Genomic DNA, 64,131 nt, shown 5'->3' on the forward strand with positions numbered 1-64,131 from the left:
GAGCCCGGCACTGGGGAAGTCCTTCACCTCCATTCCTTCCACCCTGTGATGATGATTCAATGACCATCTTACAGATGGAAAAACTAAAGCTCTGATAGGCCAAGTAACTTAACCATGGTAATAATATAGTCAGGCTTGACTTCCAAGTCCTTGGGGGAAAAAAAGTCATTTGCTGCATTAAAAACTGGCAAAAACCTTGGTGACTGATTCCTAACTATTGGGCCAATTTTTATGAAGTCCCCCACGTTGTATAATCTTTCGTTACAAAACATATTTCTCATCCTGACAAATAAATCACTTCAGCAGTTGTGTATGACCACGACTGAGGCAACATTTAAAAACAGACTTACAAAAGGAGTATGAGAAATATTGCTAAAATCTGAATGCTGACATTTCTGATTCTGGGTCCAGGCAAGATGGCATAGCCCCTTTTTCCCTTGCTCCTCACGGCGACACACAACTACAGACCGTGGAAATGGCAAAAGAGACAACCAAAGGAAAACCCCGGAAGGTGGTAAAAGGTGAGCTGGTTTGGGACCAGGACCAGAGAACAGCACAGTGGCAGGGCACGTGCGTCCTACCACCCAAGGGAGAGTCCTTCCCCGACCCTTAACCTAGCAATAGAAGGCAGCCCAGATAGACTCATTCCTCCCTCTTAGAGAATGGGTGTCTCGCTGGTGGGTGTGACACTACCTGGCAAGGGGGATCGCTGGGAGGCCAGCCAGGAATAAGCCACTAGGGACGTATTCTCTTTCCCTACAGACTCTCCACCAAGGCTCCTAGGTGGGTGGGCAGGCTGAGCCTGAGGGAGAAATCCAGCTATCGCAGGTGGACGAGTCCAGGAAGCCTCTTTATCCCTGCATCCTAAGTAAGACTCTCCTCCTCGACCCAGAGACACTGGCCTAGTCCCTGGCTAGATGGAGGGGATCAGTTTGGGGACCCACACATGCTTCCCCCACCAAGAGATACCCACCAGCCCCTTGAGGCGGCACCTGCAGGTACCAACAGAAGCTCCAAGGGCACCAGATAAAACCAGGCAGACCAAAGTAACACTGCAAAGCTGCTGTAAATTAAAGTGCCTTTGAAACCGCAGTCCCCAAAGTAGGCCGAGCCCCATGTGCTAGCCCTAAGTGGGGTGACACCTGCTAAGACATGAGATTTAAATAGGGCCATCACAGATGAAATGTCTAGGATACTACTAACAATTACCCATCATACCGTGAACCAAGGAAATCGCAACTGAATGAAAAAAGACAATGGATGCCAACACTGAGATGAATTGTGACAAGGATTTTAAAGCAGCCATCTTAAGACTGCCATTAGACTGTCCACTGGAAATTCCCTTGAAATAGGTTAAAAAATAGAGAATCTCAACAAAGAAATGTAAGTTATACAAAAGAACTGAATAAAAACCATAGAACTAAAAAATACAGTTAACTTCATAGTTCCATTATAATGGCACACTTGCTCAGTGGTTCACTGTCAGAGTGGAGACGACGGAGGACAGGCTCCATGAACTTGGGGACAGAACAACACAGCTCACCCACTGTGAAAAAGAAAATAGGCTGGGAAAAGAGAGCTATGCGCCTGGGGACAGTAACCAAAGATCCAACCCTTGTATCATCAGATCGAAAGGAGAGGGGGGTTAGGCCTAAAAGCGTATTTGAAGAAATATGGCTGAAAAATTCCCACATCTGGTGAAAGACACAAACTTACAGACCCAAGCTGAGCAAACCCCAAACAGGATACAATGCAAACATAGCAGTAACTATCTTTTTTTTTTTTTAATTTTTTTTAACGTTTATTTATTTTTGAGACCGAGAGAGACAGAGTATGAACGGGGGAGGGTCAGAGAGAGGGAGACACAGAATCCGAAACAGGCTCCAGGCTCTGAGCTGTCAGCACAGAGCCCGACGCGGGGCTCAAACTCACGGACCGCGAGATTATGACCTGAGCCAAAGTCGGCTGCTTAACCGACTGAGCCACCCAGGCGCCCCAGCAGTAACTATCTTAAATGTGCAATAGTGGAGCCACTCTGGAAAACAATTTGGCAGCTTCTTATTATTAAACTAAATGTGCATCTATTGAGGTGCCTGAGTGGCTCAGTCGGTTGAGCATCTGACTCTTGATTTCAGCTCAGGTCAGGATCTCACGGTTTGTGGGGTCAAGCCTGAGTCGGGCTTCCAGCTGACATCGAGGAGCCTGCTCGGGATTTTCTCTGTCTCCCTCTGCCCCCTCCTCCGTGCTCTCTCAAAATAAATAAATAAACATTAAAAAAAAAATAAACATGCATCTATCATTTGACCTAGCAGTTACAATGGAAGGTGATACTGACACACAAATGTGCATGGGAATGTTCACGGCAGCTTTATTTGTAACAGCCAAAAACTGCAACGAGCCTGGAAGTCCTTCAACAGGCAAAACAAAGTTTGGTATGCAACAATAAAAAGGGATGAATAAAAAAGAATGAATTATCAAAAACATGCAACAACCTAGAAGAATCTCCAGGGAATTACGCTGAGTGAAAAAAGCCAAACCCAAGGTTACCCACTATATGGTACCATTTATAGAACATTCTTGAGATGACAAAATTGTAGAAATAGAGGACAAATTGGCAGTTGCTGATTTGGAGATTAAGGATGGGGGGGTGGAAAGACCATGAAAGAGGAAAGCGTGGTTATAAAAGGGCGACAGGAGGTCGTGTTGCCAAAGCTTGAGGATCTTGTAGGGTACAGGAACCTTCCTAGGTGACTCAGTTGTACACAACAATACACACCACGAACGAGTATAGGTAAAACTGGAAAATCTGAATAAGATCAGTATTCTGTCTCAAAGCCATTGTCCTGATTGTGACATTATACTATCGCTTTGCAAAATCGTACCTTTGGAGGAAACGGGGAAAGGTGGAGAGAGAAATTCTCTGTGTTATCTCTTACAACTAACTGCATGTGAATCTACATTGATCTCAATGAAAAATTTCAGTTTAAAAAATCCACTTAATACATGCCATTACACAAGTAACATCTTATTTACAAATGAGGGAACTGAAGTTGGGTGGTTGGTAACTGACCTAAGGTTACAGAGTTAAAGTCGATAGGCTAGGATTGAAAATTCAGGTCTGTACAGCTTCAAAACACATGACCTTAATCACAGAGCTACCTGGGCTAATAACTCAGAATATAATGTAAATAACTCAAGAGTCCAATTAGTTGATTAGAGAAATTAAAAAAGTAACTATATCATTTCAAAAGCTGAGCAAGGTTTTGCTTTCTGCTAATATAAAAACTTCTGCTATACAATGGGATGCTAGGAATTAGGTAAGAACACAGTATCGAGGCTACTGTAAACACAAGGCATTTCATTCTCAGGTTCCTAAAAATCAAGCCAATTTTAGCCTAATAATTACAAAATTGAATTATAAGATCACTGATAGAAAACAAACGCCAAACGGCAACCCACGCCTCCTTGGTAACATCAGGCTTCAGATTAAAGTAAAAATATTATAAATGAAGTTTCAGCAAAATAATTTTATTTCCTAACACATGGTAAACATATACATCCAATATGTAGTTATCTTGCATGTTTATTCACAAATGACTTCCAAATTACAACTGCTTTGACAGTGAAACATGTACTAATAGTTATCTTAGTTGAGATATGAAAAATGCTTTTAGATGGATAACATTCTGAATATTGATCACAGCAGAATTTGCTTTAGTTAGATGAGCTCTATGAATTTAAAGCTTTGAAAAGCTACTACTTTTGCATCTAATACTCCAGACGAATAGGACGCAGCAATATCAGCTTGTATTCCACAGAATTTTCCTTAGTTTTTCTGGTGATGGAACCACTTATCCACTGTATTCGGAGAAAAGAAAACCAAATTAGAATCTCTATTAAGAATCAAAACATACCCAGGGCACCTGGGCGGTTCAGTCGGTTAAGCGTCCGACCTTGGCTCTGGTCATGATCTCACTGCTCGTGGGTTCGAGCCCCACATCGGGCTCTGTGCGGACAGCTCAGAGCCTGGAGCCTGCTTCAGATTCTGTATCTCCCCCTCTCTCTGCCCCTCCCATGTTCGTGCTCTGTCTCTGTCCCTCAATAATGAATAAATGTTCAAAAAACATTTTTTTTCTTAAATAAATAAGAAGGATCAAAACATACCCAACATATATCCTACCATGGGTTGCCTTAAAAAAAAACTTAGACGTGACATTTCACAATGTGACATTACATATGACATTTATAAGCAAAAACAGGTGACTAATCACAGTGTTTTCTTTTGGGCTTCTTTACTCTTGATACTAATCAATACACACGTAATTCTCACCAGAAGAACCTTATAGAGAATTCTAAATCTACACGGGGGGAGAGAACTGTTTTCTGGGTGAAGCAGCCTGTGGCCAGATTGGGATCCAGAGCCCCACCTGCTCCAACATCTACAAGGCATCTACCCAGCACCCAGAGGAGAAGACTGGGTCGTGGTTGGGAAACTGCCATGATCGGGGCTGGGGGGAAGGAGAGCCCGTGCAGCTATCTTTCTTCCCACAGACATTATGGGACTCTAGAAATGTCTCTTCTCCCCTTCCTTCTCTTTCTCCGTAGATGTGGTATGTAAGATGTATCTGTAGATACAGATATAATTTTCCCACACATACGTACAATGTTTAGTGTAGTTTTACTAGAATGGAGATCTTACCATCTGTTGGTATTGTGCAGGCAGATTCACATGGTGGTGGTAACTAAAATAAAATATGAAAATGTATTAGTCTAATGCCAGAAAAAAAATAAGCTAAAAAAGTATACCAACACATATATTAAACAGAATCTGAACAGAAGAGGACTTCCCCAATTTTTAAATCCTAAAAATAATTTATAATGTATAGAAACAAGGCAATGTTTGCTCTCCTGCCAAGAAACAAATTCAGGCCTCTTAGCTTTTGAAGGCACACAGGAGAATAAACAAAAGGAAATGCATCTTGAGATAACTGATTTATGCATTTGCAATGATTATATATACATACATATATATATGTATATGTGTATATATATATATATACACACACACACACACATACATAAAAAGTAGGCAGAGCGTTCTCATTGAAAAGTTATGATTGTTAGCCAATGGTTTTTCCCTTCTAATTTTTCCTATTCACCTCAACGTTGTCAGGATTCATATATAAAGACAAACCTAAATATACTGGCTTCGTTGTTAAATTATTCTTTTTCCTTGTACTATACCCCACTTACAAGGCTACTAGTACGAAGTCAGACTCATGTTTTGTTTGTTTTCCTTATTTAATATAGTTAATAAGAATAATTTAGGATTATCTAGTTCAGTCTTTTGGATAATCCAAATAATTGAAAATAATACAAAGTCAAAATTGTAAGATTATGAACCACTCCTGCACGGTGCCTGAAACTTGACCACTTTCTTAGTCCTTTCTATAAAAAGTCAAGTAAGTTCCCATTAATTCTTTTGCAAAAAATGGCCTGTGATAGGTACGTAGGCATTTGGGTTAGTCGGTATATTCTGGAATCATTTTGACTGTTACAAATTATACTGTTTTCTCATCCGCCCTGTAAGTGTTGACTAGCATCCTTCTTAGCTTCTTCCTTCAGTCAAAGGTCTACTTGTGTGGGCTCATCATTTGCAATTTCAAGACCTCACACGGTAATATGCATGAGGAGGAACTCCGATATATGTTGAAAGAAGTACTTTCCTTCCCCATTAGCATAGTTTTTTTTAGCCACCAGGAATGGTCTTTTTCAAGGAAAATTTTACATACAGCATCCACTATAGCTTTGGCAGCATCAGGATCACACTTGAAGGGGCTCTCAGGCACCGTAGTATTCATGCTGTGAAAGCAAACAAAAGTAGTCATGAGTCACAGTAACGAAACCTGTCTATTAAGAGTTAAAAACCAACAGGTTGAGATGGGAAGCCAGATGAGATTCAAGTTTGGTTTACCTGAATCAAGTTTACTCAAGTTGTAGGATAGAAAATCGATATATACAGAAATCTGTTACATTTTCTATTCACTAATAACAGACCATCGGAAAGAGAAATTAAGAAAATAGTAACATTTGGGGCGCCAGGGTAGCTCAGTAGGTTAAGATTCCGACTTCAGCTCAGGTCATGATCTCACTGTTCATGGGTTCAAGCCCCGTGCTGGGCTCTGTGCTGACAGCTCAGAGCCTGAAGCCTGCTTCAGATTCTGTATCTCCCTCTCTCTCAAGAATAAACGTTACCAAAACAATTTTTTAAAAAAGAAAGAAAATAATAATATTTACAGTTGCATCAAAAAGAATAAAATACCCAGGAATAAATTTTTTTTTAAGTAATCTCTGTGTATGCTCTAAGTAATCTCTATGTGGGGCTTGAACTCACGACCCCGAGATCAAGAGATGCATGCTTCACCAACTGAGCTGGCTGGGCACCCCAATTTAACCAAGGAGGTGGGAGATCTGTACACTGAAAACTGTAAGACATTAATAAAAAGAAATTGAGGAAGACACAAATAAATGGAAAGATACTCCATGCTGGTGGACTGGAAGAATATGGTCAAAATGTTCATACTATCAAAAGCAGTCTACAGATTCAATGCAATCCCTATCAAAATTCAATGGCATTTTTCAAACAGGACAAACAATCCTAAAATTTGTGTGGAGCCACAAAAAACCCTGAGTAGCCCAAAACAATTTTGAGAAATAAGAGCAAAGCTGGAGGCATCACACTCCCTGATTTCACACTACCTTACAAAGTTACGTTAACCAGAACAGTATGGTACTAGCATAAAAACAGACACAGGGATCAGTGGAACAGAATAGACAGCCAGGAATAAAACCCATTCATATAAAGTCAGTTAGTTTACCGTAAAGGAGCCAAGATATACAATGAGAAAAGGACGGTCTCTTCAATGAATGGTGTTGGAAAAACTGGACAGGCACAAGCAAAGAATGAAACTGGACCACTATCTTACATTATACACAAATATTAACCCAAAATAGGTTAAAGACTTGAATGTAAGACCTGAAGCCATTAAACTCCTACAGGAAAACACAGGCAGTAAGCTCCCTGACATCACTTTTGGGGATCAATTTTTGGATTTATCCAAAAAGCATAGGCAAACAAAAGCAAAAATAAGTAAGTGGGACAACATCAAACTAAAAAGCTTCTATACAGCAAAGGGAACCATCAACAAAATGAAAAGGCAACCTACTAAATGGGAGAAAATATTTGCAAATCATGTATCTGATAGGGGGGTTAAGATCCAAAATACATATATAAAGAACTCATACAGCTTGACAGCAAACAATCAATCTGATTAAAAAATGGGTAAGAGCATCAGACAGAAATTTTTTCAAAGACACACAATACAGTTGGTCAACAGGTACATAAAAACATGCTCAGTAACACTCACCATCAGGGAAATGCAAATCAAAACCACTGTGAATCACACCCATTAGAATGGCTATTATCAACAAGCCATATCAACAAGGTAAAAAATAATAAGTGTCAGTAGGATGTAGAAGAAAAATGAAGCCCTTGTGCACTGCTGGTGGAAATGCAAATTGACGCAGTCACTATGGAAAACAGTATGAAGTGTCCTCAAAAAATTAAAAATAGAGGGGCGCCTGGGTGGCGCAGTCGGTTAAGCGTCCGACTTCAGCCAGGTCATGGTCTCGCGGTCCGTGAGTTCGAGCCCCGCGTCAGGCTCTGGGCTGATGGCTCAGAGCCTGGAGCCTGTTTCCGATTCTGTGTCTCCCTCTCTCTCACCCTCCCCTATTCATGCTCTGTCTCTCTCTGTCCCAAAAATAAATAAACGTTGAAAAAAAAAAAAATTTAAAAAAAAAAAAAAAATTAAAAATAGAATTACCACTTGATCCAGCAATTCGACTTCTGTGAATTTATCTGAAGAATACAAAAACACTAAATGGGAAACGTGTATGTACCCTCATGTTCACTGCAGCTTGATTTACAACCAAGACATGGAAAAAACCTAAAGGTCCGCCAATGAATGAATGGATGAAGAAAATGTAGTGTGTACACACACACACACACACACACACACACACACACACACACACACTCTCTCTCTCTCTCTCAGGAATATTATTCAGCCATAAAAAAGAATGAGACCTTGCCATTTGTGACAACATTATGCTAACTGAAATAAGTCACACAGGAAAAGGTAAACACCATGTAATCTCACTTACATGTGGGATCTAAAAACACAAAAAACAAAACCATGCTCATGGACATAGAGAACATACTGGGGGTTAACTGAGGCAGAAGGGAGGGTGGGTGAAATGGGTAAAGGGGGTCAAAGGTACCAATTATCAGTTATGAATAAGCCATGACTCGAACTCACTTGTGTGCTCTCTAAATAAATAAACTTTAAAAAAATGGTATATCTAGGAGATGGGATATTTTACAGAGATGGAATATTACATATTATAAACACATTTTTTAATGACATGGGGAAATACTTATAGTGTTAAATATGTCAAAAATCAGGGGCGCTTGGGTGGCTCAGTTGGTTAAGCATCTGACCAGCTCAGGTCGTGATCTCATGGTTTGTGGGTTCGAGCCCCGCAACGGGCTCTATCCTGACAGTTCAGAGCCTGGAGCCTGCTTCAGATTCTGTGTCTCCCTCCCGCTCATGCTCTGTCTCTCTCTCTCAAAAATAAACAAACATTTTAAAAAATTTAAAAAAACAAAAACCATAAACTATAGATGCAATATAATCTTAACTACTATTATTTCAATTTATTTTGAGAGAGAAAGAGAGCACACACATGCATGGGGAAGGGGCAGAGAGAGAGGGAGAGAAAGAATCCCAAGCAGGCTCTGTGCTCAGTGCAAAAAAAGCCCCATGTGGAGCTCAACCTCATGAATTGTGAGATCAGGACCTGAGCTGAAATCAAGAGTCAGACACTTAACCAACCGAGCCACCTAGGTGCCCCCCCAAATTTAAATATAAATAGATGCTGTTGTGAGTGTGGAGTATGTGTTTATCTTGCATAAATGGGATCATATTAAGTACACTACTAGGAACTTTGTTTTTCTCCCTTAATATGTTTTGGATATCATTCCATATCAACATATAAAGATATTCTTTTAACGTGCCATATACTGTCCTATCATATAGATGTACTTAACCATTACATTTTTCCTTTTTGCTATTATAAAGGGCACTATAATGAACATCCTTATACATGTATCTTGGTGAACTACAGATATATTCCTAGCAGTAGTGGTATAAAGAAATACATGCAATTTTAACTTCTGGACTAGATATTGTCAAATTCCCCTTCACCAAGCCTGTACCCATTTATACACTCAACAACCATGTATCTATGTTCTTGGTAACCCTGGCTATCATCTAATTTTTTTTAATTTTTGCAAATCTAATGGGGGATATCATTATCTTGCTGAACTGCATTTTATAAATCATGAGTGAGTCTGTACACCTTCTTATATGTAAACTTCCTTTTTCTATCTTTTCTCTCCATCTATTGAGTTGTCTTTTTCTTATCAACTCGAATAAGCTATTTACAAATTATTTTGCCCCTTGTTGTGTTTTTTTACAAAAAAACTGGGAAAAATGGTCTCCTGATACATAAAAATATCACAAGTACACCTTTCTTTTATGGATTTTGAGTCTGTGTTCTATTTAGAAAGGGCTTCTCTACTATAAGCTAATTAATAGATTAACCTATACTTATTCTATAATTTTTTTGCATCAAAATTTATGTTTCTGGAGTTAAATACTAATGTAAGACGAGGGCCGACAGGCTGCACCCAATTAAATAAGGGTGCATTCATTAAATAAGGAAAACATGCTGAGCTGCTTCCCTGGGGAGCTCATGAAGCACCTAGCTGGTCACAGCACCTTTTAACACAAATCGAAACAGCCAGAGCATGGTGGTGGTGGCCAGTGTGCATCTGCCATAAGGAGAATAAGGAGGAAGGTCGGGATCTAGCCTGTTTTCTTCCTCAACAGCCACTTGGTCCAACACCATTCATCCGTAAAACTTTACCATAAACTAAATTCCCATATGGCATTGGGTCTACCAAACTCTAACAGGACTGAGTAATTTGACTTTCTTCTTCAATATCAAACTTTGGGTAAAACAATATCACTCAACATTATGAAAATAATTAACACTCCTCCCCCCACCCCCAACACTACCCTCATTTTTTTTTTTTTTTTTCAGAATTTTCCTATTTTCACATGCAAATTTTTCCTAATGAAATTGAATGTCATTTAGGAACATAGTTTACTTTTCTTTTTATCATATTTTATATTTCTCAATAGTCTTAAACTGCTCTTCTTCTGGGTCTTGCACTGTCTTGTTTATACCTTGGTGTTTTGTTTTTCTAAGTTTATTTATTTTGAGAGAGAACGCATGTGTACAAGCAGGGGAGGGGCAGAGAGACAGAGCGTGAATCCCAGTGCCCACCACAGGGCTCAATCTCACAAACCGTGAGATCATGAACAGAGCTGAAATCAAGAATCAGACACTTAACCAATCGAGCCACCCAGGTGCCCCTGAGTATCATGTATATTTTAGATACAAATCTGTTTCTTTTCTTTTTTTAAAATGTTTATTTATATTTGAGAGAGACAGAGAGACAGAGTGCAAGCAGAGGAGGGGTGGAGAGAGACTGAGACAGAATCTGAAGCAGGCTCCAGGCTCTGAGCTATCAGCACAGGGCCTGATGTGGGGCTTGAACTCACAAACGGTGAGATCGTGAGCTGGGTCAAAGTTGGAGGCTTAACCAACTAGGACACCAGGTGTCCTAGTTTTTGTTTTTTTTTTTAAATACTATTCCATATGAGACCTTTTCCTCCATTATAGTTTCTGTAATCACTTGTATAGAATGCTATCAATATACATACACACTCATTTTGTAATAGGGCACCTTTTTGAATTATTTCCTGGGGTTTTCTAGGTGCAACATCATATCATCTATGACAATTTGATCCTCCATTTCCAACATTGCTGCATCAAAATACATCATTTCTCTTATATACTTCATTGACTACTATTTCAAGAACGACATTAGTTAAGTGGTGATAGTGGGTATTCTCTTGTAAATCTCTAAAAACCCAAGAGGAAGCATCTGATCCTGGACATGGGTTGGGGGCCAGACAGACTTGGATGTGAGTCCTAACCATGAAACACTTATTGAGGGATGACTTTGGTTAAGTTTAATTTCCCTGCATCTCTGCTACATGTTTGGCAAATATTAACTGCTCAATAAGTATTAGCTATTATTAGCAGTAAATTCTGTGCACGGTAGATCCTGGTTTAGCTGCAACACATCTTACATATTTAGATCAGAGCAAAACTCTTGCACTCAACCTTATTTCACTCACTACATTCTGAGCACTCTGCTTGTAAGCCTTTCTAGTTACCCTCACAAAGCTCTGATCCCACGGTCCCTTTTATAGTTTTAGTTTGTACTTGTTCAGAGAGTATCTCATGAGTACTTTTCAGTTGCTTATATATCTACCTTCCCACTTACTTTAGCACTGACTCACAAAACCAGCCATCCCTTTTCGAAGGAATGTAATAATACAGTGTGTTTATGGTCGTTAAAACCTTTGGAGCAAGCTGGTCTGCCTTCTGTGGTAAACACACAGAGAAGAGTTCCTGCTTACCAACTGATCCCCTTTCCATCGATCTTCTTCGTCACTAATGCTCTCCAGTGGTCATGAGTGCTTTTAATAATATCAGTTGCAAAATCCTGTAATTTGAAGATACGCATTACAAAGACAGATAAGTGTCTTTTCCTTATTATCAACATTTTGCCAAAGCCTGAGAACTTTGTCTTTTCTAAATTCGTTTCCTTGTGTCAGAAATGGAAGAGAACATTTAAATGAATCGATATCAAGGCTGTCTTACCTATATCTTTAAACATTTGTTTTATGGTCATACAGTCTTTAAATGGTAACGATATAGTTAAGTTGGTCTCGATACAAACAGGCCGAAAGCTACACTTCTATACGACACACTACCTTATCTTTAAATTCTGCATTGAAAGCAAACTGGTTCTCCGGTTTTCCATCAGGAACCTTGTACCTTCTAAACCAGTCCACAGTAGCTTCCAGGTACCCAGGTTTCAGCCGCTTGACATCGTTAATATCTAAGAAGAGGACAAGCAGATTGCAAGATGAATATGTAATTGTTCATGCAATACAAATATCAAGTACGTACTTTGAGAGAGCGATAGGACGGATTACCAAAAAAGTTCAAGATAACGTTAGAGTGAACCACCTTGCTGGAAAGAGAACACACAGACATTAAAAGGAAATCATCTAGTGTCTTAGAATAGCTCTGATGTTAAGTACTAAGAAAACAACCAATACAATAGTAACTTCTATTAGAGAGTTTTCTGCCAGGAACTGGAAACAAAAGACCAAATATGTTTTTATTATACCACAGTGAAGAAAACTGTCAGAGCTGATTAACTCTCTGACTGCGAACCAGACATTGAAAGGTATGCTGGATCCGGACTGGAGAATCCTAACACCAGATCCAGAAAAGAAAAGGTCGGCAAAAAACAATCCAGTCAACTTTTGCTCCTCATCTTGCAAAGCTGCATACAGAGACACAGGAGTGGTCTCCAGGGCTACAAGAACTGCCTCCTGATGCCACATCAAGAGCCTACCAAAGACAGCACCAATTCTGTGCTGTTCCCTCTCGGGTTTGGCTTTCCTAACCAGCCCGGCAGTCCTGGTGTTGTAGCAAGCATGGAACCCCAGGCTTACTTTCGCGGGTTCCCACAAAATAGCAGGGCGACCTGGCTATCAGGGCTCCACAACGACCAAGAAGATCAGTGTGTCTGAACTGACTGCTTTAGTGGTAAGTAGTCCTCTTCCATGGCTCTGTGTGTATCTCTCCCAGAGGTGTGGCTAGTCAAGAATTCTCTCCATCTAGCAATGCCAATGAACTCTTCAGATTATAACAGATGACAGACAGACACTATTTTAGGCTGACTTGGAGGGAAAGCTGCATACTATTTGCAGCATGGGGCCAACCGCCCAGAGAAAGTTTTCAGTACTCCAATAGCCTCTACTGCAGGGCAAAAGGCCACATACATGTTTTAGGATTCCACGTACAAGAAATATCCAGAATCGGGAAATCTATGGTGACAGCAGATTAGGGATTGCCAGGGCCTGGGAAGAGCAGGGGATAGGGAGTGACTGCTTAGACATAGAGTTTTCATCTGGAGTGATGAAATGTCCTGGAACTAGACTGTGGTGATGTCGTGTGACTTTGTGAATGTATTAAATGCCACCGAATTGTACACTTTAAAATTGTTAAAATGGTAATTTTGTGTTAAGTGAATTTTACCACCAAAAAAAAAGGGGGGGTGGGTAATGAAGTACTGATACATGTTACACTGCAGATGAGCCCTGAAAACATTATGCTACGTCAAAGAAGCTAGACAGACACATTAACATACAATCCCATTTGTGTGAAATGTTCAGAACAGGCCAGTCCATTAAGACAAACAATACATTAGTGATTGCCAGGGACTGGGGGAAATGGGAACAGGGAGTGGCTGCTAATGGATACAGAACTTACTGTTAGAGTAGGGAACACGTTCTGGAATTAGACAATGGAGACAGTTGCACAACAGAGTGAATATATTAAAAATCGTAGAATTGTACACTTTAAAATGATGAATTTTATAGCATGCAGATCATATCTCGCTCAAAAAAATTTTTTAATAAACAAAGCAAGAGAATGCTAGTATGTATGGAAGGAAAAGAGAAAAGAGTAAACACAAACTACCAGATTTTTCCTTTCCTGGAACGAAGGAGAAAATTTACTCAATTACTAAGTTAATTACTAAGAAGTTCACTGTGCGGAGTAACAGTGCTTTGTCAAATGTTTTGCTTCTCCATTCTTTAACAGTTTGAAGGCGTGGGCTTATTCCTTAGTGCTTACTGAAGGTGATTCTGTCTCTATAGGTTAAATCTGGTGGGGAGTAAGATTTAGATGTAAAGACTTTAGATCTTCAGATTTCCTTACCATTGTAATTGGCTGCATCAGGATCATCCACATTAATGGCAATGACTTTCCAGTCGGTTTCCCCTTCATCGATCATAGCCAGTATGCCCAGAACTTTCACACTAATTATTTCACCTCTTGCACATACCTAAGAGTCAATAACCACAGTTAGGACAATACCACAGAATGAAACTTTGGAAGAAAAGTTTTACTTGGTAGATAACAGGAAACAAGGAAGATGCCAAGTTTCTGCAAACTTACCATAAAATGGTTTCTTTAGGCAATTTTTAAAAAGCTAAACAAGCAGATCCCTGTCTTATCAAAACTGAAAATAAGTACCCTTGGAGGCCCTAAGAAAATCAGTAACGTAGTTGAGGATAATTCATATTTTTTGAGGTGTCATTGATTGGGCCAAAAAATAAATCCTCCATAATATGTTTCAAACACATATTTAAATGTGCTTTACTTTTTATTTTATTCAAACAACTGAATTAGGCAAGTCAAACAATATGATTTAACTTAATGAGTTAAAAAACTGAATGCCAACTTTCTTTTCGGTTGTTAACTATTTCCCTCAGCCTGAGCAGTATCGTAAGGAAATGATAACTACAGTCATGATGTCAGTCGTGATGTTAGAGTTGCCCTACTTGATGAAGAAATTCTGACCATAGATCTCCAGCTCCTGAGGTTGGCTGACATGGGTCGGTTCACTGACCGTTCCGAGCAAGTCAGCAAGGTCTGCCTTGTATCGAGATGAAATCTGCCTCCTGGTACTCTACCCGTTGACTAGTCATCTGCCTGCCAAAGCAATGCAGAACACAACTGCTTCTTCTGCATGCATGTATACATACATTTTTTTAGACTAAGTTTAAATGCACACATTATAGTATACAAATGCTTAGAACTAGAAGTTTTAACTTCTCAAAGAGACATCACTATTTCACTAATATGCATATATTTTATTCACAATATTTTTTAAAGTATGAACTTTGTATACTTCATTACTATCATCTTGACACTACAGAAAAACATTTCAGATTCCATTACCTTGCTTCCAATTTCACACACATCGATTGGGTCATTGTCACCGCAACAGCCAGTGTGTTTGTCATTGTGTCCTGGGTCTTCCCAAGTCTAAAAGTTAAATTAATTAATTAATTAATTAAAAATTAAAAAAAAAAAATTAAGTCTGAGAATATATCATTTCTATACAAGCTACTGACAAAGTGGATCTGTTTGCATTAAAAGATAACAGCCCAGGGGCACCTGGGTGGCTCAGTCAGTTAAGCGTCCGACTTCAGCCCGGGTCATGATCTCGCGGTCTGTGAGTTCGAGCCCGTCGGGCTCTGTGCTGACGGCTCAGAGCCTGGAGCCTGCTTCTGATTCTGTGTCTCCCTCTCTTTCTGCCCCTCCCCTACTCATGCTCTGTCTCAGAAATAAATAAACATTAACAAAAAAAATTAAAAAAAAAAAAAAAGATAACAGCCCATGAGTTTTTCTACAAAAATATGAATCTTCAGCTATTTTTTTTCTCATTTTTAAGAAATTTTTGATTTACATCTAAGAATCTTCACTACACACAGTAATTTTAATTAAATGCCAGGACCCTATTATGCTAAATATGCTATATACACTCAACTAAATATTCTTTTTTTTTTTTTTAATTTTTTTTTCAATGTTTATTTTATTTTTGGGACAGAGAGAGACAAAGCATGAACGGGGGAGGGACAGAGGGAGAGGGAGACACAGAATCGGAAACAGGCTCCAGGCTCTGAGCCATCAGCCCAGAGCCTGACGCGGGGCTCGAACTCACGGACCGCGAGATCGTGACCTGGCTGAAGTCGGACGCTTAACCGACTGCGCCACCCAGGCGCCCCTACACTCAACTAAATATTCTATGCTAAATACGCTAAACTGAATTTAAGATTTATTTTTATTTTTTGTTTTTTTAAGTTTAAGTGTTTTTTAAATTTATTTTGAGAGAGATATAGAGAGCAAGTGGGGAGGGACAAAGAGAGGGGGAGAATCCCAAGCCAGCCTCTAGATTGTCAGTGCAGAGCCCGATGCAGGGCTCGAACTCACAAACCTCAAGAGTCGGACACTTAACCGACTGAGCCACCCAGGCACCCCTAAATTCAAGCTTTAAAACAGATGATACTTTTTTTAAAAGTTTATTTATTTTATTTTTAGTGATCTCTACACTGAATGTGGGGCTTGAACTTACAACCCCGAGATCAACAGTCGCATGCTCTACTAACTGAGCCAGCCAGGTGCCTCAACAATAATCCTATTTAAAACAACCAAAACCCAACCACCTAATAGTTGAGACAACATGCAACACAAATACAGACCCAAATATTTACTTAAAAAATACATTAAAAGAAAAGTGCTTTGGGGGCGCCTGGGTGGCGCAGCCGGTTAAGCGTCCGACTTCAGCCAGGTCACGATCTCGCGGTCCGTGAGTTCGAGCCCCGCGTCAGGCTCTGGGCTGATGGCTCAGAGCCTGGAGCCTGTTTCCGATTCTGTATCTCCCTCTCTCTCTGCCCCTCCCCCGTTCATGCTCTGTCTCTCTCTGTCCCAAAAAATAAATAAACGTTGAAAAAGAAAAGTGCTTTGATGGACTTTTTGTGCTCACTATCTTCTATGAACTAGATTTTCTTTAAAATAAATTTCCAAAACAGAGGTAGGTAGACAGTAATGCTAAAAGGGAAATGAGATGTTCTGATGGTAAGTGTCATCACCGACCAGGAGCCAAGACAGAAAAGCTTAATCAGGATCTTCTGGAGCTTTCAATTACTAGCTTTATTTCCTGAATCTCTGCAGAGATCTTACAGATGGCTTGTGCTTGCTTGGATGTTTAAAATGTACTTATTGTTCTAGTTATTTTCTCCCTCAATATAGAACATATTTCTTGGCTATTCAGCTGGAATAAAGGCAAAAAGATAAAAGTGAAGGGGGGTAAACAAAGACCAGATCCAACAAAGCCAAATCCAACCTCCGGAAGAATAAGTATTTCAGCAGTGTTTTCCCAGAGGGACAATATTTTGAGGCTAACTACTAAATGAACTGGAATACAAGGTGAAATGCTATAATTGAGGCAGACAAATGACTTTGTGATTACCAGCTGAGTTTGATCTATGTTTTGGTAACTTACAGATTGTCTCACAGTAGACTCGACTTAATAGACTTAATGGTTAATAAAAACAAACCATTTATCAACAGGAAAAAGTAAATTGAGTATTTCATGTAAAAATCCTAAGTACCACAGGCATTAGCCTAGCCAAACTGGAATTAAATATCCATCATTTACTCATACTAGACATGATTCTAGTGATTCTTCCTTTAAATATTAAATAAGAGCCTACTATACACACTGGCATTGTGCTGGGATAAATTGGTATACAATACAGACATCCTCCCTCCTCAAAGGTGTTGTCTGTTTAGGAAAACAGAACCCCATTATTACTTTACCACAAAAAGACTGGCATTAAGAAGAAGAAATCAGGACTCTCAACATGAAAGCTTACCTGTGCCAGGCTCCTCACAATAGCTATATGAGCCAAGTGCTCATAATCTCAGAGAGATTGGCCTCAGGGAGGAGGAAAGAGAGGCAAGTTAGGTGAGCCAGCAAGTGGCAGACTTGGGATGTGGTGCCAAAAATCCATGCTTTCAACCACTAGCCTACACGGTCCCTCTTTGCCACTCATTCCGTAAAGAAACAAAGCAAATGGTTTACAACCAGTCCATATAGAAAGATAAATATTTCAGAACTTTCAAATGTGAATTTAAATATCATAAAACATTTATCTTCAGTTTATTTTGAAAATAAGTTTATTCAAGGAAGTATTAAAGTAATTACTCTTGGGGCGCCTGGGTGGCTCAGTCAGTTGGGCGTCCGACTTCAGCTCAGATCATGATCTCACACTCCGTGAGTTCAAGCCCCATGTTGGGCTCTGTGCTGACAGCTCTGAGCCTGGGGCCTGCTTCGGATTCTGTGTCTCCCTTTCTCTCTGCCCCTCCCCTGCTCATGCTCTGTCTCTCAAATAAATAAAAACATTTTAAAAAGTTTTTTAAATTAAAAATAATAATTACTCTTATGTTGGTAAAATCTACTATGGCATAAACTTTCTGCAGGTGTTTAAATCTTTTCCACTAACAGCTATAGGTTAATTTTTTGTAAGCTAAAAAGTACATTTTTAGCTACTGCACAGATACATACCTGAGGGATAGCACCGTAATTCCAGATATATCCTTTATAAGGGAACAGATTTGCAACGTAACGGAGTTTTCCTTTTTTCACATCTTGTTTAATTGGGTTTAAAGGGTCCTTTGTAGCTATCTGAAATAAAAAATTTCAAATTATTGTATATTTGGATATAAAATACTATTCAAATAACGATTTGAGGAAATGAATTATGGAATGCATATCCTGTAATTCCACTTTAATGAAGTATTTTGCCTCTAACATTTTTATGATTTGATATAAAAGTTTTTCCATAATCAGCCTTAAATTGGAAAACTTATTTGAGGTACACAGGAACTATCAAGAAGGGGAAAAAACCCTTAAAAAAAAACCCAAAATTTACTTATTCAAGAAAGCAAAAACTAAAATTACCTGGAATAAAATCCTAACATTTGAGAAATGTTTTAAGATTTGTATTAAAAGGGCAAAGTAAATATTATCCAACTTAGGCTTTCCTGAAAACATTTTAAATTATTCAAATATTTGAGTGTATATTACATGCAAAATATGGCTACTGTCAAAAAGCTTAATTAGGTGATAGAAGAAATGTAACAAATATCCACAACAAAAAGCCGAATCTATTAGGAGTCATCAGAAAGAAATTAACGCAACAGAAATTCCAATACAATCACAGGTGGCTGGGGTAACTAAAGAAAGCCCGGTGACTCCATGGAGGAGTCAGGAGGAGTCGTTGATGGACTTAAAGGGGATAACACAGGAGAAACAGGTAATTCTAGGCTTTCAGAAGCCAGAAGCAAAGGTGTGGGGAGGACAGTCTGCCGCTTCAGAGCCCAGGGGGAAGACTGGCAGGCAGTGGGCGACGCAACCTAATCGGAGAAGAGATTGGGACCAGCAAGAAGAAAACCTGAGGCTTCAGCGGTTGAACCCTCAAGCAAATGCAAATCAGTGTGCTTAGATCAAAATTAATATCCTAAGTCTGATCACCAGTGTAAGGAGAAACATACCTCCATTTTTGCATTCGACCAGCGAGGTACTTCAACTACCATGTGGAACACGTCCTGAAAAACACAGAAGGTGAAATGGTCACAGGAGCTAATTTGTTCTCTCACCTCAGTGAGCGTTTCACTGGTTCGGCCAAAGTTAAACTGTTCGTTGTATTGGATCTTTGAAGTCAATAGGCTTTCAACACAAGTCAGCCAAAAAATCAGACCCGGGGCACCTCAGGGGGCCTCGTCAGTTAAACATCCGACTCTTGATTTCGGACTCTTGATTTTGGATGATTTTGGCTCAGGTCATGATCTCATGGTTCGTGATATTGAAGGCGCTTTCTCTCAAAATAAATACATAAACTTAAAAAAAAAATCAGACCAAATATGCAAAGTAACTGTAGAATTAAGGTGGTGGGTGTATTCTTGTCCAATCTGTAATTCTTTCAAATTTTTGTGTGTTTAAGTAAACATAATAAATTTTTCATAATAAAATGTCAGGGGTGGGGTGGGTGGGAAGAATGTTACTATAAAGAAAGGAAATAGTTTTTAAACATAACAGAACTTCTATCTCCGAGGAAGACCGTCTTCAAAGAGATCATCTCCAAAGCCCATTCGCTTCCTCCAGTGACCCTGCAATTGCTCAAGATGTTTTCAGAACTCCTCTTTCAGTGGCAGTTTGGAAGACAAACCCTAAGTCAGTTTACTTACATTGTCATACGTTAGTTTGACAGAGGAGGGGCAGATAGAGAGGGAGACACAGAATCTGAAACAGGCTCCAGGCTCTGAGCTGTCAGCACAGAACCTGATGCCGGGCTCGAACCCACAAACTGTGAGATCATGACCTGAGCCGAAGTCGGACGCTTAACTGACTGAGCCACCCAGGCGCCCCAATAAATAAAACTTTAAATGGTCAGGTTTTCAGTTTATAGCCTTGCAAAAGGTATACATGAGGCCAAATTTGCAATTATTCTTTTATAAAAGGTGTATTTTTTAAAGCGGATTTGAAATGAAAGTCACTTATGGGGTACCTGGGTGGCTCAGTCGGTTGACCATCCAACTCTTCATTTTGACTCAGGTCATAATCCCAGGGTCATGGGTTCGAGCCCCATGTCGGGCTCTGCACTGAGTATGGAGCCTGTTTAAGATTCTCTCTCTCTCCCTCTGCCCCTCTCCCCAACCCATGCTCACTCTCTCTCTCTCTAAAAAAAAAAAAACATTTTTTTAAATGTAAGTCACTTAGTTACACACTTTTTAGAATTATTTTTCTGCTACTTTGCCCCCCCCCCCAAAAAAAACAGAGACTAATAAGCTACAAAAGGATAAGTCAAAGGTTTTGAGCCAATGATTACTGTGCTATTAGTTTTAACCAAGCAGAAAAGCTAGAGCTTACAGTCTCAAACTGCTGCCCTTTATTTAAGTTCTTGGTCAAATTGAGGGAGACAAGAAGATTTCATGAGTTTCTGCTTCAAGCCTCTTAACACCTACTTGATATAACATAAAACCCACAAAAAACAGAGATCTTAAAATCCAGGACTGAGTAAGTGTTCTATCCATGTTAAGTGATAATTGTGTGGTTTAGAGAAAGTAACACATTGTTCATGGGAAGACCCAATCTTTGATTCAATTTCAAGATTTAATCAAAGAAATGTGATTTCTTTTTAAGAACTGCATCTATCTCGTACCACACCTCAGGTATTAAAATGAAAGATCTATGGGTCTACGAGCAAGTCTGGACTTTAAGTTTTCAGCAGCAATACCCTAACTGTTCACAAGATGGAGCTGTTACCACATGAAAGAGTAACTGAGAAGTGAAACCAAAGAGATCAGTAAATTAAAAAAAAAAAAAAAAAAAAAAGGCATTACCAAATGAATAAATTACCTCAAGAAAAAGGTAGCAAATAGGGCCAAAATGTACAAATTTGAAACTTGGTAACTATATTGAACATTTTAATGGAATAAGTGGTAAATGCATATAGATCCTCAAAACCCACTACCTAATATTACAAACCTACGTAACTATAATGGAAAGCAAGCAAAGAAAGAACATTAAAGGAAAGAAAACATCTTTCTGAAAATAGTTAAGACAACTCCACTGCACAGAGGAATTCCAAAAGCCTGAAGGTTTGGTGCTTTTTATTTTTTTATTCTTTAAATTTTTTTTTTTTTTTTTTTTTTTGTTTAATGTTTATTTTAGAGACAGAGAGAGACAGAGTATGAACAGGGAAGGGGCAGAGAGAGAGGGAGACACAGAATTTGAAGCAGGTTCCAAGCTCTGAGCTGTCAGTACAGAGCCCGACATGGGCCTCGAACCCATGAACTGTGAGATCATGACCTGAGCTGAAGTTGGAAGCTCAACTGACTGAGCCACCCAGGTGCCCCAGTTTGGTGCTTTTTAGGAATTCGTTAGGCCAAAAAACAGCAGGGAGTATCCTGCAAAAAGCCTCAGAGCCAAATCATTCATGTTCTCTCAATAATTAATTAATTAATTACTGAGTGCCACTGTTGGGTGTTACTTTCCTAGGCACTGAAGACTAGCAGTGAACAGAATAAGAGCTCTTTTATTTTTTAATATTTATTTTTGAGAGAGAGACAGAACATAAGGTGGGCAGGGGCAGACAGAGAGGGAGACACAGAACCCGAAGGAGGCTCCAGGCTCTGAGCTGGCAGCACAGAGCCCGACGCAGGGCTCAAACTCAGACCTCGAGATCATGACCTGAGCTGAAGTCGGACACTTAACCGACTGAGCCACTCAGGTGCCCCATAAAAGCTCTTTGAACTCCCTCAAAGTTAGATTTCCAAATCCAGGCCTCTGCATGGAGGCCTCAGGCTACAGTGGGGCTGGGGTGGGGTGTGGGGTGTGTGTGTGGGTGGGGAGGGTGGGGTTCATAAACCTGGGGGAGGGAACTTACCTGTAAAATGAATGCTTAGCACACTTTTAAGTGTATGTAGATGCCATAGTGAGTACTGTGCCTTTTTTTAAAGCAATGAACTTATAGCTTTTAGTCATTATGTACCCCATCAATAATCACAACAGAAGGTATTAAGTATGTTGATATAAAAAGGAGGGGGTTCATTCCTTAACAGGAACTACTGCTGTTCTCCTAGAGGCTGCTACAATTCAGGGAGTTGTTCAGGTGAACAGTGATCCTTAACATTTTCAGGGCAATATAAGAAATCCAACCAATTCCACTGCGGGAAGCACTTTTACTGTTAAATTATGCATTCTAATTGGAACTCCTGTGCACTCTTGGTAGGAACATAAAATGGTATAGCCACTGTGGAAAACCGCGGTTCCACCAAAAATAGAGTTACCATATGACCCAGCAATTCCACTTCTGGGTATACACCCAAAGAACTGAAAGCAAGGTCTTCAAGAGGTATTTGTATACCCATGTTCATAGCAGCATTATTCACAATCTCTAAACCATAGAAGCAACCCCCCCAAAAAAGGAAGGAAATTCTGACACATGCTGTAACATGTGTGGACACAACTTGAGGCCATGATAAGTGAAATAAGCCAGTCACAAAAGGACAAATACCGTGTGATTCTACTTACATGAGGTATCTAAAGAAGTCAAATTCATACAGAAACAGAAAGTAGAAGGGTAGCCGCAAGGGGGTTGGGAGGGGGGAACAGGGAGTTCATGTTTAATGGACATGAAATTTCAGTTTTGAAAGATGAAGCGAGTTCTGGAGATGAAGGGTGGCAAGGGTTGCGCAACAATGTGAATGTATCAATACCCCTGAAGTGTACACTTACCGATGGTTAGAACAGTCAGTGTTACGTTATGTGGATTTTACAATTAACAATTGGAAAAAATCATGCATTCTCGTATTTCCAACATTTATGCATTTAAAATACTGAGACAAGACTTTAGGGTATTTAGTACTACCCAGTTACAAATTCATGCCTTCTTTCTCTAATCCTAACTGGTTTCAACTATTACTTAGCTCAATCCTGGATTGAGAGGAGAATCTGTTCTCCACTTCTAGTCTGCTTTGATTCTAAATCCCCGCTCTGGCATCAAGCTCTCAGCTCCCTATTTATAGTTTCAGAGGAAGGAAGGGGTTAGTATCCCTAGTGGGATGATTTGGATAAGCCTGTAGGAGGCAGAGGAAAGGCAAACTATAGCTTTAGCTCTGACTTCCGAAAGGCAGAGACCTAACACTCTTCCCAGCTTTATAATCATTTCATAAGAATGTCAATGTTAAAGGTGTTCAAATTCTAAGGAGATTGGAAACTTAAGCCTAAACTAATTGTATCATTCCATTAAATCAAAAAGAGTGTAAATAAAAATATTTTAGGGGTAGGAGACATGTAACCTATATCTTGATTAGTCTTTTACTTTCACTGATTAAACAGGAATATTTCAATATTATGGTGATCAGGGGTTTCATTTCCAAACCGGTTAGTTTTCTTATGGATCAAATTAGTAGTCTAAAAGCTGTTTACTAATGAACAGGCTATGGATATTTGGTAGGCTATTATAACTAGTGTAGTTAAGTATGTGTATATAGGGAGCATTTAATTATATCCCACCACTGAATCTTAGTAGTAAAGTTAAATGCGTCTTTATTGGGAGACCTATGAACACCTTAAGACTTATGATCAGTTTCCAACACTGGATCCAAAGCCTAGTGAACATGACATGCTATATTGCAAACTTACATAAGTGGCTTTTAAATCAACATTTTCAAGTTGAGCCACCATGTATCTCTCCAGATAACTTCAGGAACCAAATAAATGCCAGACTTGGGAAGAAATACAAAATCACTCTCTGATTCCATCGTCCTTCCTTTTATTTTCTGTTTTGCAGTAAAATTTGCAGAAAAATGGTGGTGGTAGAGAGGACTTTCTTCTAAATTCATCTCGAGATTACTCAACAAGCAAGAAGCTAATAAAAAACAAGGGCAGCTTTTTTTTTTTTTAACTTCTAGAACAGTTTTGTAGTATAAAATCCCTATCAGAAAGGCTCACATAATTAATAAGGAAATGTTCCACCTGCAAACAGGTACTTTTGAAAAGGTGTACTAGATTTAATCCTGTCTGAGATTATTATACCTTATTAAGTGCTCATCAAGTGACAATGGCTCTTAATCCTTAGTTTTAGATTTGGGCTTCAGTGTCAGTTTTTTTTTATTACAGGAAATACTCTAAACTATTAAATGCAAATGGATTCCTCCTTGTGCACTGTTGGTGGGCACGTAAATTAGTGCAGCCATTATGGAAAACAGCATGGCGGTTCCTCAAAACGCTAAAAATGATTCAATGAAATTTGCTTAAAGAGTAAATCTTAGGGGTGCCTGGGTGGCTCAGTCAGTTAAGTGTCTGACTGTGGCTCAGGTCATGATCTCACTTTTAATCACTTGTTAATGAAATAATTCAGGAATCCATTTGCTTTTTCTTTTTAAAAAAATTTCTTCAGCTTTATTGAGGTATGACTGACAAATAATCACATATTCAGGATGTACAATGTGAGGTTTTGGTATATGTGTACATTGTGAAATGATCCCCCTCATCAAGAAAATTAACCTCTTCATCACCTCACATATTTACTTTGTGTGTGTGGCAATACTTAAGTTCTACTCTTTTTTTAAAAAAAATTTTTAATGTTTATTTTTGAAAGAACGAGAGAGAGAGAGAGAGAGAGAGAGAGAGAGAGAGAGAGAGAGAAAGAGAGCACGCGCACGAGCAGGGGAGGGGCAGAGACAGAGGGAGACACAGAATCCCAAGCAGGCTGTAGGCTCTGACCTGTCAGGACAGAGCCTGATGTGGAGCTTAGACTCACAAGCTGTGAGATCATGACCTGAGTTGAAGTCAGATGCTTAACCGACTGAGCCACCCAGGCACTCCTGTGATGACGAAGAATTTTGAACATAGAACCTTTCCCAGGAAAAATGCACATTTACACCAAATCGCAGTATCACAGAGTTCACAGAACCTCAGAAACCCGTCCGTGGCCATTTGAGGGCCTCAGGGCCACCAAGAATGCCTGGACTAGAAGACTTCTGAGCCTTTCTAAAGAAAAAAAAGCTCTTACTCATTTCCTTTGAACGCTGAGCAAAAAAAATAATAAAAATTAAAATTAAAAAATAAAAAAAATAAAATAAAAATTAAGCAAGCCTTTTTGTGTGCATTATTAAAGAGATATCTACTGTAGAAAATTTGGAACATATAAGAAGTACAAAGTAAAATCCACCTCTCCTACATATCCATAATCACTCAAGGAAGTGGAACAGTGGTTAAAACCACAAGTTCTGAGCCAAAATGCCGGGTTTCAAGCATGACACTACTGCTTATAAGCTCTAGTGGCTGATCCTGGACAATGGGGCTAATGAAAGAACCTAGCTTAGAGAATGACGTGATGGCCAAATGATATAATCCACAGAAGGGCTTTAGCATAGTGCCTAAGGTTACAGGAATCATTCAATAAATATCAACAATAATTTTGGGCCTTTTTTAAAATAATGATCTGTAATGAGGGTTCATCAATAAGCTCTATACACAGAATCATGGGACGTCAACATAGAATGTAATCTAAAACACCCACCAAGATGAACATGGCTCAGAGATGAAGGAATTTGCTCAATATCATTAGGCCAGTTAGTGGTAAAACCAAGACTAAAGTCAAGATTCCTTACTCTTAATTCAGTGATTTTTTTTTTTTTTTTTTTTACCCTATAAAATAGAGCTCTGAAGGGCTAAAGAAACAATCAGTCATTGTGCTCAACATCATCATCCTATCTGGTTGGTTACTGTTTACTGAGACTTTCCTATAAAGCCAGGCATTGTGGTATGTTATATGCATATTTAATCATCCCAACCTTTACCTTTTCAACGAAGTTGACAGACCACAGAGATTATGGTTAGAATATCTGTTATCAAAATTTAGTCACCTGAATGCTCACTGGAGAGGGAAAAAGTAGGAGTTTATTTTTAGTTATGACATGCTGATTAAGCTTAACGGTCCTCAGTTCCCATCTGTTCCCGGTTCTAACTTTGGTTTAGAAAACATGAAACCAAAGATAAACAAAACAAAAATCCAGAAAACCCATTCTATATACATACAACGCTAGGGAAGAAAACAGTGTTTAATTCAGTGACATTTTACAAACTTCCATTTAAGGAACTGTTTATAAAAAGAAATCGAAAATTTGAAACAAAGCAAACCCCGGAAGGAAGGAAGTAATCAAACAGGCATCTGCTTGAGTAGATCTCTCCTAAAGGGCTCAGGTACAGTGAAATAGTATCTTCAAAAAGAATGATAACATGGGTGCAGGGGGCGCTTGGCTGGCTCAGTTGGTGGAGCATGTGACTCTTGATCTTGGGGTTCTGAATTTGAGTCTCACGTTGGGTGTAGGAATTGCTTAAAAATAAAATCTTGGAGGGGCGCCTGGGTGCTTCAGTCGGTTGAGCGGCCAACTTCGGCTCAGGTCACGATCTCACGGTCCATGAGTTCGAGCCCTGCATCAAGCTCTGTGCTGACAGCTCGGAACCTGGAGCCTGTTTCGGATTCTGTGTCTCCCTCTCTCTGACCCTCCCCCGTTCCTGCTCTGTCTCTCTCGGTCTCAAAAATAAATAAACGTTAAAAAAAAAATTTTTTTTTTAATTAAAAAAAATAAAATCTTGGAAAAAAATGATACACGACTGCAGAAAATATTGTTAAATTTCTGAGGCATCAACCTATTTGATTATAAGCTGAACTTTTAGAAGAGGAGAAAAAAAAAATAGTTCCATATTTACATATTCTCCCAACAGTCACCTGGAAAACAAATAGAAGCCTATATTGTTAGAACAAATATTTAACATCAACGTTTAAGATACAGAACAAAAACAATACCAAACTTCTAAATCTAAATATCAAGTCATGATATTTGATCACTTGAAGATTTAGACAAAAGTTAATCCACCCACTATTTCACACCGTTTATGCTATGTTCTGGATTTTAAAAATTTCTCTTATCTAAAAAGTTTTATGTCAGAAAACACCCTGAGCCACAGGTATTTTTATATTTGACCCCAAAATAGACCCAGAGCAAAGGACAAAATCCAGTGAGTCCTTGCCTTTGCCTTCTTCCACCGAATGGATTTGGAAATAATCCAGGCAGGGTGTTTGAGTCACACGGATTCCCAGAACTGGCTGGCTTGATTACCTAGTGGCTGTCCACATTGAGAGGTCCTGACATAGAGCCGAATATAAGCCTTTGGGCATTTTTCCTCAGTAGAGTGGTAAGAGTTGTGTGAAAGATACATTCCCTCATTATCTCCCTTTGAATGACTGACCATATTAGAGATAAAGTCCACAACCACACACTAAAAATGTGTTTACATAAACTTAATAACATTGGAACTAAAAAAAAAAAAAAAAAAAAAAAAAAAAAGCACACTCTTCTGTAACCCAATGGAGTTAATCAGATCTTTCATTTAGGCTATAATCCAAAATAATTTCTGTGTACCACACCCTTTTGGCATTTTGTATATACTAAACTTCCTTAAAAACAGAACAAAACAAAAGAACTCTTTCCTGCTTCTCAGACAGGAATCTGAAATGCTGAAGTTCACTGACGTCTGGACCACTAGTGAAATCCAGAGTTGTTGTAAGAGATTGTGTTTCTGAGCCAGCTCAGGGCGGTGCAAAGGCAGAGTTTTCATTTGAGTAATCCCAGATTATAGCCCAAACCAGTCCCATACAAGACTCCAAGGAGTTGCAGAATAAACTGAGTGAAGATGTTTTACATAGCACCAAAATGTAGTCTCAGTTTCCTATTTTGGGGTAACTTGAAGCAGTAATAAAACTGGGCACCACAACTATTATGAACATTCTGATCCTTGGCTAGAATATTATAGTTTATATAATATAGAATATTGTATCAGTTACTTATAGCTATGGTCTGCATGCTTGTGTCCCCCCCCAAAATTCATTTGTTGAAATCCTAACCCTCAATAGTGATTGTACACTGGGTGGGACCTTTGGCAAGTGTTTAAGACACAGGGGTGGAACCCTCATGAGTGGGATTAGTGCCTTATAAAAGAGGCTCCAGAGAGATCCTTAGCCCTTTCTGCCACAAAAGTACATAGCTAGAAGTCCATGACCAAAAGAGGGCCCTCACCCAACCATGCTGGCACCCTGATCTCAGACCTCCAGGCTCCCTGAACTGTGAGTAAAAAATGCATGCTGTTGATAAGCTACCAGTCTATGGTATTTTGTTACAGCAGCCCAAATGGACTAAGACACTTATAAACACACATGCACACAAAAAAATAGCTCTAAGTCAAGAAAATATTTTTCTTCCTTAGCACATCTACATGTCAAGTTACTCTCAATAAACTTTCAGTCATCATTTTATACCTCTTAACTACTCAAAATGGTGTGAGACATGACTGGAAAGTACTTTGATATGCATACTAATTACACACCAAACGGATAATCAAGTCAACCAAATGATGCCAATTCAAGAGGAAGGAAGGATCCTGCAGCTCATGCCAACTCCCAGGAAATCAGACATAACAAATTAGAGTTTCTGAATAAATACAACTTTGAGAATCCCACAGGAGAACACATGCCAATTAGAGGTCCCTCCTGTCAGCGTGGCACATAATTGGCCTTAGGCTATTTGCTCTACTATCTCCTGTTGGAGCCCAGCACAAGGAAGCTCCTAGGAAGCAACACCTTGAGTTGGGATTTTCTGCTGACGCTCAAGTTGTCAGTCTGGAACTGGAGCAAATTTCCTGGTACAAGTTTGGTGAATTTGCCTATGTCTCTCTGATAAGTCAAGTACAGAGAAATAGTAGGACTCAGCATATACAAGGAGAAGATTTCACCTATAATGGTATTCTAGACTTGCACTGGAATGCGATGTTCGCATGTATTATGTATTGGCATGTAGCCAAGGAAAATCAACAATCTATGTGCAGTGTTTAGAACTCAAAAAAATTTGTGTTCATCGTGAATCGTGCTTCCCGGTTGGACAAAAAGAATTTTTAAAGGTTTAAAAAAGCAGCAGGCATCCGTCCTTGTGTCAGTTCCTTGTGTCAGAAGTACAAACTTCTCCTATTGGGAAGGAGGCTAAAACAAGCACTGAATAAAAAAAATAACAATAACTATTTCAATTTGTAAAAATAACCCATGCTCATTGTAAAAAGACTAGAAAATATAAAAAGACAAAAATGAAAATAAAAATCAGAAAGGGTCACTAGCAACTCTTACTTCCAAAGGACCACAAAGACTTTGGAATATATCGTTGTAGACATTTTTTCCTAGCAAAGTAAGATTCTTACCCATTTGTGGTTAGCCTATCAATTTGTGCTAGATTTCTTCAGCTCACTGGTGTGCATACTAATAGACACCTCTTTTTAGAAGTCTGTAGACTTAACCTTTATTAACACTGTACTTTTTTTTTTATCATACAGTTTTTTTAATGTTTATTTATTTTTGAGAGAGACAAAGACAGAATGCGAGTGGGTCAGGGGCAGAGAGAGAGGGAGACACAGAATCCGAAGCAGGCTCCAGGCTCGGAGCTGTCAGCACAGAGCCCGACGCGGGGCTGGAACCCACGACTGCGAGATCATGACCTGAGCCAAAGTCAGTCACTCAACCGACTGAGCCACCCAGGCGCCCCAACACTATTTGCATCTTAACTCTAACAGTCCACTGAAAGTACTGAATTTTCCTATAGGAAATTAGATCACTGAATAATATAGTTTAATTTTTGTAAATAAAATAGTTTATTTTTGCTGTTTAATAAATATCCCACAACCCAAATTATGTGCTGGCTACCTGGTGTATTTTATTTTATTTTTAGATGTTCATTTATTTTTTGAGAAAGCGAGAGAGAGCAGTGGAGGGGTAGAGAGAGAGAAGACAGAGGATCCAAAGCAGGCTCTGCACTGACAGCAAAGAGCCTGATATGGAGCTCAACTCATAAAACATGAAATCATGACGTAAGCCAATGTCACTTAACCAACTGAGCCACCTAAGCGCCCCGACCTGGTTAATTTTAAAACCACTTATGAGAAAAAATAAAAATTAAAAATAAATGAATAAAATTAAAATTAAAATATAAATTAAAATAAAATAAAATATGAAATAAAATATAAAATAAAATAAAATAAAATATAAAATAAAATAAAATAAAATAAAATAAAATAAAATAAAATAAAATCACTTATGAGGTAAGGTACTAAGATTGTAGTCCCAAGGACAGCTTTGAAACATTTGTTATCTGTTCCTCTACTCCTTCCCCAAATTATAATTGCTTCTTTAGCCAAATAATCTGGATTTAAGACTGACTTCTTAGTCAATGTACCTTGAATTTGCAGCACAATGAGGCATTTTAAGCACTTATGAAGACGTATAAGAAAATCCGTATGTGGAATTAACTAATCTGAGTAAAGAGACTATGTTTAAATGGTAAGGACATCTTACCTTATCCGCATAAATTGGAACATCATGAAATGGAGATATATACTGTCCTTTTTCATTTTCTGCAAAATGAATTACGAAAAGTCGTTAGTTCTTTTGCTAATTGCATTTCCAGATGCATTAAGTACACATTTTAAAAAACACTTAAATTTTTTAGAGTCATTTTAGGCTTACCATAGGATTGAGAAAAAGATACTGCGATTTCCCATACACACCCCGTCCCCAAACTTGCATGGCCTTTCCCATTATCAACACCATTCACCAGAATAGTGAAGTAGACATTTTTTATTCCCACACGAGAAAAGCTGGTTGTATACTTTACCTTCCGGATCCCTCCAAGATTGGGTTAAATTTTAATCCTCTGCTCTCCTTAGGAGTCTAACAGATATTAACCTCTATAACAAGGGCAGGGGCTGTCTTACATACTTTTGTATCCCCAGACTCTAGCAGTGCCTGGCATACAAAAGGCTATCAAATTGTTTTGGACTGATCTTACATCACTTAACAGCTTACATAGCTAATGAAACAGTTGGGCTTAGGGGGAAGGGAAGGGACCAATTTGTTGAGTTATAAAACCATGTTGTTTTAGGCAATGTTCCAGGAAGACAGAGACAGATTATATTTCTTAAGGATAATCAAGTTCCAATAACCCTTTCACGGGTAATTTCTATGTTCTAGAGACTTAACTACCATATCCAAAAAGTAATTTCAAAACTGCCTTACAGGGGTACCTGGGTGGCTCAGTTAGTTAAGATTCAACTTCGGCTCAGGTCATGATCTCACAGTTTGTGAGTTTGGGCCCCCCATCAGGCTCTGTGCTGACAGCTCAGAGCCTGGAGCTTGCTTTGGATTCTGTGTCTCCCTCTCTCTCTGTCTCTCCCCTGTTCACGCTCTGTCTCTCTCTCTCAAAAAAATAAATAAACATAAAAAAAAAAAAAAAACTTCCTTACTATTCTTTAGGAAACCTAAGGGTGAACCTATATCCCTTCACATTTGAAAACCGAGGTGGAATACGAAAAACTGAGCAGTGACCAAAAATTTAAGTATTTCTTAAAATGTGGACTTAATGCATCTGGAAATGCAATTAACAAAAGAACTAATGACTTTCTGTAATTCATTTTGCAGAAAATGAAAAAGGACAGTATATATCTCCATTTCATGAGTCCCATTACGATCCCTTCAGAGTCACCTGTGACTTCACAGTCCAATCCACCATCAGTTTTAAAGAGACTGACAAATATAACACTATAGAGGTAAAAAATCTTCTCCTATTAAGGAAGGGTGCTAAGAAATCTGTGATTAAAAAACCTTGGGGCGCCTGGGTGGCTCAGTCTGTTAAGCGTCCAACTTCCGCCCAGGTCATGATCTCACAGTTCGTGAGTTTGAGCCACGCGACGGGCTCTGTGCTCAGCTCAGAGCCTGGAGCCTGCTTCCGATTCTGTGTCTCCCTCTCTCTGCACCTCCCCTGCTCGTGTGCTCTGACTGTGTCTCTCAAAAAATAAATACGTGTTAAAAAACATTTTTAGGGGCGCCTGGGTGGCGCAGTCGGTTAAGCGTCCGACTTCAGCCAGGTCACGATCTCGCGGTCCGGGAGTTCGAGCCCCGCGTCGGGCTCTGGGCTGATGGCTCAGAGCCTGGAGCCTGTTTCCGATTCTGTGTCTCCCTCTCTCTCTGCCCCTCCCCCGTTCATGCTCTGTCTCTCTCTGTCCCAAAAATAAATAAACGTTGAAAAAAAAATTTAAAAAAAAAAAAAAACATTTTTAAAAAAAACCTTAAAATTATGTAATTACATAATCAGTTCTAATCATTGGTATTTTTTAAGTCCCAGAGAGTTCCATCTGATAAAAAATTACATTAGCCAGTGTCAAAGTCAAGGAATGGCTACGGTCTTCCACAACGGCCATCAAATTCTTGCTACCATTAGGTAACCTAAGTGATAACTACTGTGCAAATAAATACAGCTTGAAGTCAATTAGCCAATCATCTTTCCACCTTCAAACTTGAGCGTCACCGCTCTAAATCCCTCCTACAGAGAGATTCTAACCACAGAAAAAATAGTTCAGTGAATTATTAGTCAAAAGATCCTACACTGCCCTTATTTAAGTCCAAAATTAAATAAAATGGGGAGTCCCATCCTTCCTGGATTTTACATGGTAATCTTTAGCTACATGTGTAAACCTGAGTTCACTTTCCTTTTCCTCCCGCAGCAGGTTACTTTTAGCTAGGATCTTAGTGTGCATTCTCTCCGTGTTCCCATTGGTCCCCTCCACCCGGCAATTTCCTGCCTGCCCTTCACACATCACCCGCAAAGATTTGCTGCACCTGCCCATTTCCTTCCGAGTGAAACGGCTCTTTACAGTTAAAACAGAAACGCCTCTACTGACACATTTTCGAACGCCTTGGCTCTCTCCGGTTATCTATTCCTAGTGGCTTGGGCAGGGGCGTGGGTAGAGATCAAGATAAAACCCGAGGTAGCTTTCTTTCCTCCACCTGCAAGACAAAAGGCGGTGGGCGAGGGAAAGCGGAGCTCCATCAGCCCGCAGCGTGCAGAGCTCTAAGTGCAGCTCCAGGTGTGGACCTGGGGTAGGTACCCCTCAGATGTCGATTCCCTGCCCAGGGGTAAAAACTTGGCACTTTCACCCTCGTGCTTTCCAGACTGACGTCACCTGTTTGACTTGAGGGAAACAGCTTTCTGTTTCAAGAAGGCTCATTCCCAGCATCCGCGCTGCAGGGGAAACCTCCGCGGGAGGGAGGGGCAGATGCGCGACCGGGCCTTCCTGGAGAGGGGTTCGGTCCTCCACTGACGGCTCCTGCTCCGGGCCTCAGTTTCCCCCTCTGCAGAACGAGGGGTTGGATCTCACCCTGCCTGGTGCCCGCAGGCTGAGCTACAGTTCAGGAATTAAGGTCCTTAGGGAGTCATCCCTCCACCCTGCCCCCGTTCCTACAAATCAAGCAATCCTCTTACGCAGATTAGTTTACCTCCTGACACCTTTTCTAGAGTGACTCAGTGGTTTCCCTTCCCATCAGACGCTGCCCGAGGGCACCTGCAAAACTAGCCGGGCCCGGGGTCGGGTCCCACCGCGCGTGTGAAAGAGAAAGACCGTCCCCGCGGTCACCCTCCCCCCCCCCCACCCCGTTTACCCGTTTCAAACGGGACGTGTGAAATGGGAGGGCCTAGCCGGCCCAGGGCCCGGGAAGCCCAAGGAACCCGGCCCGCGCCCGGGACAAGGGGCGGAGCGCGGGCCGACGGCGCCCGGGCAGGGGGCGAGGCGAGGCCCGGGAATGAATGGGTTGGCGGGCGGGGAGGGGTCGCGGTCTGCCGACACTCACTGAGGAAGACTCGGTACTCGGGGGTGAAGGGCGCTGCGCGCTCCTCGCTGCTGAAGCCGCTCATGGTGCGGATGACGAGCCGCAGCCGCCGCCACAGAGCCACCAGCCTGCACGCGGCGCCGACTGACAAGGAGAAAGCTTCGCGCGTGCGCACCGGGGAGACTGGACTTCAGAGCGGGGCGGGGAACGGCTTTAAGCGGCCGACCCACCCCGCGCGCAGGCGCACTCCGCCCGGCCCGCCCGGCCCCGCGCCCCGCCCCGCCGGCCCCGCCTTCGCGGACAGCCCCCCTGGCTCCTAAGTTGGGCCACGTGGCTAGCGGCGATCCCTGGCTTTGGCAGTGTTCTTTCCGCCTCCGCCCCGTGTGCTTTAGGGTTCTGTCTGACCGAGGGACGGCAAAAGTCCAAGTTCTCAGCTTGCACCAGCTAGGAATGGACTGGAGACCTCTCCTTCATCGTGCACACAGGGAACTCACCTTTCTCACCTTTTCCTCTCCCCGCCCCCGCCCCCTCCCCCCCTCCCCGCCCCAGAGTAATTCCTGGTCTCAAAAGGCGTTCTGAAGTCACAGGCTTCATCAGACATGCCCTGCCTTTCATCTTAAAGGTGTGCATTTTAAGCGAATTTGAGGGATATTACTAAGCCCCTGATGACTACCAGGTGAGTAACCAGCTCCACCATTTTTTAGTGTAGGAGAGCAGGCAAATTGCTGTTAAGCTTTCTGACTCAGTTTCTCATTTGGGAAGTGGAGAGTAATGGTAACTGTTACCTGCGTTGTTGGAATGATTAACTGAGTTGATACATGTCAACAGTCCGAGGAAGAGGGACACCTGGGTGGCTCAGTCGGTTAAGCATCCATCCGCTCAGGTCATGATCCCCCATTTTCATGAGTTCGAGCCCCACTTTGGGCTCTGAGCTGGCAGCACAGAGCCTGCTTGGGATTCTCCCTCTCCCTCTCTACCCCTCCCCCACTGACGCCGTCTCTGTCTCTCTCAAAATAAATAAGTAAAGTTAAAAAAAAATCTTTTGGGGCGCCTGGGTGGCGCAGTCAGTTAAGCGTCCGACTTCAGCCAGGTCACGATCTCGCGGTCGGTGAGTTCGAGCCCCGCGTCGGGCTCTGGGCTGATGGCTCAGAGCCTGGAGCCTGTTTCCGATTCTGTGTCTCCCTCTCTCTCTGCCCCTCCCCCGTTCATGCTCTGTCTCTCTCTGTCCCAAAAACAAATAAACGTTGAAAAAAAAATGTTTTTTAATACGTAAAAAAGAGTCTGAGGAAGAGCCTGGCTTGTTGTAAGCACTCTGGAAGTATGACTTGTTATTTCTACCCTCCCTGGTGAAGAAGGATTTACTCTGCCCCCCTTCCTTGCTCAACCCGCCCTAGGTCCCCCAGGGACTTTTCAGATGTAAGCACTGGGAAAGTCCAGGCATGAGTTCAGAGTCCCTTGAGCACATTTCTCTCAGGCATAAGTTCTTTGGACCTTGTTTTTCAACTGTTGAGTCAGGCCAGACCCCAACAGCTAAAGTCTGATTGCCTGATTGAGGCCCCTGTGTGGTCAGTTAATTGCATCACTTCCCAAGCCTATATATTTAAAAAAAAAAAAAAAAGCATATTTCAAAATCCAAATTATAAATTAGGAACTGACCATTCACTATTTGATTATATAATAATGAGTAGTTCTTTTTTTAAAAGTTTGTTTATTTTTGAGAGAAAGGGAGAGAGAGCAAGGGAAGGGCAGAGAGAGGGAGAGAAACCCAAGCAGGTTCCCCATTGTCAGGCGAGGAGCCTGTTGTGGGGCTCGAACCCGTGAACTGTGTGATCATGACCTGAGCCAAAACCAAAAGTCAGACGCTTAACCGACTGAGCCACCCAGGCATCCCCATGATAATAAGTATTTCAAAGAATGCCTAGTGTGATGGGCTGGGTTTCTTTAAATGATCTTGTTTTTCTGGGGCATTAAAGAGATAATGTGCTTTAAAGACATTTTGATTTAAACTTTTTATTTCAAAACAATGTCTACTATATAAAATGAGATGCGCCCTGTATTAAATGAAAACCCAATAAGATAGTTCTCTGATTAGTTAGGAAGAGTGTCCCTCCCTTGTCTCCATCCAGACTCCCATTAATTTTCAGAAGTTCACGCACGATTCATTGACCTTTTGAACAATACGCCACACTGTTCTACTGTAGGTGGAGCACAGGGCAGGAAAAAAAACAGAGCAGTAATTTAGTCAGTAATACATCGTATTGCTGGAAGTTAAAGGAATCTCTGCAGAGTGAACACTAAGGATTAAGTTCAGAGAGTTTCTTAAGGGGATGCTTTTTGGTTGAGTTGCTCTATCAGTTTTCTGCCTTTGAGCACAGGAACTAGCTTTCTTGGAAAAAAAACCCAAATCCCCTCTGCGGCCGACTTAGGAACAGACAGAAATGATGCAATAGTGGACCACATACACTTTCCCTTTTGCCTCCCGCCAGCTCAGAACAAGATAACAAAGCCTTGCCGACCTCTGGACTTGCACATTAACTCTTGTTTCATTGAGTGTATTTAGAAAGTCAATCAGTACCAACTCCCATAAAATGCCAAGCCCCGGCTTTGCTGGGGCACAAGTCAGTGCTTTGTAACTTTCCCTTGCAGGCAATGGTGGTGAGATCCACAAGCCCGACTGGATATTGCTCTATTTCTCTTGTCTCCCTGGGACCTAGCACAGTACCTGGCCTAGAGTAGATGTTTAATGAATCTATGCCAGGTTAATGGATAGAGGAAGTAATGAGAAGGAGGCAGGCAATACCTTCTTGAATTCATCAGTTTGACAAAGGATAAACCCAAGTGTTGTGAAACATTATCTTTCTTGCTCTGTAACTCCGGTGGCACTTCTTTTCAGTCTGTATCCTGTTCTCTTTGCTGTGGTTGACCTTGTTGGGGGCCTCCAGTTTTCTGAGGCACTCTCTTCTTTGGCTTATGACCGCATTCTCTTCTGACATCTCTCCGACTTATCTGGCCATTCATTCCTCATTTTCCCCCTTAGCTTCATATCCGTCTCTTCATCTTAATCGTCATTGTCTTTCTTACTTCTCATGTTCTCTCTAGAGATACCCTCTCCCTAGATTATCTCATGTATGTATTTGGTGTCGACTACCACCTACAGGACCTATACATGCTATAACATAAAAACTTTCTCTTTTTTTTTTTTTAATTTTACTCATGTATTTTGAGAGACGGAGCACACGCGAGACGCAGAGAGAGGGAATCCAAAACGAGATCGTGACCTGAGCCAAAATCGAAAGTTGGATGCTCTGCTGACTGAGCCACTCAGGTGCCGCCCCCCCCCACCCCCCCCTGCCCATAACATGAAAACTTACAAATCTACAACTAAGTTTTATTTAACACTTACTGTGGTCATCGTCTGTGCTAGGTGGTAGAGATGTGGCACTTAGAAAGACATGGTCTTGACCCTCAAAGAAGTCATAGTCCAAAGAGAAGACAGACTTCAACAAATAATTACAATAAATGCAGATAAGTAGAGTGATAGAGGAAGTACAGGGCATTGCATTATGGGAGCAGAGAACCCCTCCAAGGAAGTGACCCTTAACCTATGACCTGGAGGATAAGAAGGGGTTAATGAAATGAAGAAGACAAAGCAGAAGCCAGAAAGGGATTATTAACAGAGGAGACCAGAGAAGTAGGTCAGGGTTGAATGGTAGAGGGCCTTGGAAGGCACAACATAGGGTTGGAACTTTTTTCTAAAAGCAATGGGCAACTTAAGGGTTTTAGCGAGAAGATGACAAGATCAGGATTGCTTTAGAAAGTGGCTCTGTTAGCAGCTTGGAGCCTAGATGGAAGTTTTAAGACTAGAGGCAGGGAGACCAACAAGGAGGCTGCTGCAGTGGCCCAGGTTAAATAAAGATGCAGACCATGCCCTGAACTTGAGTGGCAAAAGAAAAGAGCAGTGACAGAGCTGTGTTTAAGGTAAAATCAATGGAATTGATCATTGGTTGGATAGAGTGGAAGAGAGAGACTGATTGCTTGAAAAGGGAATGAGGGGCTCCTGGGTGTCTCGGTTGGTTAAGCGTCCACCTCTTGGTTTCGGCTTAGGTCGTGATCTCATGGTTTCGGGGTTGGAGCCCTGCATCGGGCAATGTGGAGCCTGTGTCAGATTCTCTCTCTCCCTCTCTCTCTGCCCCTTCCCCCCCCCCCAAATAAATAAACTTATTAACCTTGAAGACACTATGCTAAGTGAAATAAGCCAGTCACAAAAGGACAAGTATGTGATTCCACTTATAGAAAGTACCTAGAGTCGTCAAATTCACAGACACAGAAAGTGAAATGGTCGTTGTCAGGGGCTGGGCCAAAGAAGGAATGGGGAGATGTTGTTTAATGTTGTTTAATGGATACGGAGTTTCAGTTTGGGAAGAAGAAAGTTCTAGAAATGAGTGCTAGCGATGGCTGCACAACAGTGTGAACGTACTTAATGCTACTGGGATGTATCCTTAAAAACGGTTACAACGCTAAAAAAAGAAAAAAAAAAACCCAAAAACGATACAGTCAAACACGTCTTCCTTTTTTGAAAACTCTCACAAAGTTTGAGACATCTGTGATCGATAGTTACTCCAAAATTTATGCATAGGATGGTGTATCAGCGAGTCTGCAATTAGACAAAACGGCTCAAAATGTTGAAAATAGAGGGACTTTAATGCAGGGAATCAGCTGAGAAGCCAAATACAGATTAGCGACCGCAGGGAGCCACCAGCATCAGGCTAGAGGGACTCGGCGAGAGGATGAGGCAGAGTCAGCCAAAGGGAGGAGCACAGGGCCCATCCTCAGGAGCAGGAAGCCCCATGGGCCTGCCTCCCCGGAGACCAAGTTGATGCTGGAGAGACTGCCTGCGGCAAAAAAGGAAGGAGAGACATGGTTTTCCCTTCCTCACATCTTCTAGTCTCCTGCCAGTGTTTCCCATTGGTTGGGCCCACATGTGAGCCGTATCACTAGCCAGTGTTGACTAGTTTTTGCCCCTGTGACGGACATTACGAAACATCTCAGTTTGCTTACAAGAACGACCATTTATTTCTTGTTCGAGTTTCTTGGTGGTGATAGGAGTCACCTGTGGCTTTGCCCTCCCTGTCGTCTCATTGGCAGCCTGAGACTGAAGTAACATCCCCCAGCTTACAAGACCAAGCAGAGGGGAAAAAGAACTGCCGAAACCACACAGGGGCTCTTAAGCGTTTGCTTAGAAATGCTACGTGTCACTTCCACTCACATTCAGTCGGCTAAAGCAAGTCACGCGACCTTGCCTGATGCCAATGTCTTCTGGAAATGCACTCCTCTAGCTGACAATGCAAACGGGGAGCCACGTCTCAGGCTGTCTGATTCTCCTACAGGGAGAGAAGCAAATAAATAGTAAAAATAATAGTCTCTTATCACAGTCCACCTTCTTGGTCATAAATAATCATTTCTCTCTTTTTTTTTTTTGCATGAGAAAAACATACCCACTCTTCCTGCGAAGAGTGACACCCAAAAGTTTCAACCAGGCATGACATCAAGCTCAAAGCTCACTATCTCGTGAGTCTCTGTATTATGTCCAGACAGGGGTCCTCTTAATCCAGACACTAACAGGCAAACAAACGTTATCTACAGCTCCCCGCCACAAAATCTATACCTTATATGAAATGGTTGAACCAAGACTGAATAAACACTAATATTCATTGAAAGAAAAACCGAGAGACTCACAACCATCATTGGTTCTTAGAATTCCAAAATCCTGCAGGGTGTAGGAAACATTCCTTGATTAACTTCCATTCCAGGTCCCTGGGAGTAGCCCCTGCTCTTCATAATTTTGGGCTTCTTGTGAGGTGAGCAGCTTTCTCAGCTTCCTTCCTGCCTACAGAAATTTTGGAGCCCCAATGTTGGTCTCCAGCAATCATATCTTTTAACCCAAGCTGACATGTCTTGGCTGTGCACCTCTCTTTGAACCTTCAATAGCATTTTACCTGATTCGAGTCAGCTCTATTTGCAAATTACCGTATCTATAAAGACATACCTCTTTCTCTAGGCGTAATTGCCAAGGTAAATTGAATTTACCAAGCTGCCATTGGAGAGCCATGCTCTTAGTCTACTAAGAGCCACTTTATCCAACAAAGGACTTACTGGGAGCCACCGCTCATGCCCTTGATCTGGTCTCCGTCCCAAGACTGCGGTTGTTGTTTTTTTGTTTTGTATTGTTTAAGTTTATTTATTTATTTTCAGAAGGAGAGAGAATCCTAAGCCGGGCTCTGCAGTGTCATCACAGGGCCCGATGTGGGGCTTGATCTCACGAACCGCAAGATCATGACCTGAGCTGAAATTGAGAGCCAGACACTTAACTGACTTAACCACTCAGGCACCCCCCCCAAAACTGAGTTTTAATCTCTGCTGACAAAACAGCCAATTCTTTTCTGAGCTCGTCTCGTTCTTGTAGTAGCCTGTCAAATGCGGCTAAAAACAACCCAAACAGATGACAATCTGTTTCCCAACTTTTTTGGCTAAACCCACAAGCTACTTGGTATACAATCTGCCTTCTAAACGACCAAAGTCTACACCACTTGGTGCCCGCCGCTAGGACCCAAAGCCAATGGCACCTGTTTAAGCACAGCATTCTGTAACTTGCACCAATTATTCTGTTAGTCAGCTTTTTCTAGATAATGTGGTATTAACAGACAGCCCTCCCCCTCTCCCTGAAATCTCACTACATTCATTTCTTCCTCAGATTACATATCAGGGCTACAGATTGGCTTTGGCTCTGCCCCAGGTATTTATTATTCTGGGGTCCTGCCGGAGGGAGCAGCTCTTATCTTGGTCTCCTGGTAAAGGGAGGAGAGAAACAGGACCACATTGTGGCTCCTAAAGCTTCTGGTCAGAGTTGATATTGAACTTCTGTTTACTTTTCATTGGCCAAAGCAGGTCATGTAGCCAGGTCTAACGCCAAGGGCACAGAGAAGTGTACTTATCTGCAGGGAGGCACTATAAGGCACTTGGTAATAAAGGGTTTTATACTCCTGTTTCAGAGAAGAGAGTGAATAATTGGGAACAATAATATAATCTTATGTTCCTCTGACACAGGAGTTTGGGAAACCTAGTCTCTGGGGGTTTACTGGCCCCTGCCCCCTGCCCACAACAAATACAGCAGGGACCCAGGATAGCAACAGAGCTGGATAAGAAGGCAGCTTGAAGTTACATTTGCATAGTCCATCACATAAGACAGAGGAAAAAAATGTCCAGAATTGTCAGTAACAAATCACGAAGAAAATCTTACAGAGATTTTGGGGGGTGAGTAGAGACAAAAGTCCAGGTTGAAAAGTCCAGTGAGTGGTTAGAGGACTTGGAACTCAGGAGAGAAAGGAAGGTTGGCTGAAGTCATTGGTTTAAAGCCAACTGAAAATGACACCACCCAGAAGAAATATATATAGTAATGAAATACAGGTTTTTAAATTTTTATTTATTTTTATTACAAAAAATTGTGTAGTGTTTATTTATTTTTGAGAGTGAGAGAGACAGAGCACAAGCAGGGGAGGGACAAGGAAAGAGAGGGAGACACAGAGTCTGAAACAGGCTCCAGGCTCTGAGCTGTCAGATGTGGGGCTCGAACTCAGGAACGGTGAGATCATGACCTGAGCCGAAGACAGACGCTTAACCGACTGAGCCACCCAGGCTCCCCTTTATTTATTTATTTTTTAAAGGTGTATTTATTTAGTATTTTGAGAGAGAGAGAGAGAGAGAGAGAGCGAGCAGGGGAGCGGCAGAGACAGAGGGAGAGAGAGAATCCCAAGCAGGCTCCATGCTGTCAGTGCAGAGCCTGATGCAGGGCTTGAACTCACAAACCTCCAGACCACGATCTGAGCTGAAGTGGGAAGCTTAACAGACTGAGTCACCCAGGCCACCCTACATTTTTTTTTTTTTTTTTAAAGCAGAGGGCCTAGAACAGAACCTCGGGGAATCTCAATATTTCAGAGATGGGTGGCAGAAGAAGTGCCAAGAAAGGGTCAAAGAAGGAATGGCAGAGAGAGAGGAGACAAAAACAAGAAGCGTGGTGTCTTGGAAGCCAGAGAAAGAAATGGGGTTTTAAGAAGAAGGGGATGAGGGGGCGCCTGGGTGGCTCGGTCAGTTACGCGTCCGACTTCAGCTCAGGGCATGATCTCACGGTTCATGGGATAGAGCCCTGTCCTGGGCTGCTGTGCTGACAGCACGGAGCCTGCTTGGGATTCTCTCTCTCCCTCTCTCTGCCCCTGCCCTGCTCGCATGTGTTCTCTCTTTCAAAATACATAAGTAAACTTTTTTTTTTTTTTTAAAGAAGGGGGTGATGGGGCACCTGGGCGGCTCAGTCGGTTGGGCGTCCGACTTCAGCTCAGGTCATGATCTCACGGACCGTGAGTTCGAGCCCTGCATCGGGCTCTGGGCTGATGGCTCAGAGCCTGGAGCCTGCTTCCAGTTCTGTGTCTCCCTCTCTCTCTGCCCCTCCCCCGTTCATGCTCTGTCTCTCTCTGTCTCAAAAATAAATAAACGTTACCAAAAAAAATTTAAAAAAAAATAAAGAAGGGGGTGATCAACTATATAGCTGCCTTCTAGATTTCTCAGCTTGGCTGGTACATGAGCATCTCATATTCACCAAGTCCAAAAATGAGCCTCCCATTGTTTCTCTTGAGCCCTCTCTCTCAGTTAACAGCACCTAAACTACACAGTTATTCTACCGAGAAGTTCCTCCTAGCCCATTTCCTGGTTAAGATCTGTAGCAGTCACCGGTGATCGCCCTCCCAACACCTGTTCACTCCCCTTTCTCCTTCCCAACAGGGCTCTGTTGTTCAGACCTGCATCTGCTCACCCTGTGTGGCCATGTGGTTTGGGAAATGAGGTGCCGTCACATAGTCAGAGGAAAGTCTAATTGATCAGTGGTTCTGTTCCCCTTGCTAATGACCAGACTGGTGGTACGTATGGGACAAAATGCTACCAATGCGATCTAAGGGGTAGGGTCTTCTGCAAAGGTTCTCTTGCTTCTGTGAGAGATACTCTTGGCTTCCTTTACGCATTGTCATGGAATTTGCTAGCCACGCCTGTTTTACAATCTGGAGGGGAGAGGGGCTGCAGGTAACACGAATATACCCAAAATAAAGATGCCAAGTGGACAAATCTTGGGTCTTGATGTCACTGAGTTGCTGACTTAATTAACCCTGGGCCTTTCCTGTGTTAGGTATTCTTATGAAAAGATAACAAATTGACCTCACTAACAGTTAATGTGCTATGTAAGATAATAAATTGACTTTGTTGTATTTAAAACAGTATGATTCGGAGTATTATGTTTCTTGTGGGCTTCTGAAAGACTTTCTAATGGATACAACTTCCCATCAATCTGTCATTCCCTCCCCCAGATTAACTAGATTGGAGATTGACTCTCAGTTCCAGAGATGGGCCTTGATTTGCCTAAATCAATCATTGTAATCCTATCCCCTTTAAATGTTTTTTTTTTAATGTTTACTGATTTTTGAGAGAGAAAGAGAGACTGAGCATGAGCCGGGGAGGGGGAGAGAGAGAGGGAGACACAGAATCCAAAGCAGGCTCCAGGCTCCGAGCTGTCGGCACAGAGCCCGACATGGGGCTCAAACTCACAAACCACAAGATCATGACCTGAGTTGAAGTCAGATGTCACCAAGGCGCCCCAAATCCTATCCCCTTTAACTGTTCTAGAACCCCATCAAAGAACATGAGATTCAGAACCTGGCCACAGGGACTGGTTCAGCAATGGATACCTGACCTAATAGGAACGAATATAAGTTTCCTGCCTCCTTCTGAGAAGTTACTTTGTTCTCTCAGGAGAAAGTCATGAGGAGAGATATTCCTTCTCTCTCTCAATGTAAACAAGAAAGAATACAGCTCTGATTGCTGATAGCGGCCTCCTGTACCACGAGGGAAGCCAGACTGAGGGCCAAGTTCACAGTGTAGATGGCAGAGCAGCTGAATGGAGACCATGTGGTCCTTGGGGACATTGTTGAGCTTCTGGATCGACCAGTCATCTGCACTAACTTGCACACCTTTACTTTAAGCTGGTTACTGGCAACCAAAAGTATCATAGAACGATGGCCCATCCTCCCACATCCGAGCAGTTATCAGATAATATTGAATTGATCTCGCAAACATCTCATGAACTTGCCATCTCTTCTCCATTCCTCCTGCCTCAGCCAGTCCCAGGGTATCTCCCCTGGGTTCCCCCAAATACCTCCTGCCTCACTGGTCTCCAGCTTCATCCCCCCTCCAAGTCACTCTCTACCTGCTGCCAGTATAAGCTTTAACAGGTGAAGATCTTAGTGCATTGCTTCCCTGCTTCAAACCCTCCTCTCTACCCGGCTGTCTCTAGTTCAGTCTTTAAGACGTATTTCAAGCCTCTTACAGGAGTTCTTTTCTGATGCACCTCAGGCTGTCCCATTGCTTCTTTGGCCAACCGTGGTATCCCATTGTAAAAAGCACTAGAGTGCATTACAGTTTTTCTCTTTTCTATCTCTGCCTACTGAACTGTGAGAGGTCATGTTCCCAGAGTCCACAGACACTAGGTTTGTGGAGCATACACTTGCTGGAATGAAGCTTTATCTAAACTTGTCGCATAGGCATCAAAGTAGGAAGCTAACCAAGTAAGTAACTCGGTGAAGTGTCAAGAACACTGGATTGGAACACACACAGAGCCTGGAGCTTTGTTTTGACTTCTTCCACTTACAAGACACGGGAACCTCAAGGAAATGCCTTGGTCTCTGTGCAACTCAGTTTCCCATCTGTAAAACGGAAATACCGCAATCATGTCGGTGATGACATAGCCCGCTGTCTACCTATGTTGAAGGGGTGGCTATTTGCCTGGAAACTTCATTCACAGTAAAGACGCAAAAGAGGGAAAGCTACTAATGCGATGGAAAGTAGAAAGTAAACACTCACCTCTTTTTCATAATGAGTTTATTTTACATAATTTATAGCATAGGTAACATCGTTTTCCAAAGACACGGACCAGAGGAGAGCGAAGGGGTGATTTTGATCATCAGAGGTGGCTTCGAAGGACCGCCAGACAGCACTGTGAATGAACAAAATATGCTACGTAAAATACTCTTCCTTGGGGGTGGTCAAAACATGGAAATGTAGATTGCTCTGTCACTAAAACAGCTTGACTTTGGCTGTTCTAACCTCCCTGCAGAGAGGAAGACAGAGCCGGGTGGGGAGTGATTACTCCTCAAACAGAGAGTGGTTTAACACCCCCACTGGCTATGTGACAGATAAACTAATTTGCCCAAATCACTAAGCTTGGGTTTTTCCACCCACATTAATTTGGTTGCTTGCACATGACAACAGCAGTATTTGTCGGTGACGGGGATTCAAAGGCCTGGACATCGCAGCCAGCAAGAGCACACAAACAACGCGAGGCAAGACAGGACAGCCAGATGGACAGCCTTTGCCCCTTCAATGACTGCAAGACAGAGGAGTCAAAAGGATGATTTCTTTCAGCCCGTGAAGGCTTGATGTGGTGTTGGATCCAACTAAATTTTCACCTTTTGGGGCGCCTGGGTGGCGCAGTCGGTTAAGCGTCCGACTTCAGCCAGGTCACGATCTCGCGGTCCGTGAGTTCGAGCCCCGCGTCAGGCTCTGGGCTGATGGCTCAGAGCCTGGAGCCTGTTTCCGATTCTGTGTCTCCCTCTCTCTCTGCCCATCCCCCGTTCATGCTCTGTCTCTCTCTGTCCCAAAAATAAATAAACGTTGAAAAAAAAAAATTAAAAAAAAAAAATTTCACCTTTTAACTAAACCGCTGGTATTCCTTCCATCTCAAATTTTTGGAAGCCACTGAATGTGATGGAAATGTGGCCTTCTGGCCAAAACAGCAGTCTGGAGCCTGTGGCTGGCTGGTTTTATTTTTGGATTAAAGGGGGGACCTCCATCATGCCTCCCTGTTTTATTCTGAACCTCACTTTCCCAAATAGAGGAAGGAGAATCCACAGCAGCTTGGGGGATCTGCAAAACCTGTGCTCTCTGGTCAGATGGATCAAGATTTGAGTCTCAGCTTCACCACCATCTAGTTATGTGACCTTCAGTAAGTGACTTGGCTTCTCTGAGACTTGAGTTTTCCATCTAGAATATGGGCATAGTAATAAATACTTGCTTATTTTATTACTTCATCCATTCAACAGTCATTTATTGTCTCCCATGTACCAGGCAGTGTCCTAGATCTGAGTCTACAAAAGTGAGTGAAATAGACATAGTTAGTCCCTGTCCTCATGGAGCTTACTGTCTGTTGGGAGAAATCAGACAAAAGCTCTCGGTACCATGCCTGGCTTTTAACAGGCACTCGGTAAGTTCTTCGTATCTGTACTCAACTGTCATCTCCCCAGAGAGGCCATTCCTAATCACCTATTAAAATAGCCCTCCCTCGTCTACCATGTTCCACCTACTTATCTAACTTTAAACCCATTCTTGATGAGTTTAAAAATCATCTATTAGTGATAAGTGCCTCTTAGATTTAGGGCAAATTTTTGCACTTAGGTCTCTACAATATAATCATCTTTTTAAAAGATAGATTTGAAAACATGTTGCAATCAAATCTAGAAGAATGACCAATAAGCCTATGAAAAGATCCCCAGCATCATCAGGGACATTTTTTTAAATTAAAAAAAAAATTAACTTATTTCTTTGGAGAGAGAGAGAGAGCAAGTGAGCACGAGAGGGAGAGGGGCAGAGAGAGAGAGAGGGAGACCGAATCCATTGCCAGCGCAGAGCCTGATGCAGGGCTTAAACTCACGAATCATGAACCGTGAGATCATGACCTGAGCCAAGATCAAAAGCTGGATGCGTAACTGACTGAGCCACTCAGGTGCCTCCATCAGGGACATTTTTCTTTTTAATATTTATTTTTTATTTTTGAGAGGACACGAGCAGGGGAGGGACAGAGAGAGAGGGAGACAGGGGATCCGAAGCAGGCTCCGTGCCGATAGTGAGCCCGATGTGGGGCTCGAACTCACAAACCATGAGATCATGACCTGAGCCGAAGTCAGATGCTCAACCGACTGAGCCACCCAGGCGCCCATCAGGAACATTTTTAAAGACTGGTGCTACTAAGTATTGGCAAGAACAGCTGGAACACTGCTGACGGGAGCGCAAAACGGCGCAGCAACTTTGGAAGATACTTTGGTGGTTTCTTAACACGGTTAAACTATACACTTAGTTCCAACCCAGCAAACCCACACCTAGGTATTTCCCCAATTGAAAACGTGTATACTGGAAGGACTTGTATATGAGCTCGTTTATGGCAGTGTTATTCATAATTCATGAATTCATACTTGAACAACAACCCAAATGCCCATTAACTGATGAACGGAGAAATAAAATGTGATACAGCCAAACGATGAAATAATACTCAGCGATAAAAAGGAACAAAGGACTGATACATGCTGCGACAAAAAGCTCAAGAACATCAGGCTTAGCGAAAGAAACCAGACTCAAAAAGTCACACGCTGCATGGCTCTGGGTATGTACCATTTTGAAATCAGAAGGGTGTTTATCTGGGGCCAGGAGTGAGGGAGAGGATTGACCACGGTACGGCACAAGGCAGTTTTGGGGGGATGCTGGAAATATCTTGGGTGGGGCCGGGGTTACACGGCTGTACACAAAGCGAAAACTCACCAAAGCGCACAATTACGATAGGTGAGCTTCGTTGTAGGCGAGGTACGCCTCAATAAAGTTGTTGCAAAATTTTAGAACATGTGGCTATATGTGTGTAGAAGATGACTTTATGCTTATCCCTTGTGATGGGCTTTGGGTGTGTTGTTTTTTTTTTTTATTTTCTTCTCTTTGCTTATCTAAATTTTGTAAAATTTCCACAACGATCTTGGAGGGTTTGTGTCGGGAGAGAAAACACCAACAATGAAATGCCGTGAGCATAAATAATTGGGTTATTCAACAAGGAATCTATTGTCGATTCAACATTGTTTGCTTGTAATGAAGCCCATTTGGGCTACCTCCTTCTCATCTATCTTTCCTCAGTGGCACTTCTCAGGGGTGAGCTGAGGAAACGGATGCAAAAAGGTACAGAGCTTAATAGCAATGCTTTGTCCATCCAGCTCTCGGTTTGGCTCTCATCTGGCTTTCTGGATGAATACACAGTAGACTAATGATAGGGGGCTCGCGTCCTCCTTTGCCAGCTCCGCCCTCCATTCCAACCCAACCCAAATCAACTCATGCGTCCTCCGGGTCCCAAGAGGAAGTCCTCAGTGTAGGGCCGGGCAGATTGTGGTTTGTGGGGTCCAAGCCGGGTGCCCGCCTCCAGCTCCCATTGGTCTGTTGCGTGCTGCTGCATGGTCTTGGTGAAGGCAAGAGGCCGTTCATCAGTGGAGACCCACGATTAGGATGACCGCTCACGCTGCGCACGGCGGGATGGATACAGAGTCCCTCCGAGTGTCGTCTGGGGTGAGGGTGCTCAGTGTCAACAGGCCTCTGGCCCTTTTCGCCCATGACACCTCCAATTCATCTTCAGACTTTCCGCCTGTGAAAGGGCAGTTACCTCAGGAGACCAACCAGTCGGTAGGCGGAGGACAGCACATCAGAAGAAGTCTGCCTTGCTTCCTCTTGCGTGCCTCAGGGTAGCCGGCGAGGTTCCTGATAGGGCCCAGGTATTGGGACACAGGGCCCCGGTGAGGACAAGAAAGCTATAATTATAACGATAGCTTCGTAAGATATCATCCCATGGAGGGAACATACAACTTTCTCGCCTCTCTAGCGGAGAAGTAAAGCCCAGCAGAAACTCAGAGCAGCGGGGTGGGCACAGGGAAGTAAGAGCGATCACAGCTTTCCTTGAGCCTCTGCTTTTGTCACCCATCAGTGCTGAGTTCCCCACCTGGGGTGTCTGTCCTCAGGGTCACGCAGGCAGTATTTTTAGGAACGACTTCCGGTATCTTAAAACTCCACCCATTATTCACAATAACCAAAACAAGGAGGCAACCCAAAATGTCCACCCAGTGGAGGAACAGATAAACAAAATGTGGAATATACATACAATATAATACTCTTCGGCCTTAAATAAAAGGAAATTCTGGGGGCGCCTGGGGGCTCAGCCAGTTGAACCTCTGACTCTTGATTTCTGCTCAGGTCGTGATCCCAGGGTCGTGGGATCCAGCCCATGCTCAGCATGGAGTCTGCTTGGGATTCATTCTCTCTTTCTCTCTCTCTCTCTCTCTCTCTCTCTCTCTCTCTCTCTCTCTCATAAAAGGGGAGGGGAGGGGAAGGAAAGGGAAGGAAAGGGAAGGGAAGAGAAGGGAAGGGAATTCCGACATATGCTACAACAAAGATAAACCCTGAGGACATTATGCTCAGTGAAGTAAGTCAGACACAAAAGTACAAATACTGTTTGATTCCCCTTGCATGAGGTACCCGGAGTAGTCAGATTCATTGATTGACACGGATGCAGAATGGTGGTTACCAGAAGCTGGGAGGAAATGGGGAGTTGTCATTCAATGGGTACGGAGTTACAGTTTGGGATGTTAAGAAAGCTCTGGAAATCCACAGTGGTGACAGTTACACGCCAGTGTGAACGCACTTACGGCCACTGAACTGTACCCTTACAAAAGTGAACAATGGTAAGTTTTATGTTGTGTATATTCTACCACAGACACAAAAAGCAAACATTCCACACATACCCACAAGGCCTCACCCCCTCATGAAAGCATAAAGGCATGCTTGTTGCCATTCAGATCCAATCTCTGAATGGGCTGGCATCGCCTTGGACTGATTTTTAGAGAGGAAAATAACAGCAAAATATATGAATTATGCCTACTGCGGTTTCTCTGGCAGGCCCAGCTCCCCAAGCATGGTGTCTTTGGGGGGAACTAAAACAAAGGGGCCTTGGTGGAAAGGTTGGCTGGGGTGAGCGCTCTGATCTCCCCCAGCTGTAAAGGCTGTGATTCTGTGGTTGGGGAGGCCATGTGAACGGAGAAACACCCCAGAGGAGAGACCAGACAGTGTCTCTGGACAGATCCCACCCAGCCACAGGGAGAAGCATTTGGGTTTGAGATGGCCCTTTCTCTGGGCAACTTGTAGAGCCTGGAGACAGAGTTTTCACAAGAAGCAGCTGGGAACTCGCTGGTCTATGTGACAACACCAAGCACCAGACATGGGGCCCATACATGCGCTAGTTAACGAGGGACTAGTTAGGGAGTCCTCTCTTAAGCCCTGCATTCATCACCCCCCAGATACCTGGACCTGGGTGGGGTCATGATGGATCTTGGCAGCCTGCTCAGCATGTGGGTTGTGGATATTGTGCACAGAGCAGCTCAGTCTGGATATTGCAAGAGTAGACACAAGAGACTCCCATTTCCCAGACTGGCAGCCTGAAGGGAGGCTGGCTCCACGAGCGTCCTGGTTCACCGTCAGGCAGAAAACCTCCGTAGAAACTTCGGGTCTCCTCCCCATTTCGCCCCACCCACGTTCCCTGAGAGGCAGAATGCAGCAGGGGCAGAAACCACCAGAAGACAAATTCCAATCCCCATCCTGCCGCTCCGTGGCCTGCTGCAGCCTCAGTTACTTTCTGAAACAGCAGCAACAACATCTGGCATGGGTCAAATGAGACACTGTCAGGGGACAAGCCTGGAGAATGTACTGGACAACTGCTTTGGAGCTTTCTGCTGCTGTGACGTCCAGCACTTAGGGCGGAGTAAACGGGGTTAAGTCATTGTCCATTACTGAAGCCATCAAGCCTCCGAGCTGCCTCCTCTGGCCTGACCCCCGGAAACATTCGCTTGCTATGCACTAAAATTCTAGCAACATGGTGTTTTCTATAGAGATGAGGGGGGAAATGCCCAGTTCGCTTCGGATTATGGGGGGCCATGCAGAGATCACCGAGGCGATCCCATTTCCTCCCATCTCCGGGACGAGAAACCTCGTTTCTTCGAGGCGATGCAGGTGTACTGGTGAGAGCTGCAGAGAAGACAAGGGGGCCTCCTGGCCCCCACCCCTTTTCAGAGGACAAGTTATCTGTGCCAGGGGGGTTAGTGTGTGTCCTCCAGGAGGCCCCAAAGGCCACCCCAGCTTTGACTGACCTATCTCCCTTCAGAGCCCCGAGGAAACAGAGAAGCAGGGCCCTGCGAGGGCTTTGTGCTCGCAGCTCCGGTGGGCTGATGTCTTTCCAAAAGCTGCAAGTAGGTCCCGTGCTCTCCCTTCCTCCGATCCACGAATAAATAAACCAAGGCCTCCCTGTGGCCTTGCAGCTGCCTGTCGCCTTGTAAGTTCTTGCCTGGGTGATGGTGGAGAGCCCTCCTGTTTTCTCTGGGTGAGGACCCGAAGGGCAAGACCCAGAGTGTCTGCAACTGACACTCCTTCTGCAGCTGCCCAGACGCGATGTCCCCTTGAAGCACTGTGGGGAGAAGAGAAGGGCCCGGAACGCCTCTTGGAACAAACAAGACAAACCTACACAGAGTTGGCACAGCAGGTTCTCCTGGAAAGGGCGAGGCCGAGTGGCTTCCGTCATGCATAAGGGACTCCAGGACATGGACACAAAGCATCGAATGGACAGAGCAACTTCGCTTTCCCATCCTTCCCAGCTGCGTAAGTAGGATGTACCCATTTCACTGTGCCCCGCCTTCGGGGGCCCTTCTGGAGGCAGCTGGAGATGCCCATACAGGCGCTGGAGTGGGGGCTCCTGTGAGAGTTCCAGCTGAGAGCCCCGGCTAGGCACGCCTCCTCTCTGGTCCTCAGTTTCGCATCTGGAGAAGCGGAGACCAGAAAACCTAGTCCCAAAGTCTCGCGAGGATTCGGGGAGCCGCGTGTGCGCGGAGCCGCCGCAAGGAAGGGTGCGGTGGCAGGTTAGCTCCCGCCCCGCCAGGGGGAAGGCAGTAGAGGAGGTACCGCTAGCTGCCACCGCCTTGTATGTGAGAGCGCGGCGCTAGGCACCGTCTCCCGACACCACACCCGATTGCGGTCCCGTCCTGGCCTCCCATGTCCCGTCGGGGCCCCCAGGTTCAAGGGCCCGCCCTCCCCCTGCCACTCAGATATCCCACGCTGGTATGGTGAGGGGCAGGTGGGGGCAGCCGGGACGCTCCCCGGCTTGGGCCAAGCCGTGGTGGGCCACCCGGCCGCCGCGCAGCGGGAGGCGGCCGGGCCGGGGCGTCCCGCTGCCCCGGCCGGACTCGGAGGGCAGGCCCGAGTCGCTGGGCTGCACCTCCACGGAGACCGGCGCGCGCAGGAGCCCGCCGGGCCGCTCCGAGTAGGCCTCCCTGGGGCTCGCCCACTGCGGCGGGCAGAGGCGGGCGCGGAAGGCGGCCTGGAAGCCGCGGCGGAAGTTCTCGTTGAAGTAGCCGTAGATGATGGGGTTGGCGCTGCTGTTGAAGAAGGCCAGCCAGTGGGCGAAGGGGAAGGCGTAGACGGTGACCAGGTGCAGCTGCGGCTCGCTCAGCTGGCCGTAGTCGATGAGCAGCAGCAGGGCCCAGAGCGGCAGCCAGGACAGCGTGAAGACCAGCGCCACCATGACCAGCATGTGCACCACCCTGGCCCTGCGCCGGGCCCCCCGGCGGCCCTCGGGCGCCGCCGCCTCCCCGCCGGCCCGAGCGGGCCCCGAGGCCTTGCAGAGCTTGCGGGCGATGCGCGCGTACATGAGCACGATGAGCGCCAGGGGCGCCAGGTAGATGTGCGAGAAGAGCACGGTGGTGTAGACCCTGCGCATGCCCTTCTCGGGCCAGGCCTCCCAGCACGAGTAGAGCGGGTAGGAGCGGTTGCGGGCGTCCACCATGAAGTGGTGCTCCTCGCGCGTGACGGTCAGCGTGATGGCCGAGGGGCACATGATGAGCAGGGCCAGGGCCCAGATGACCGCGATGGTGACCAGCGCCTTGCGCAGGGTCAGCTTCTCGCGGAAAGGGTGCACGATGCAGCGGAACCTGCGGGGAGGGGGGAAAGAGAGGCGGGCTCGGGACGGGTCCCAGGGGTCCCTGTGCCAGGGGCGAGGGCTACCCTGGTCGGGGCTGGGGGCTGGGGTGCGTGGGCATGCCACGTGCATCCTCGCACCGCACCGTGGGCAGCTTCCAAGAGCAGCTCCCGCAGTAGATCTAGGTTCGTTTGCAAGCAAGCTGGTTTCTCACCTGAGAGGGAGTCAGCTCCCTGCTGAGTAGTCAAGGAGTAGTCAAGGAACAAAGGCAAGGAGGACGGGAGGGGGACGGAGCTGCCTGCAGTGGGAAACAATCCTGTCTGTGCACTTGGTGGGGGGGGGGGGGGGCGGTGGGTTAAACCGATTAGCTGGCAGCTAGCAAAGTGATCAGCCTGCACATTCTGTCCTTGAGTAGGCTGATTAGGTAGGTGCATCAAAGAACACTTTTAGCTGTTTACGGATTCTCCAGAAAACCTTGGGCGTTCAGGTGTGGAGTCTACGTGACAGGCTGTCCCCATGTCATCTTGGCCAGTGTCCTTGCCTGCCTCCCGTGCTCTGGGCAAAAGTGCCCAGATGAACCCTTAGTGCAAGGGCTCACTGAGGTGGAGGAGGGGAGAAGGACCTGTTGCATGCATTTGGGTTTTATTGCTTGCAAAGCTTCCTTGGCCCCTGGCTCCATTCTGTTCGCGGGCCCAGGCTTATCAGAGACTCTGATGGAATCTGAGGCTGAAAGAGACCAGAAGTAGCTTCTGGTAGTGTGGACATGGGGAAGTGGTAAGGCCTGGGCAGCCAGGGAACAGCAAGGGGGGTGTGGAGGGGGAGTGAAGAAGCAGGAACACACTGAGCCCCCCGCCCTCGGAAACTGGCTTTCCTGGCTCATTCTCATGAGTGGCAGGAGTCACGGCTTAGGAAACGAGGCCTGCCCTCAAGCTCTCATAGGACCCAGGAATCCCTATTAAACCTCGGCAGGAGCTGCCTCCAGGCCTTCCAGAAGGAGGTGGAATTCTCTGCAGGTCCCCCCAGTATAAAGGGCAGACAGCCCCACAACCCTTCCCTTTATGGCTCACGATTCAGCCCCAGGCTTCTGGTCAGCCCAACCATGGAGACAGAGGCTCTTCCTAGTGCCGGGCCTCTGTCAGCCGGGGAGAACCCAGCCGGGAACCCTCTCACCTTTCCACAGCAATGGCCACCAGCGTGAACACGGAAGCCGACACGGACATGCCCTGCACCAAGCCGCTCATCTTGCATGTGGCGTTGTCAAAGGGCCACCCTGCAATGACAGAGCCCATGACAGAGCGAGTGCCTCATCCACAAAAAGCCGGACACCTTGGGCCATTTAGACCAGTCCTCACGGTGGCTCGGATCTTTCCTCCATGTCCTGGTGGTGGTGGTGATCCTCTCATCTGCTTACACACTTCCAGAAATGAGGAACTGACCAGTCCGAACAGTCCAAACTACCATGGCCAGTTCTCACCATTAGAGAGGCAATCTTTTTTTCTTTTCTTTTCTTTCTTTTTTTTTTTTTTTTTTTTTTTGAGCACGCAAGAGAATTCTAAGCAGGCTCCACACTGAATGGGTCATTCCAACAATTTTTAAAATTGAGGCACGTGAAAAGGACTGGAAGACACTACCTTACCCAGCTAGTGACTTTGCCTTATCACTGTTCTTGCTGCTTGTGTGTGCCTGTATGTGTGTGCACCTGTACCTGCGTGTGCGTGCGTGCATGCGCGCAGGTCTAGGTGTGCCGGGAAGGAGAAGGGTGAGCAGTTTATGTTCAGCAGCTGTGAAAGAACTCGAGATCCAGCAGTGAGTGAAGGGCCCACCAGGCTGAGCCAGTGCAGCTGAGGGGAAATTGTTTGCCCTGGCTCTACTACTCGGGTCCTGAAACCTATAGAAACACAGGCTGTGATTCCCCAAGTCGGGTCAGTCACTGGTAAGCCCCTGGATGGGGCTTTTCAGGCTCTGGATCTGGGCTCAGGAGCCCCGAGCTCAGGGCCTACGAGCTCAGATCTCTAGATGTCTCCCTGGCCCTGGAAACTAGTCCTTCCCCATGTAGAGTCCCAGGGTGTGTGGAGCCTAATTCTGAAACAAGACAGGCAAATCACGTGGGAAAGAGTAGACAACAGTGTGATCCCTCTGACATTTGGAAGAAGGACAGGTAGGAATTGAGAGGTTCGGTGGTCTAGTTCTGCCTGAATCACTTCTAACAAGTCACTGCTAAATGGCCAGCCCGTCTCTACTTGGACACTTCCATTGACAGGCAGTTCACTACCTGTCGGACAGAACTCTCTTTCGTTGGAGAACAACTCAAATAAGTGGGGATTATTAGGTTCTTATTCAGAGGAAACCTGCCCCCCTACGACTTCTTCCCACTGGTTCTAGTCCTGCCCAGGGGAGCTACAGTAACACTGGTTAGAAATATGGGCGTGAGGCCACGGGAATTGACACTTAGCTGGGTATAACAACACACATGTCCCTTAATCACTCTGGGCATCAATTTCCCCGTCCCCAAAATCAGGATTTTGTGGGACGCTCATTGGATTGCTCATTGGATTGCTCTAAGGATTCATGCATAACTCATTGGATTGCTCTAAGGATTCATGAAGGTAATGCAGGAAGAGTAGGTCATACAATGCCTGGAACAAAGAGAATAATTAATTCACTGTTATTTCTAACCGAATCCCTCAGCCACAAGACTGTCTTAAGTTTGAGGCAATGACATCTTGGCCAAGAGACCGAGCCAACCACGCTTTCGGGGGCGGAGGGGACTCTCACTGCCTCTGCTGCCTCCACTCACCAGTGATGAGGTTGTCCACGAGAGTGGTGGGCATACAGAAGATGCCCACCAGCAGGTCGCTGACAGCCAGGTTGAGGATGAACATGTTGGTGACGGTGCGCATGTGCCGGTTCGTGAGCACGATGAAGCAGACCAGGGCGTTGCCCACCATGCACAGGAGGAAGATGAGCACATAGGCCACAATGAACATAGCTGCCACCGGTGAGGAGTGCTGGTAGTAGGAGGAGAAGGTGAGGTTTGCAGCCAGGGTGGCCTTGGCATTACTCCCATTCTGGCTTGGGGGCCAGCTGCTGTTGGGAGGCTGGGCGGGCTCCCCTAGAAGCAAAGGAGCATACAGGTCAGGAGCCTTGGCAAAGAAGGGCTGACTGACTCCTTGCCATTGGGTGCGACCCTTCCGTGCTCCCAATCCCGACCATGCCCTACCGCGCCCGATCGTGTGTTCAACTCCAGTTGCAACCGGATACACTTTCGACCCACAGCACCCAAACCCTCATCTCATGCCCCCACCTTGTCTCGTCCGCAGCTCACTTCCCGATGTTGGCTCTCTTCCGTTCCCATCCAACTCCCCCGCCTCTGCCCCATCTGGGCTCCATCCTTCTAAGCCCCGCTGTCTGCCCCAGAGGCTGAGCTCTAAGGACTACATCAGCCAGATTCCCTTGCCCTCTGGTGTCCGACCAGGTTCAGCCAATGGGAAGTGCTGAAGGAGATTGAAGGACTGGAGAAGACAGAAGGCAGGTTACTCATCTCCCGACCCCCTCCATGCCTGGCCCAGTTCTGCCTGTGGGGCTGTCTTTACGGATACAGCTCCTACCAGGTGGCCCTCTTCCATGGCTCTAGCTCTTTGAGGGCCACAGTGACACTATTTTCTCTCCTTGCACTGACAGCTCCCTGGGATCGCCAGTCCTGGGTGCTCGTCCATCCCTGCTGGTTCTCTTACCTCCCCTCCCACCCCCCATAGCCCCCCCCCCATTAACCTCTTCAGATAAACACTTTCTAAGTCAACCTAAGTCCCTTTCTAAGTCTCCTGGGACCCTGACTATTATACCCTCGGAATCTCTGTTGTCCCTCCGTATCGCCTCTACAGAACTTTAGCTGGGAAAGGCAAGAAGGCAGTAGACAAAGGGACAGTGAAAGAGGACTCTGAACCAGGGTAAGAGCAAAGGCACACATTAAATTTACCAGAAGACCACGCAAAGCCAAGGCTACCCTGCCTCCTTCACTCTGTCCCATTGTGCTTCACTGGCACAGCGTCCAACAAAGCACTTGCATATGTATTATTTTATAGAACGCTCCCAATCACCCCACGAGGTAAACATGTTAGGTATTAGCCCCATTTGAAATGGGAGAACTGAGATCAGAGGGGTTCTGTGACATTCTCAAGGTGGCTCAGGCATATGCAGCAGAGGTGGTCCTTCTCTGTGTGTCTCTGAGTCAGTTTCAGGCTTTGGCGTGTGCTTTCCCAGCCACCTTTGGGAAGGAGCAGTTCGGTGTCCAACCACAGCTCCTCTGGGAAGCCATTAGATGTGGTGACTCATGATGTTGTCTCATAAACTCTCCTCCTGCCTTCCTCTGGGACTGAATGTGGTCTGTTCCAGGGGACGAAGAGTCTTTGGGGAGTCTTCTGTCACATCCAGAGCTCAGCCACTAGCCTGGAGACCCAACGGAGGCTTGGGATCTGGAGGCTAGAGATGCTTAAGGGCCAGTGAGCTGGCGTGACCAGGGCTGGAGGGACCAGCAGGTGTATCAGGGGCACTCAGGGTGGGGTTGGGGGTGGAGACGCTGCAAACCTCAGGTGCACGGTGAGAGGAGGAGCTGATACCCCCTGCTGAGGCATTCCGGGGCGTCCAGTTGCACTCAAACATCTTTATTTTAATATGGAAGATGTCAGACATGCACAAGAGAGAACATTATAGTGAGTGCACACAAGAGCGTATAGCTCAGGGAACCATTACAAGGGAGTAGAGTATAAGGAACTGCCATGTGTACATCCTCCACCTCCAACAAAGGGCAACTCAAGGCTAATCTTGTTTCACCCATAGCCCCACCTCTCTTTGGAATATCACATCACTTCCTTACATCCACCAACATTTCCAGTTTGTATTGCTAAAAAGTAGGACAAAAAAAAAAAAAACAAAAAACCCACATAACCACAGTGTCATTATGATACCTAACAAAATTGACCGTTGTGTCTAATATTATCAGTTACCCAGCATCCAGTACTCAAATTCCCTGATTGTTACATACTTTTTTTTAACATTGTTTGTTTGCTGCAATCCGTACACCCAACACGGGGCTCGAACTCACGACCCGGATATCAAGAGTTGCATGCTCTTCTGACGGAGCCCTCTAGGCACCCCTGTTATGTGCTTTTTAAAATCATTGGTTTGCTCGAGTGAAGATCCAAACAAGATTTCTGTTACCTATTATGCGGCAAACCACCCCAAAGTTTAGTGGTGTGGCACTGGAGCTTGGCAATCTGGGTGGCCCTTCTGCAGGTTCTCTGGGGATCACCCATACAGCTGTGGTCACCTGATGGCTTGACCGGAGCTGGGAGGCCCAAGATGGCCTCCCTCACGCGGCTGGTGGTTAGTGCCCGCTCTTGGCTGGGGTGTCTTCATTCTCCTCCACGTGCTCTGTCATCCTCCAGGAGGCTAGATGGGGCTTCTTTACAGCTTGGTGGCCATAGGCTTCCGAGCCAGCAAGAGGAGAAGCTACAGACTTCTTAAGACCTAGGCTCCAGAATTTTCACGTCATTATTTCTGCCACCATCAGTTGGCCAACGCATGTCACAGAGTCAGCCCAGATTCAAGCTGCAGGAGAAATGGTTTCTACCACTCAGTAGGAGGGACGGTAATGTGACGTTGCAAATGTGATTCATTAAGGTCTATCACTGTAAACTCGACCGCCACCTCCACGTTGCATTTGGTTGACGTGGCGGTGAATCTCTTTTAGTTTCTAGGTTCTCCCTCTGCCTCTCTCCCCTACACTTTGTCACATAATTGAGTGAGCCGTTTGTAGAATTTCTCGCAGACTGGGTTTTGCTGAGTGCTCCCTTGTGATGTCATTTTTACATGTTTTACTCTGTCCGCTGTATTTCCTGTAATTGACAATTAGATCTGAGGGCTCAATCAGATTGTGTCTCGTGGGCTTTTTTGGGAAGGCAGCTATGCTCACCACTAAACCACCAACACACACTTGTGGTCTCTTTGTTAATGCCAAGCTTGACCAGTGGACTCCAATGCATCATCCCGATGCCTCCACTGTCGGGTCCCATCCGCTTTTCAGCAATATTTTCGGCAGGAGCCACTAAAGATTATCGCGGAACCCTCAGTGTCTTTCAGATAAGATCCAAAGTCTTTACTTGGCCTCCCAAACGCTCTGCGGTCTGATTTCCTGTTGCCATCTCTGACCTCCCTTCCCTGCCACATCCCCCTCTGCCCACTATGCTTTGTCGCTCCTGCCTCCCCCCGCCCCTTCTTTAGCCCTCGGCTTAAAGGCCGTCTTCTCCGAGAAGCCCGACCCGATCACTCTGTTTCAGGCAGGTGCCCCCCCCCCCATTTATCTTCTCTCGTAGCATCTTATTTATTTTCCTCCATCTGTCAATATTTGATTTGTTTTCACGTTTATTGGGTTTCCCCCCCACCCTTGGAAGCCAGTTAGTAGCCATAGCCCCAGCATCTCTGCAGCGCCTGTCCATAGTAAATGGTTCAATAAATGCCTGTTGAATGAATAAATATTTGTATGAGGGGAAAAGGAAGGAAAGGTGGATTCTGACACCAGGTGATAGGATCCTGCTATAAGCTGGCATTGCTGGTGTCGGAGGGCCCTCACAGGCTCCTCTGGAAGGAACCCCCATCCCAGTGTCTGTTGGGAGCCTCTCCAGGCAGCTCACCCCTCCGCAGCACCAGGTCAGCTCTGAACCAGTCCCCATGACTCGAAGAAATCCGTGGATGTGCATGGGTAGACTCCAGGCTGTCTGTCCTCTGCCCTTCCCTCGGCCTCAGAAAACTGCTAAGTGAGCTCATATTCTGCAGTCTGTCCCTGGGAGGCGCCCGGGAGTGACCCTGCCCATCTCTAGACCCTTGGCGGAGCCGGGCGTCCGTCTCTACCATCCGGGCAGCTTCCGGCATTGCAAGATGATCCTTTCTCGAAGAGGAAGGATTCCTGACAACTCCCCTGGGTTGAGGAGCAGCCAGGCCTCCCACCCCAGCTGAGCCAGGCCAGCAGCCAGAGACCTCATTAGCACCCTGGACTATTCCTTTCTGGGATCTGCCCAGCGCCCTTGTGGATACATTAAAGCCTGTGAAAATCTCTTCCGCTGAGCCCAATTAAAGCATTCCCCTACTGGGGGAGCTTCCTGGAGGTCTCAGGATATAATAAGGGTTGCCTCCAAGGCATTCTGATAATCACAGAGAGCAAGCCCAGGGCCAGAGAGAAGATGGGGGTAAGCTGGTGCTCCCTGTGCAGTCCCCGGCCAGCAGCGTCAGCATTAGCTTGGAACTCGTTAGAAATGCAAATTCTCAGGCCTCACCTCTGATCTAGGGAGCCAGAAACCCTGGGGACCGAGAAGCCCAGCTGTTTTAACACATTCCCCCAGGCGATTCCGATGCAGTCTAGTCTGAGAACCACAGATTTAAAGGACTTGGACCAAAGACCCTGGAGATAGTGGACACACACAGACTGGAAAGTCCCAGCCCTCCTCCCCGCCTTCTTCCCGGTGACTTCAGGCAATAGGCTGGATATTTGTGTCTCCTCAAAATTCACAAGCTGAAGCCTAATCCCCAATGTGATGAGATTTGGAGATGGAGCCTTTGGGGTGTGATTAGATCACGCTGGGCAGCTGTCACGAATGGAATTAGTGACTTGTAAAGAGACCCCAGCGAGCTCCCTCCTCCCTTCCAGCATGTGAGGACACAGCGGAAAGACGGCTGTCCGGGAACCAAGAAGCGGGCCCTCACCAGACACCGAATCTGCGCCTTGACCTTAGACTTCCTTGCCTCCAGAACGGAGAGATGGCTTTCTAGGGTTTCTCAGCGCCCCGCCCTGTGGTATTTTGTTACAGCAGCCCCGAAGGACGGGAACACCGCCTCACCCCTGTGGGGACTCAGCATTACCATCTTGAAAATCCAGACACACCACGCCTGGCTATGACCTCGCGTAGGTCACGTCACCACCCTGGGAACCAGAGTTCTCTCTGGTGAAATGGAGGTAAGCTCATGCGTCCCGAAAGGAGGTGTGGTGAGCCAATAAGATAATGAGTAAAAGGACCTGGGCACACTGCTGTGCACATGGCTCACCCCACGCCTTAGCTCCGTAATCGGTAGTGTTGACAATGGGGAGTTACACAGTGGATGTGAGGACGAGATCCTCATAATCTTCTTGGTCTGGGCCACCCCGCAAAGCCTGAGAGATGTGTGAGGGAGCAAACACCACCACAACGAATGCCTTGAGCACAGAACCAGGCTGGGTATTTGTTTCCCTGAGTCCACAGCAGTCCCCTCTAGGAACGCCATCGTTGTCGCCACCGGCCGATCCGTCCTGGCACCGCGTGGGAGCTTCGTCCCTCACTGGAGACCTGGGGCTCCCCTTCCAACAGCCCTTCCTGAGACCCTCCTGAGTGAACATGACCCGGGCCGGGAGGCTCTGGGGACCTGCTGAAGAATACGACACAAAACGGCACAAATGGCTGCTGAACACACGAGACGGAGAGTTGAAATTCGTTTGTGATCAAAGAAGTGCGGTTTTAAAGGATACCCTTTTCATCGGGCAGGATGGTGGGGAAGAAAAGTGCTCGGTGATGGCCAGAGAGTGGCTGAGGGTCGGTGGGGGGAGGGGGAGGGCACACAGCAGCTCAACCTTCACAGTGGGGCACATCCATCCGGCACGCTGCAGAGGACTTGCTCCAGGATCCCGCTGTTCCAGCTCTAGGGACTTATCCTCGGGAACAAGATCTAATGGTGTGGGGGGAAATAGTGACCACGGGTTGTAGCAGCTACAAAATAATATCTGTGACAAATCTGCATTCCGTGTAAAAAAGTGTGCATGTGTGTGCGTGCGAATGACAAAAAAAAAAAAATAGTGTTTGTCCACAGGGATGTTTCAAGTGCTTTTTATTTTCCTTTTCACTAACTTGCAGTTTGACCTTTGCAATCAGGAAGAAGCTCTGATTTTTAAATGTGATTTTAAACCGATTACACCTGTGGTTCTAACCTCTGACTCAAATCAAAATCACCTGGCTTTTAACACTACCGCACGGCCTCCGAATGAATCAGAATCTCTGGGAATGGGGTCCAAGCCCTGGCGTTTTTCTTAAAAAGCTCCCCTGGTGATTTTTCACGTGTTACGAATTTGCGAACCATTGACGTTCATCACGGTCCGCGCTTTCAAGGCGCTTACGGTCAGTGCGTAACACTGTGGGATTCACCAAACTCTTTGAGACCCTGGTGCATTTGAATTCATTTTACAGATGCTTTCCTAGTGCTTTGTCCTGACATACCAAGAAATGATCCCTGTCCCGATAGAACTCACCGTCTTTGAAAGCTCCGGAAGTGCCCTCGATCATCCACACACTTTCAGGGAAGTGGTGGGCGTGTGGGGCTGTGAGTCACCTTGTACCCCTTACCCCTTCTCGTCTTGGGGAGTAAGCCCTCTCTGCGTGAAACCTTAGAGGGACTGTCAGTCGGGTGTCTGCACTCGCCCCTGGCCAACGGATGGCCAATCAGACCTTTTCTGCTTTGGAGTTGACTCTGGATCCTAATAACACAGCTTCTCCTTCTGTTGGATGAACTAGCCCCACTCTTCCAATGCGTTCCCATTGTTGATTAAGTTAGCCAGAGACCGTTCCCGTTGCTTGTAGCTCAACGTCTTGACTAATACGAGGACATCAAAGTTGATCATCTTTGAGCCTCCTTGGAATCTGTGGAGTCCAGGTTCAAAACCCCAGGAACAGTTGGAAGGGGTAGGGACAGAGCCTCAAGGTTCGTGCTCTCCAGATTAGATATCAGCCCTCCGTATGCTTCCTCTACCAGGCCATGCCATCCTCCATGAAGTCTTTGCCAGTGCAGACGGGAGAGGACACTGACCCGGGAGTCCGAAAACATGGCCTTGAGAATTGGCCCAGGGGTGGTCACTCCAAAACTTGCCTGGAAGAGGGGCTCGTGGGGGTGTGTGTGGGAATTTGATTTGAAGGCGAAGCTTGGGGACTTCTCTTAAAGCTGCTTTTGGCCAGTTTTTACAAGGAGGTATGTGTAGTTTGGGGATGTTTGAGGACCGCTGATGGGGGAGCTTAATCCTGTACATCACCCCTTGGTACGCCTCTGTGAACTGGGGGGACCCACTTCACTTCCCTGTGTTCTCCGTGGCTTTCAAAGGTAGATGGCCTGGGCTTCTTGGACTCCCGACCTCAGGGGGTTGTTCCCAGGTTCAGCAAGATATCAGAGTAAATGCTAAAGGGTTTCATAGACCTAAGGGCTGCATCTTGACTATATCAGCTATCTGGCAGGCAGCTGCAGGGGACCAAGGGGTTATAGCGAGGTCCCAGTTGATTTGGGTTTGTTCCCAAGGAGACCAGCCTGGGCAAGCCCTGTGTTGGGGCCGCACAGGGGAGTGAAGGGTGGGTGTGTCGGGCAATCACTGCTGAGGAAGGAGGCTTCCTGAGACCTGTGACCTCATTTCTGTCCCTCCTGGCAGCTGAGCTAAAGCCCACCACATCCCAGGCACCCACTGCAGCAACACAGATCTTGCAAGTCTGGCCCTTCTTTTTAAAAAACATTTTTTTTTAACATTTATTCATTTTTGAGAGTGAGAGAGACAGAGCATGAGCAGGGGAGGGGCCGAGAGAGAGGGAGACACAGAATCGGAAACAGGCTCCAGGCTCCGAGCCGTCAGCACAGAGCCTGACGTGGGGCTCGAACTCACAGACCGCGAGATCATGACCTGAGCCAAAGTTGGACGCTCAACCGACTGAGCCACCCAGGCGCCCCAAGTCTGGTCCCTTCCTGGTGAGTAAGAGCAGGTAGGCCTTCCAAGAATCCTTTGGGTTGGCAAAGGCCAAGGTTGAGGGCTGAAGGGTTTCTGCAGCAGCTGAAGGAGCCAAACCAGCCTCTTTTTGCACTTTCTCTTCTACTCTGAAATCCTTGCATCTCTCCTCACTTCCTCCTGGAGCCCTCCCGATTTCTCTGTTTTACTCATTCAAAAGCTAGATTCCGGAAAGAAGGTTCTGATGCAAATCGTTTACCCCTCGGTGAGAATTGACGACACTGAGCTGCTCTTTACTCACATATTAAGCCTATACTCCCAGCTCATTTGAAGGAATTTCAGACCTTAGAATATAAGGGTAGAAGGAATTTACAGGGAGAGCAGAAAGGGAAGGGACTTTTCTCTCTCTCGCTCTGGGTAAGGCTAAGCATATGGCCAGGAGCATCCTTTCTGGGTTCTCTGATTTCTTCACCAGGGTCTACCTGTAGCAC

At 44.8% G+C, this 64,131-nt stretch overlaps 2 protein-coding genes across 2 annotated transcripts; both read right to left on the reverse strand.

The window, feature by feature from the left end:
• Window positions 1-3,512: 3,512 nt before the first annotated feature.
• PPA1 (inorganic pyrophosphatase 1) lies at window positions 3,513-34,147 on the reverse strand. Its single transcript, XM_047825106.1, has 11 exons — window positions 33,984-34,147; window positions 30,657-30,715; window positions 19,246-19,299; window positions 18,257-18,376; window positions 15,085-15,171; window positions 14,059-14,185; window positions 12,036-12,163; window positions 11,679-11,764; window positions 5,793-5,862; window positions 4,700-4,742; window positions 3,513-3,858 (listed from the first exon to the last, which is right to left on the reverse strand). Exons 1-11 carry the CDS (start codon window positions 34,045-34,047, stop codon window positions 3,827-3,829), a joined length of 870 nt encoding a protein of 289 aa, XP_047681062.1. The 5' UTR covers window positions 34,048-34,147; the 3' UTR covers window positions 3,513-3,826.
• A 17,846-nt stretch (window positions 34,148-51,993) lies between these two features.
• Window positions 51,994-56,492, reverse strand: NPFFR1 (neuropeptide FF receptor 1). The gene is made up of 4 exons (XM_047824673.1): window positions 56,475-56,492; window positions 55,664-56,009; window positions 54,037-54,136; window positions 51,994-52,879 (listed from the first exon to the last, which is right to left on the reverse strand). The coding sequence occupies exons 1-4, from the start codon at window positions 56,490-56,492 to the stop codon at window positions 51,994-51,996; spliced, it is 1,350 nt and encodes a 449-aa protein (XP_047680629.1).
• Window positions 56,493-64,131: the final 7,639 nt, after the last annotated feature.

Source organism: Prionailurus viverrinus, chromosome D2 (genome assembly GCF_022837055.1).
Source record: "Prionailurus viverrinus isolate Anna chromosome D2, UM_Priviv_1.0, whole genome shotgun sequence".
Taxonomy (NCBI): Eukaryota; Metazoa; Chordata; class Mammalia; order Carnivora; family Felidae; genus Prionailurus; species Prionailurus viverrinus.

Excerpts from the sequence above, each read along its gene's own strand:
- PPA1 (XM_047825106.1), bottom strand. The coding sequence starts at position 34,047 with ATGAGCGGCTTCAGCAGCGAGGAGCGCGCAGCGCCCTTCACCCCCGAG. Across the intron at positions 15,172-18,256 it reads ATTACGGTGCTATCCCTCAG|ACTTGGGAAGACCCAGGACA; the intron begins GTATGTATCTGT and ends TTTAACTTTTAG. Across the intron at positions 4,743-5,792 it reads CCAAAGCTATAGTGGATGCT|TTACCACCACCATGTGAATC; the intron begins GTATGTAAAATT and ends ATTTTATTTTAG.
- NPFFR1 (XM_047824673.1), bottom strand. Across the intron at positions 54,137-55,663 it reads CGTGGACAACCTCATCACTG|GGTGGCCCTTTGACAACGCC; the intron begins GTGAGTGGAGGC and ends CTGTCATTGCAG. Across the intron at positions 52,880-54,036 it reads GTGGCCATTGCTGTGGAAAG|GTTCCGCTGCATCGTGCACC; the intron begins GTGAGAGGGTTC and ends CCCTCCCCGCAG.